The sequence below is a fragment of the Thermobia domestica genome, chromosome 13 (assembly GCF_964235325.1).
Source record: "Thermobia domestica chromosome 13, izTheDome1.hap1.1, whole genome shotgun sequence".
Lineage (NCBI taxonomy): Eukaryota > Metazoa > Arthropoda > Insecta > Zygentoma > Lepismatidae > Thermobia > Thermobia domestica.
Window position 1 is genome coordinate 179718384 of NC_137466.1, and position 58385 is coordinate 179776768.

Genomic DNA, 58385 nt, shown 5'->3' on the forward strand with positions numbered 1-58385 from the left:
CCCGACCAACAGTCGGATCAACCAGCATCCAGATGGGCATGAAGTACGCCTCTGTTTCACATACTTAAAAAAGAGGGGTGTATCCAACCATCATACAGGATAAATTGCTGCAAACATCCTGTATGATGGTTGGGGTCTGTTTGGAAAACACCCCTGATAGAGTCATTCCTCCCGTTGCCATCTGCACGATTGTACATGTCAGCCCGTTCGCGGTTTAAAAAACGCATCATGTTTTAGTCGAGCACTGCCACTTGTCATATTCAACGCAGCACAATAATCCCAATCTTGTAGTGTAACATCTTGAACACAAGCGTCACCTGTGTGTATGAATCGAACAACTAGGTATTGAACACCAGTGTCACCTATAGACGTTCTAGACCACAATCTCTAAGCGTATTGGTTTTAAATATCTACTGCTTCAAACTTACTGTTCCTACCTTTTGACCCTTGTTAACTATGCCTATATGCCCAAAAATGCCTATTCACCTATACGCCCAATATGTGGCGGTGTAGTGCTTCGGTGTAGTAATTAAGCTGAATTTTGGATGGTTTTGTGTGTTATTGAGTTTTGATATTATGTTTGCTTTTCCTATGAATATTTGGTGAACACTATAAAACAATGGATTTATTATATATATATATTATGTTTTAAACAAGAAAATTAGAAAGAAAATGTGTTGCTGGTGGACGACGCAGACCCATTGTTTACATTTGTGAGCGGTGATTTTTTATGAAGCTAACTGAATATGAATCGAAATCCCAATATGCCCTTATGCAGAGTCGTTTTGACGCATGATTAGCGTCATACTAGAGGCCTGACTACTGCAGGAAATATACAGGGTGTGGAAAAGGTCCCGGAACGGTTCAATATCTCGAGAAATATACAGATCAGCAAAACAAAGATAACACGGGTTATGTTAGTTGCAGCAAAAATTTTAGGGTCCCGGCCCCCCTAGACACCATTGCATACGGGCCTGTGCACAACTTATAAAGTTTTAAAAATCAGCCTCAACACTTTCATTTTTACTTCAAACATCAGGTAAACAAGGTCCAAGGACACTTTCATCAAATTATTAACGTGTTCCGTAGTGAGCCGTCACTGTTCTGAAGTTAAAATTCTACTCATTGTTGAAGATGATCTCTCCACTGAAGCGGTACCGATTGGAAGAAGCACATGTTTTGTTACCAGAGATGATATTTAGGAAACATAATGCATTTATATTCTTCACAGGAAAGTTTCATTAGAAATCCCTTGAAGAAAGTTATTCTTTCAAACGTTTGAGAGTTTCATATTCAAATAGGACTTCGTACAAAACATGAAATAATTGTAAAAAAAAAAAAAAAAAAAAAAAATGCCTATTCAGGCTTGGATCAAGACAGAATTTTCGGGGGGTGTTACTCAAAGTTTAGGGGGTGACACCCCCATTGGGGGGTCTGGTGGAATCCCTGCCTTAATATAACGCTGAGAATGACTCTGCATAGGGCTTTGTTTTCATAATCTGTTACTACACGAAACAAGTTCTGTGATATTGTCGACATGGCTCTATGGCTACTACCATAGTTACTACTGATTCATACAATATAGCGGGAAAAAAATCTGAATAATGAAATGCGTTAAGTGCACATAATGGATTGTTGGTGTATAACTTTGTTGAAGTAAATTGCATTATGCTTTTATTTATTTGTTTGTTTACAAATTCTTCTTAATACAAGTAGTCTCTTAACTTTTGAAGTATGCATAGCAAGAAGAAAAGCTCCCGGAGGTGGGCTGAAAATGGATTTGAAGATTGGGTATGTCTAATTTCGTTGTGAAGCATAAACTTTAGTGCAAGGCTGAATGTTATTTTTGAATATTTAAGTTTGTGAAATCGTGTTCTCTATTTCATAAAATCTACATATAAAATGAGGAATTACTCAAGTAGACAGTTCTACAAAATTTTGACGCATTGCTTACATTTTCAGGTTAGGTTAGAGCTTTCTATTTTCTTCAGCAGAGCATGCACTAAATGAGAAGCTCCATTACTACTCGCAGATGGGCTACAGGAGGGTTCAGCATAAATATGCTGTGGATGTATGGCATAAAAACAAGTGTACAAACACGAACTAACTTGTGCTAGGTGGCCACCAAAAAGCACGCATGCTATCTAACCGTATCAGAGAAGGAGCGCATCAGGGGGTTCCCAGCAGTAGTGAGGGAGTGCATCCCTAGGGAGAAGGCGCATCAGCGACGGGTGATATACGCATAAACGAGGATAGTAGAAGAGCACACTTACACAAATTAAGGCATTTATTCCGAAGTTGGGCGTCCGCTTTCGGCACCGTTTTTCGCCGTCATCTCCTTTCCACATTTTCTGCAATTTGTTATTAGGTTCATTAATCCGTGCTCTTCACAAACTTTTAAAAGGTTTTGCTCGTTATCAATGTATTGCTTCACAAATGTTAAAACGGTTACTTCACTGCCCTTGTTCATTCGCCATGTTGATAACATAAATGCTCGTTACTTTCCCCACAATGTAACTGTTTGGTTACCTTGCGCCAAGTAGTTCCCTCCGCTCGCCGTATAGTCCCATGTTTATAACCCCTATATATAAGAAAGAAACAGATTTTTCGAGACCTTAATATATTATCAAGCACACAAACGATCAAATTATCCATATCTTTCCTGTAAATTTTTAAAATTTTGCTGGAAACGGACGCCCAACTTTGGAACTTAACCCCAAATTAATACTTTCGCTATCACAAAATTGATTTCAATATGTTGTGCACTGACTTATATTCACACTTTCATTCCTTCACGGAAAATGTTTCGGCTAAACTGCCGTACATGGCGGCACCAGATAAAAATCAGATGAATCTGTTTGCAACGTTGTATTACAACTTACCTGTTCTTACTTACCTACAATTACCTCTGTTTCATTTCTGGTCGGGGTTGGCAAAAACCATGGTTTTTATTGAAGAAACAAAAAGAAAGTTCTTTTTTTTTTTTTTTTTTTTTTTGTTTAAACAAGACTTTTTGGTTTAAATAATTTGCTCTATATATTTATATCACATATGGACACAAATAAGTTTGTTTCGCCTTGATGCTGTTATGCATCAACCGAGCTATGCTGGAAGGGGTCACAATAAGCTTAAAGCGAAATACAAACCGCTTCCCGGCTTACATCCGAGAGAACTTGACCTACTCGAAATCGGGACAAATTGGCCACAAATGCAATACATCTGCCGACTCACTAACGAAGGACTACTGATAAAAATATGTTGTACTAATCTTTACATACCTGTCAATATAATTGCCAATAGTCGTTTCAGAAGGACAAAAAGATAAACAATTGCACATGTGAAGCCATTATACATAATTGCATATGGGCAATTTCAAAGTACTGCAGAGTACAGAAGAACTAAGTTAGTCCAAGTTAGTTCACTCCGACTTTTATTATTCAAAGTTACAGAAATACGATTTAATTTGCATAATCAGTAAGAAAAGTGAATAAAGATACGAGTTATTTGAGTCTCCTTTGGCTTAATTTAAGAATTTATACTTAAATAGATACCACAGATACTTCTAATTTCAATAAATGCCTCTCGTGGAGTTTGTATGACCTCCCCTCCCCCAAAAAAAGTACGGCAATTGGACATATTTTATCAATAGTAAACATTAAAACGAAACAATATTTATAATTTTCTTTGATTGAATTGATTTCTTTGATTCTTTCTTTGATAAGAATAATAAACTATTAAAAAGCAGAAAAGAAACATTCATCAACCTAGAAAAAAAAGTTTTTGTAGTATAATTTATGAGTAATGAATGGAGCATTTAGGTCTAAATATAATACGAATAATATACGGGAGTGAAACCTGATAACCTGCAAATGTGTGTTCATCAAGATTTACGAACGGACATTTTTCGTTTTTTGGTTTAAACCAGTTAATATATATTTAAAAAAAAAAAAAAAGTTTTAAACTAATCAACCCTGTTTCTGGTCTTCACTATTCATTATTAATCACAAATATTTCTTATTTTATTTACATGCTTCTTTTGCTCTTTCCTACATCCGTATACATTAATATAGTATTACTGCGCAAAATTGGAACTGTTAAGTGTTGCAAACTACACTCTACTCATTAATAACTAAAACAATGCAGCGGATTAAATATCATGTCTTCCAAAAGGGTGAGGTTAAATTGACACTGAAGTTGCAGCACCCACGTAATGTCACGTGGTATTCAGTCAACTTTGCGCACACAACTTTATTGATAAAAAAAAAAAAAGAAAGGTATTTACTTACGTCACGAAACATAGCTGAGCGATTGAAAAGGGTTAGAAGCACTGCAGGGCTTGTTTTGTTCCACGTTGAACCCCATGATAATACAGCAGCATACATATCCTAAGTTTGTTAATAACAGAATGGGTTTGAAACGCTGTCAGATTATGCTCTACTGCCAGCTCACCTCATATCGCATCATCCTGTGAACACACGGTCCACAATTTAACTTATGTTTTCTCCCTTATTAATCACTCTACAGTAATGACCTTTCTAACGTTTGTCTCTCTCATTATCACATTTAGTCTGATTCTGTCCGTTTCTCCCTAGATTTAGTATTTCGGTGCTGCCACCTGCGGCATTTAACCCAATGTTCCACATCGTAATTTGCCCATAAATCTTCTATTGGTAGAACTGTTTACTCGAGTGACCCCTAAAATGGAATTGTTTTAGGTTTGTTGTAGATTAGATGTTCGAGTAGGAACTTTAACGTATAGTCGAAATGGTTTAAAAGTATTTTGTGGCAAATGGTGTTGAATTAGTACAGACAAGGCAACCACTGTGCAGTTGTGCGGAAAACTTGTGCTAGGTGGTCATTACAATCTAGTATTGCATGTAATCCACGTCAAAGCAGGAGGGATCACGCATAACGCAGGAGGGCGTTCATAAAGGGACAAATGCGTTAGCGATGGTGGGTATGCGCATATGGTAATATTTCGTTGGGCAAACTTTACAATGCCCATTCTAATTGTTTAGAACAACAAAGTCTGTAGGTAAGACCGCGATAGCAGCATGGAAAGGCATTTACATCCAAAAGATAGGGCTGATTTGAGTGAGAAGCAAACAGAAAGATGTTATTTTTGTATAAAGATTGCAAGAAGACGTTAAGATTTCGTTATGCAGAGAAACTCGAAGGAATACATTTAAATATTTAGGTAGAACAATGTCTTTGGATGAAATGCAAGTGAGAAAGATATCGGAACTAGAGTAACACAAAAATGCAGTACCGGTAAGGCATTCTACAAAAAAGAAAAGATTAATAAAATATATCAATAATAGGAAGGAAAAGGCTTATTCAAAACTTTGTGTGAAGTCTGGTTAGAAACATGATCAGAAGAGAGATGGTTTGAGACATTCGAGATGTGACAGTGCACATATCATGGACACAAAAGCGATCCAACAAAGATGTATTAAATAAAGGACGAAACGATAATTGGCGCATTTTTACTAAAGGGTCAGTCCATGTCAATTCATCCAGGTCATGAAACCCATAGTCTCAGAATGGTATGAAAATTTTTCTGTTTACTCTACTTGCCATCCTTATTGATCACACCAAATTTTAATTTGATATCTTATATACTTTTTTAGTTAAAATTTTTTTTTTAGTTTGGTAAAATATACGTTTTTGTTGTTGCCGAGGGTTAAAGAGATTACGACATTGATATACTAAAAAGATCATAACTTTGTTAATTCTCATCATATCACAATGATTTTTTCACTAAAATGATCACAATAAGATACAGAATAAGGTAAAAATACATTCAGTTACTTGTACTTGAATTGTTGTAGTAAATATTACCTCAAACCTGGATATTACGATTTTTTAAAAGAAAAAACATAAAATTTTAAAATACAGTAAAAACTTAAAGGCACTACATAAACCAAAGTATTTTATATGTATTTATAAGCCTAAAGGCATGAGCTAATGTGTTCTGAAAGAAAAACTGTGGGTTTTTAACTGCAAATATTTTTAAACCATTTATCTTTAGAGTACGGCCAGGTATTTCAAGAAAATCGTACACCTTCACGTTGGCAGCCCTGGCGTTGTCCCTAATTGTCACAGGGACATGAACCATATCTCGTTACAAAGCTTATGGAACACAGATTCCAACAAGGTAACTTCTGTGTCCCCTTGTTTCCAACCCACAGAAGAAGAAGAAGAAAAATTGCTTTTTTCAAAAAAAAAATATTTTGTCGGACTCTGGCAACACTGTTCATTGTCATACTCAGTAAAAAAATTCTCGCATACACACCAGACATTGGGTGGAATCATATAAAAAATAAAGGGCCTAGATGCAATAGCTTGCGAGATAAAAATTCGAAACCTTCTACATACTATGGTCAACCTGTATACATTTTACGAAGGAACTGTGGTCTACCCTCAGGTTGCCAACCCTGGCGACTTCCCTAATTGTCACAGAGACGCGAATGATACCTCGTTGCAAAGCTTACGGAACACTGGTTCCAATGAGGTAACTTTTGTGCCCCCCTTCCTGGTTCCCAACCCACAAAAGAAGAAGAAAATAGCTATTCACTATGAGTTTAATGAATTATACATATTCATCACATACAACAGACTGAATATAATCAGTGAACGAAAAAAGAATTTACCAAATCATCTTAAAGTCCTGAAGTGGAATTACAGAAAATGTTTAAATAAAACACTAATAACATTTTATTTCTGGGCTTGCATTTGTTTCAACATCTTGTTGCACTGAAGATTGATTGAACCCACTTTCCTTTTCGGAAAATAATACATTCTTCCGGATGCTTCTGTGACTGGGGGGGGGGGGGGGGTTACACATGAAATTATGTTACTCATAGGAATCCAGCAAACATCTTCTTTTGGGGGCCAGTGAAAAGATGGAGCAGGCCCATGGCGATGCATAAATTTAATTTTAACGTCTCCTTCATCTTCATGTTTTGACAAAACTAATCCAAAATACCACTGGTCATCATAAAGGCATGCAATGTAATTGTGCACACCCACAACAGGCATTTTCACCGAATGATTTTCTCCAGAAAAGTTGAATATTGTGCAAAAGTTGTCATCTAAACTTACTCCTTTTGTTCCAGTGGAGTCTTCAGATTTGAGCTTAAAGTGATGAAGACTACGTGTTCCAGGTACTGTCCTGGCTTGAGTGAAACGCCCTTCTGCCTTTATCAAGATTTCTTTTCTGCCTCTATCAAGGTTTCTTTTCTAATCATTGTAAACTTTATATTTTCCTTGAAAAAAAAAAAAAAAAAAACGGAATTATTAATAGCATTACCAGGACTACGTTGGAGACTTGCCTTTGTCACGATGCGCTTGACAGTGCCACCTATACCGTCACAAGGAGACTTCCCATGGCTAGTGGCAAAAAAAAAAAAAAAAAAAAGTAGCTTTTAATCCAAAGTCTTTTTTATGAACTCATGTGGTTCGGATTCCATGTTAATCAGTAGGTCCACGTCTCATATAGCCTCGCTGCTGAAAGGGACGCTAAACTGAAATCAACTCAACTCAACTCTTTTTCATGAACCTGAGGGCTGTAGGATTCGCACTCCTCAAGATACCAAACGAAATTGCTACCTAAACTGATATAAGATTCCAACGAACTGTTTTGATTTGTGAAATACTTTGTGAAACAATCTTAATTTCTAAATACATTAAATATATTTTTAATTTATTAAAATCTAAGACAGTTATCGAAAGCGCTTATGAGTAAAAATAATAAAATTATATTTTGGTTATTTGATTTTAAAGTTTACTGTAAAAGCTTATGCGCAGTTGTATTAGTTCTAGAACATTGATAAATTTACTGCAGCTTAAATAATTTAACATCTTCACCTTGATTAAAATGTCATAATTTCATTACGCCTTACATGTAAATCATTCAATGAGTTTTTCAGAAAGTAAAATGTGCAATAGTTTAACGCTTAGAAGATGCCTGGCTCATCCCTTTCTCTTAGCGCCAGTACTTCAAACCTCTGTTGCTCGGCTTCTAATGAACCTAGACTGTGCCTCCCCATGCCGAATCCGTAGGAGAAAGTGATTTTTCTTTTATGACAAAGAACAGTGTTGCCAAAGTCCCACAAAAGTCAAAGATGATTTTCATCATCTTTTGTGGATTGGGAACCGGGGGGGGGGGGGGGCACCAAAGTTACCTCATTGGAACCAATGTTCCGTAAACTTTGCAACGAGGTACCATTCGCGTTTCTGTGACAATTAGGGGAATCGCCAGGGTTGGTAACCTGAGGGTAGACCACAGTTCCTTCGTAAAATATATACAGGTTGACCATAGTATGTACGAGGTTTCGAATTTTTATCTCGCAAGCTATTGCATCTAGGCCCTTTATTTTTTATATGATTCCACCCAATGTCTGGTGTGTATGCGAGAATTTTTTTCCTGAGTATGACAATGAACAGTGTTGCCAGAGTCCGACAAAATATATATTTTTTTTTTTTTTTTTGAAAAAAGCAATTTTTCTTCTTCTTCTTCTGTGGGTTGGAAACAAGGGGACACAGAAGTTACCTTGTTGGAATCTGTGTTCCATAAGCTTTGTAACGAGATATGGTTCATGTCCCTGTGACAATTAGGGACAACGCCAGGGCTGCCAACGTGAAGGTGTACGATTTTCTTGAAATACCTGGCCGTACTCTAAAGATAAATGGTTTAAAAATATTTGCAGTTAAAAACCCACAGTTTTTCTTTCAGAACACATTAGCTCATGCCTTTAGGCTTATAAATACATATAAAATACTTTGGTTTATGTAGTGCCTTTAAGTTTTTACTGTATTTTAAAATTTTATGTTTTTTCTTTTAAAAAATCGTAATATCCAGGTTTGAGGTAATATTTACTACAACAATTCAAGTACAAGTAACTGAATGTATTTTTACCTTATTCTGTATCTTATTGTGATCATTTTAGTGAAAAAATCATTGTGATATGATGAGAATTAACAAAGTTATGATCTTTTTAGTATATCAATGTCGTAATCTCTTTAACCCTCGGCAACAACAAAAACGTATATTTTACCAAACTAAAAAAAAAATTTAACTAAAAAAGTATATAAGATATCAAATTAAAATTTGGTGTGATCAATAAGGATGGCAAGTAGAGTAAACAGAAAAATTTTCATGGCATTCTGAGACTATGGGTTTCATTTGATATTTTAGCTGGATGATTTGAAATGGACTGACCCTAAAGTAAAAGAAAGAAGAAACATAATTAATAGAACAGTTTTCCTTGGAAACGTTGAATTATATATTTTCATATGAAAAAAGCGAAGACTTGCCTTTTTCTGCAAAGTAAGGTCCATTATGTTGGATGATCCTCTGTAAACATTCCACAAGAGCCCAGTCCCACTGCCATTACATCTGGTAGTTTAGGAAGCCATAAACTCGCGCATGTCAGAAGGGTTTCAAGATTTTCGCGAACAGTAAATATCGGTAATTAATTTGGGACGAATAATAACTTATTACGAAGAATAACAACTATTTCTAATTTGTTAGATAAATGCAACAAATTTCCGCATCCGTTTGCTTTGGACGTTCCACTCGTCCCATTTTAGACAGGGTTTGAAAAAATCCGGGTGTTTTTGAAAAAACCCAACCCACCTGGGCCCATGTGGGTTTTTTGGGGTATTTTCGGGTTTTATTGGGTTTTTTCGGGTTTAATTGGGTTTTTTCGAAATATTTCAATCTCTCTGGGGTAAAAATGTTAAAATATGATTTACATTTCATGAATGTCATTGTCACAACTTGCAACAACTTTCTATTCACTGCTATTTTGAAAAAATTGCCGCCATTTTGAAATTTTATATTGGATCGCCGAAAAAATCTGTACAGCAAATTTAGAATGTCTTGTGCTTCTACCCTCAAAATATCAACTTAAAAAGTCCGAAAATTGCACCTTGTAGCATGGATACCCGCTATTTTGAAAAATGGACGCCATTTTGAAATTTTATGCCGCCAAAATATATACAGCTAATTTAGTCTCTCGTGCTTCTACTTTGAAAATTTCAACTTGAAAGACCTAAAATTGCGCTTTGTAGCATGGATATCAGCAGCGGCGCAAATTTGTCTTCAACATTGGGGGGACGGGTAAGACGGTATATATATATACATGCGATGTACAAAATATTTATGAAGGCGAAAATCAATGCTCAGGAGGACTACCCATGTCGGTCCCGGCGTCCTCCATAGGGGACAAAATATGGCGACATATTATTGCTTTATAACTTTAAAATCCGATCGGCAACATTGAAAACTGTTCACAAGGGATGATCCAAATATGATCATTCCCTGTAAACAGTTTTCAATGTTGCCAGTCTGATTTTAAAGTTGTAAAGCAATAATAATATCGTCATATTTTATGTCCCCTGTAGGGGACTCCGGGACAACATGGGCAGGGGAGCAGAGTTGTCTTCAATATTGGGAGGCGGTCAGATTTGAGGCTTATTCTGGGAGGTATCAATTTCATCTCACTTTTCTTTGTGATAGTTGGACACAAATCATCACATTTCTTCCTAAAAGACACATTTCCAATCGGATTATTGAAAGGGACAGTTCCAAGATTGTAGGGGATATGTCTACATCATCCCCCCGGGATTTTCGCCAGTGGATATCAGCTATTTTTTTTTTTTTAAAAAAAAGCGCGCCATTTTGTAATTTTACGTTGGCATGCTGCCAAAATCTAAACAGAAAATTTAGAGTGTCTGGTTTTGTATCCTGAAAATTTAAAAGACCGAAAGTTGAACACTGTGTGGTAAAGGCAGACTAACAAATGTAGATCAAGTCATCCTAGGAGCCTCAGTGACGTTCGCCAAATATGAATACCACCTAGCTATATTAATTTAAAACAAAGACGTAAGTCATCAAAATGTCTTAAATATTTTTCAACGTAAAATAAATGGTCTTTTGATGCTTTGTGCATTCAATTACGGGAATTACCCGAGTTGCAGGACAGTTCTTTTCCGAAAATTAATTTAAAACAATTAACAAAGATAGGCCTATAATTCATATTTTATAAAGTAAATGTTTCAAAATGTCTAAAATGAAATGAAATATCCTCCAGCGTAAAATAAATAGATTTATTGTTGAAGTATTCACTTTCGATGCTTTATGGGTTCAATTGCGGGAATTTCCCGAACACTTCTTTCACGACGGGTTTTCCCTGAAAATGCAGCTTGGTTTACTGTACATCAAAACTTTCATTAATGCAGCACTTGAAATAGTAAGCGTTACGTGGTCTTCGGAGCTCCGAGCATTAAGCTTCTTAATTTTGACAAGAATTTTTACGTTATTACTAGTGTTGATTCTACAGAATGCTTATTTGAAGGCTAGCAACAAATAACTGAACTTAACTGTTGTTGGAAAACCAAATTTTACTGAATTCTTTTGTGACCGTCAAAGGTAAGAAACAATACTAATAGTTTTACTAATGTATTTACATATTTACTGTTAGTACCGGCACCTATGACCTCAAACCCGTCAACGTATGAGGGATAACGTCCCTCGGCGGTGCCGAGTCAGGAAACACACTATTCACGGAAAGTATTTTCTAAAATATACAATCGCTTACTTTACTTCAAATAGGCTATAAGCATAATCCGCACATTAACCCTTTCACAGAGGAAGTCGACTTTTGTCGACAGAAAGAAAATTTCCTTAACATGCGAATGTCGACTATAGTCGACAGGTTAAAATTTGTTTGTCCGTATCTTGGCTTTGTCGCGAATAGTCGCCGAAGTTGTACCGTTCAATTTTTTGTGTTCTATTGTTTTCGATAAACAATAGAAGTCACACAGAAAAACTTTGGCGACTATAGTTAACTAAAACAAAACCAAGATACAGACAAATTTTAACACGTCGACTATAATCGACATTCGCAGGTTAGGGAAATTTCTTTCCGTCGCCTTCCACAGTGAAAGGGTTAATTTGTTCTACAATTATCTCAAGCTAAGGTGAGTTTTTTTTTTTAATTTATTTATTTATTTATTCATTCATTCAGTGCATTTAGAGCTTTATAAAGGTCTTATGTTGAATATTGTTGTCTATCTTAACATGAAAGCATATAATTCGCCCAAAGAAAGTGTAAAATTTGATAAAAATAACTTTCAATGTGATCACCTTAGTTGTACCAATAATACACTAACAAAAAAGTCAAAAACCCAGGTGGGTTTTAAGATGGTTTTTTTCAGCTGGGTCCAACCCGAAAAAACCCGGTGGGTTTTTTCGGGCTGGGCCCACTTGGGCAACCCTGATTTTAGATGAATGTAAAGGCCATGTTTTGCTCCCCCTTCCCCCGTTAGATTTATCATTAAATAAAATACTTTAAAAGTTTTATTTTGGAGATTATCTGAGGTAAAACGTATTTATAAATTGTTTTTGCTCACATCTTTCTCCCTGCGTTATTCCAAAACCAAATTCTCACAGTCCCCTCCCAGTATATGAACCATAAACCTACAATTTAAGTTGGGTTTCGAGCTACTGTAATGGGTATAAGTTTCAATGCTATCCCACTGGGAATCGAATGCGAACCCCAGAACTGCGCGCGCTAGCCATTAGACAGGCAGGGAGGAACTGTGACATTTTTGTTTCGGAATAATGCCGGTCTCGTATAGCAACGATGCTGAAAAGAGACGCTAAATTTTAATAAAGAACAACAAAATGTGTCACAGTAAAGTGAAACAAGCTTTTATATTTATTATATGAAAAGTAATCTTCAGAAATTGTTTCAACATTTTGAAGTGTCTGTATAATTGAAAACATTGTTAGGGGAAAAAACTAGGATTAGTTGCGTTTGTTTACTCAAGTTTATTGAAACGAAGCATGCTTTATGCATAATTGAACAACCAAATTGCGAATATAATTTTTATAGTTCAAACGTGAGCTCATTATTATATGTGGGGCTCGCGGACAAACATGAGTTTTTGTACCGAGTTTCAGCTTTCTAACTTCACGGGCTCATGAGATACTCAATTTTTTGCATAACATCGTTACATTCATTTATATATATATATAATAATAATTATTATTATTATTTTAATTATCAGGGTGGATATATGGCAGCAAAGAAATCGAAACTTGAGCAACAGTTCCGTGACGAAGCTATTCATGAAACAAACGAGAGTCAAGAGGGAATTTTTAAAGGAGTCGCCATATTTGTAAATGGATATACAGGTTTGTATGTTATGTTTATGTTTTATAAAAGCATTTGAGAGGTTTAATAACATGGTTGAGCCATCATAAATGAGAGTCCAATTTCTTGTAACCAATGGTATTTGTTAGGTTGTGCCACAATAGCCTTATTATTAATATGAAGCACATAACTATTTTACATTGTAAGTTACCTCAAAGTGTTACTGACACTCGTATGTTCCTTTATTTCCATGCATTAAGTACACGGGAAACTAGTGAGATAAGAGTAGCAATGTTATTTTTAACAACAGCGAAACTTGTCTGTTAGCCAACATACGGAAAATATGTTTTATTTTCAAGCAAAAATTGTTGTAGATTGTAACATACGCATCATCATAATGCAGTAATAATTACTTAGGCTTTTTGTATTTTATCAATAATATTTAACTAAATACAAAAGGTTGTTCGCTTTATATCCGAGCATTTTTGACGGGCACTCATCTTAAGAGATACCGCTCCGCCGCCACCGATCATGTCTTATTAGCATTGCAGTTTCCATTGCAGCAAGCTCTGGCGCAGAATTGGCATGGAAATTCTGTCCCATTCTTCCCTGCAAGGTTTCCAGAAATCGTCCAGAGTGTGCGGGCGGCGATGTTGAAGACGCCGTTTCAAAAGTCCAAATGCCCGAAAATCCATTGGACTGGCATCTGGGCTTTTCACAGGAATATCTTCAAACGGAATGACACAAATTCCAACTTCTTCTGCCATTTCCTGATAAAAACGTAGTGATGTTCTGGCGGTATGACTCGAAGCTTTGTCCATATGGCTCGTCACCTGGTTCGCGTCCATTCCATATAATTGTGGGGTCTCTCTCCAATAGATAGGTGTCGGAATGGATTCTTGGAAGTATCTTGCATTCACCTTCACGTTTTTGTCCACCTTGCGTGTCATCAACTTATCCTCATATCCGAATCCTTAACAACCATAAGGCCACGAGGGAAACTTTCCCTGCACTGACGAACAAAGTTGCTGCGCCCCTTGACGTCAATGTCATGGTATGTGATCGGCCGAATGTGACCACTAGCAGTGAGATGGACGTACGATTCATCTATTGTGACAACTTCCTTGCATTTGGAACCCACCAGGTACTTTTCATACAGTTTCCTGCAGTTCGTCTTACGTTCGGTGATGTACACGGGCCTTCCGCACATACTTCAACTTAAGGCGCTTGCAGATTGTTTTGTTCACAGTTGAGGGTGCAAGGTTGAACCTGTGACCCATATCACATTGAGTCGGGTAATTTTCTTGGCACGCCAATCGACGGATCCACCTTAGTACTACGGGTGTAACTTTGCTTGCAGCCCTTCTCAGGAACTTAGCATGAAAAAGGATCATTACGTAACCCCCTCAATACAGGTTGATTTTCGGCGCCATTTGATAATACTCGCGTACTTACAAGGTCAGACACAACACTGCTCCCACCAGCAAGCCCATAGTTTCAGCATGATATGCCAGGCGGCAGCACCGAGTCGAAAATGATCAGATATACAGCAAATAACCGTCTGTACTCTGTTTTTCACAAAAAATGTTTACTCTGCGCTTCCCCCTCAGGATACGCATTTTAATCAAAGGAATATGTAAAAACCTAAGTTAAGCCATGCTCCACTCATATACTAAAATTCATCAAAATCGATGCGGCCTAGGAGGAAACATACGTTACATTCATTTTTTATATAAAAGGTATGTAAAAGGTCTGTCCGAAAAGTATCCGGATTGACTTTCCTAGCCAAGAGGGAGGAGTGGGGGATGGTCTCCATTAGCAGGACTGTGATGAGGGATTTCAGGTATACAACGCCAATAGGTTCATCTGCCTCTGAGCCTTCCCAGTGTGTTGATCGTGCCTAGAGTGAGCAGTTGTTTTGTGTCGTCAGGAATCTAGATGTCAGGTGATATGCAGATGAGGCAAGTGTGTTCTAAATTGGTTTCAAAGTTTTTTGACAACAGAGGAAAACTAGAATGTTAATTTGTCACGAACTGTTGAAATATGTGGAGCTTTGAGCCTGATTTTTTTCTTAATATAGCAACTAGTGATGAGTTTCTGCCGAAGTATAGCGTGGCAACGTTGTCTCAGTCTCCCTACAGTCCAAATGTGGCCTCGCAACGGTTAATTGACGCAAAAGTATGTTGTTCTGAGGAATTTTAAACTATTCTACGTATATCTATAATATTACATTTTTCGTAAATGTAGTCTCGATCCTTTTCGATAGATTCTCTATAATAGATAAATATTATTTATGCAATATAAAAACATTGCATGTAATAAATATTTAATTTGTTGTTCGCACATTATGATCTAAGTATGATTTCAGTATGCTCCTTCTCATCTTCGTCTCCGCGTTTTCCCATGTCTATATGGAGTTGGTGTTCCCGTTTCTAATTCTTTCCCCCAACTGTTCTCTATCCTGAGCACCCTCTATTCTTCATCCCCTTTCCGTAAGATCATTTTATATCTTATCCTTCCATCTCATCTCAGGGCCCCTTCCCTCTTCCTCTTACCCGATAGTCTTCATTTCTTTGTTCTTCATGTCCAAGCCATCTCAGCCTCCATTCTTATTTATTTATTTATTTATTTATTTATTTATTTATTTATTTTAAATCAAGGGTACTACCTTAACAGTGCCTCTTATACATGATGTTAATGAACTATACCGACAAACTGTAAGAAGTGATTCCTCACATCAAAATAAGTCAAAAAGTTCATATGGGCCTGTGAGGAAAATTGCACATTTTCAGAACTAGGGCTGTCCAAAATCATGAAAAAGCTCAATTCGAAATGTTTTGTATCACGCTTATACGTGAAAAAAATGTGAAATACACAATGATAAAATATATTGCAGCACACGTTATTCCGAACACCTGGCGGTTTCTAACACTTCCGACTTTCTGCCGAAGCATTCTGTGTCCACTGTTGTCAAGGCTTACCTTTTGCCTGCTTTGGACTCACCTTTAAGTCAGATCATATCTGAGAATTCTGTTGAGAGGATGCCTGGGAATTATACCCTATACGGAATTCCTTGCACATGCGTTAATGAAATATGCATTTTTGGATTGCATATGTATGGCTTCCCTTACGCTGATATAAACGCCGCTCCACTGTTTTTCAAATTCGAAATAGCACGTGTTGAATTGAGCTTTTTCACAATTTTGGACAGCCCTAGCTCTGGAACTATGCACCTCCACAGATCCATATAAACTTCTTGTATTATTTTGATGTGAGGAATCAATCCATCTTAATATTTTCTTCTCCGCTACTTCCATCTTCTTTTCCTGGGCTCTTCTGATTGCCCATGTTTCGCTACTGTACACCGTGGTCAGTCTTATTACCGTTTTATATATACGGCCTTTTAACGTACAACTTACTTTCTTGTTTCACAGCACTCGACTCACCCTTTTTCAGTTTAGCCAGCCAGATTATATTCTGTGTTGGGTTTTCGTATGTAATCCTTTATCCTGGTCGAAGTAAATCCTGTTGCATGTAAAAAAAAAAAAATATATATATATGCTACATATTTTTTGCGGTGAGTAATAGCCTTTCTGCTTTTTCTCATTAAATCCAAGATACTCAAATTTCGAATAGGTAATGGCCTCTCTCCTTGTAGCTGTAGGAAGCTCCCGTCTTCGTTGAGTGTCATATATTCTGTTTATGTTCTACTTATCCTCATGCCTGTCTCTTCTAACACCCTTCCCCATTCTATGCCTTTTCTTTGGATGTTTCACATATAAAAACATCATCCGCGAACAGCATACTCCATAGTTCTCTTCTATTTTTTACTGCCTGACCCACACATCTACTATCAAATTGAACAAATATAGACTAAGAACTGATGTAGACCAACTTCTACAGGGAAACCTTTTGTCATACGAACACTACTCTTCACTTGGTGGTAATTGGTATAATTTCAGTATGCTATAGTCCGCGTCACCCGAATTGGCGTGTGGCATCAACCAATAAGTTCGCAGTGCGCTGTTATTGAACCTTCAGGGAGGAATCTAATCATTCATAATTATTCACAAATACGAACATAATCAATTATGAATGATTAGATTCCTCCCTGAAGGTTTAGTTAACAGCGCGCTGCGAGCTTATTGGCTGATGCCACACACCAATTCGGGTGACGCGGACTATAATTACTCACAAAACGCTAGACACATTCTTTATCGCTTATTTAATTTGTTCCGCCTATGACAATAAATAGATGAAGATATGATAGTCAGTTTAAAGTAACTCGTGGTCGTGGATGTACAGATATCTACATTCACCCTGTTATGAATATTAACTAGCACGGATTTGGGCTGTTACTTTTCTCTCTCATTTTCAAATATGAATCAGTTTGTTATTTGCTACGTTTCCTGTGAGTTCCCTGGACGGCTTCCAACCGTGAAAAACAAAATACTCAACAAATCCGTGTATGCTAGACTACTAAATGTCTTGAAATGTAGAAATAGAAACGTATGTCTTCATGTACTCCTCGACAAGAGACAAAAATTAATAAACATTACCATGACACCCTATATTTTGGAGAAGTTTCAATGACAAAGTTTTCACTCTTTCTCCCGTGTATTCATTGCCCTTCTGAAACATAACAACAACAACAGTAAGAGATATTCTTCAAGGATTTTTAAGAAATGAAAATGACCATGAATGTCCAACATACACGGGTTAATTTAATGTTAACAGCATAGGAATGACGTTGTTTCAATGCGACCAAGTTCCAGGATATACTTGTGGCCAAATTGCAGTGATATGTAATGCATGTCTTATAAGATAATGCAGATTCAACAGTACTGAGACAGATAGCCAACTTAACGAGTTTTAGTGTATTCATACTCAGCGCTACTGCAGTTTAATATTGAATCATCTAAGAAAAAACATGTATTTGTTTCAAGTAAATAAAATTGTAATCTTTAGTTCAACGTATTAAGTCGTTTGTACTAATGATAAACTATTTGCTGCTTTGTTAGTTATGATAATGTGTCATCTATTTTTTCGTTTTAAAAGATTTGAACAGACATTTTGTTTGTTTTGATAATTCTACTAGCTAGATCTTCTGCTAAGTCTACAACAAAAATGAGAACTTAAATTAATTTACTATTGGATGGTATCTTTTACTAAAGTGCTTTATATTGCACGAATGGCCTATCCGGATTCGCATAAGGACCTAACTATGTCACGTGATCAGGTCAAAAGTCACGTTGCGTGTTAAGTAGCGGCGTGGGAGACCCGGGTTCGATTCCCGGCGGGAGCTCATGTGGTTCGGATTCCACGTTAATCAGTAGGTCCACGTCTCATATAGCCTCGCTGCTGAAAGGGACGCTAGACTAAAATCAACTCAACTCAACGTGTTAAGTCGAGTCTGGAGATTCCAAATCCAGATGTGAGATATTTCAAGCACGTAACCTCCGCGTGGGCCTCCCTGGGTAAAAGATGCATATAGGTTATTATTATTATTGATTTTACTCAAACAACTTGACTTTTGACAATGTTCTATCCATATTTACCTTACGCACTATACATCGTTTTTTCATTATGTCTTTGCAATAAGCTTTCAATTAGCCATCTCGTTTTTGAGATATGTGAACGACTTCATTTTTTTCACTGATTTTCCATTGACTTTAGTGTTCATGTTTCGTGATTTTTTACTACGTTCCATCCATTGTAGGACAATTTCTTTTTTGAATGTAGAATCTACATAGTCTGTTCTATATTTAATTTCAGCCGTCTCCCTCTTTTGTTTTTTGAGATAAGTGAAGGAGGTATTTGTTTTTCATTGATTTTCCATTGATATTAATGTTAATGTTTCGCGCTTTTTTTTCTTTTTTTCTTTTTTTCTTTTTCTTTTTTTTTTTTTTTTTAAGTGCGTTCGACCAATTTTAGGTAATTTGCTTTGGTAGTATAGAATCTACGTAGTCTCTTCTATATTTGAGCTGAATTTCAGCCATCTCTCTCTTTTGGTTTTTGAGATAAGTGGAGGAATTATTTGTTTTCATTGATTTTCCATTGACGTTAATGTTAATGTTTCGTACTTTTTTTTTACTATATTCCATCCACTTTTGGGCAGTTTGCTTTTGAAATATAGAATCTACATCGTCTCTTCTACATTTGAGCTGAATTTCGAGAGAAGGTGGAATGAGGAACAGAACTAATTATAAAGAAATTCGAGAAATGTAGTAATCTTAATAGTTAAATCAATCAAATTTCATCTAAGTTTATCTACTGATTATTGTTGTTTCTTGTTTCCGTAGTGCCTTCTGCAGACGAATTGAGGCGAATAATGATGGTTCATGGTGGTGTGTATCATCATTATGTTCATTCTACTAGCACAACACACATTATAGCAACAAATCTTCCAGACTGCAAAGTTAAAAATTTGAAAGGGCAAAAGATTGTTAAACCTGATTGGATTGTCGACAGCGTGAAAGCGGGGAAATTATTGGACTATCGCAATTACATGTTGTACTCTAACCAATCTAAACTTCAACCACAATTAAATTTTAAGACTATTGAGAAAGACACTCATACAGATAAAGAGCCTACAAACGTACCTATATGTAGTACAGAGGAATCGAACGGTGAGAGAATCATTCAAAAAGTGAGCGATGGAAAAAACACTTTCAAAAGTGACATCTCAAATACTTCTAGAAATGAAAGTTGTTCTGACGTACCAAATACATCAGCTAATACGTCAAAATCAGTGTCTTCCACCAAAGTAGCATCATCGAATGTAGCAGCTCGAGCGGGTGATCCAAATTTTATTTCCGAATTTTATAATCGTTCTCGACTTCACCACATATCAACAATGGGGGCCATGTTTAAAAAGTATGTGACAGAGCTCCAAGAGAAGGGTGATAAAACTTTTCCTGGGCGGAAATCGTTAAAAGACTGGATATCACAGAAAGGCGCTGATGCGTCCACAGTGGTTGCGAGTGTGACGGATGAAGATAGTGTATTCAGTTCTGTTGTTGATAATGCAAAAGGTGTTACAAGCCACTCAAATTTAAAAAGAGAAAAAGTAATTATGCATATAGATATGGATTGTTTCTTTGTTTCTGTTGGTTTGCGAAAGCATCCAGAGCTAAAAGGCTTACCCGTGGCTGTGACGCATGGCAAAGGTAACCCACAGAACCATCGACCTGGTACAAACCGAGAATTCGAATTTAATTACTACAAAAACCGTGTGAAGAATAGAATGAAAGGTAGTCCGGGAAAGAAAGACTGTATCGATGATAAGGATGATGAATGTAGCTCGGATTTGAAGACTGATCTACACGATGAGGAACGATTTTGGAGACTAGAAGGAATTGAAGAGAATAGTTCTATGAGCGAGGTAGCGTCGTGCAGCTACGAAGCAAGAAAAGCTGGAATCAAAAATGGTATGTTTCTTGGTGCTGCGCTGAAACTTTGTCCCAATTTAAGAACAATACCTTACGATTTCGAAGGCTATAAGGAGGTCTCGTATATGCTGTATGACACTGTAGCGAGGTAAGTTAGACTACTTAGTGTTTATATATAAAGTATTGTGAAATAATTTTAAAAATTAAGATAAAATTTAAAATAAGATTTTCACACTTCTACTATAAGAAACCGTATACTTAATTTTAATTCGTCGAACATCAGAATAAATTTATGTATATTTTCTTGTTTTTGTGCATGCTATAGCAAAATTTTGGAGGGTTTTTCACGCCAAGCAGGGTTTCAGTGTACGATCATGTGTACCGTTATTGTTAACTGTTTGAATAGAGACTGCATTCAATGAAGTCGAAAGAGTGACAAATAAGTGATTGAACCGGGAATCGAACTCGGGTGCCTGGGTTACCGTACTCTGTGCGAACTACTATGCTACTCAATCGTCTACCCGAGTAGCGACAAATTTTCACTCTTGAGGTCAGTGCTCAGCCGTTCATACTCTTGAATTTATTTGAATTCACGCCTATAAAAAAATATGGTGTGAAAGATATTCGGTTGTCTTCCAAAGACAGTACTCGAAGAATGATTATGTTAAAAGAGAAGATGCTTTTGTATATAAATGAAGTATAGAATGCGCAACTACTCAAGTCCAAAACGCACCAGACGCTGTATATTAGACTTTCGTGATTACTAACAGGATAATTTAATGGAGAGAACAAGTTCATATTTGCATCTGAGCCTCGAGAGTTTAGGTGGTGAAGACGTACAAATATGAAACAGCTGTCAAGTAACACTAAGAAAAGTTACAAAGCGGAACTCTCTCTCTCTCTCTCTCTCTCTCTCTCTATATATATATATATATATATATATATATATATATATATATATATATATATATATATATATATATATATATATATATATATATATACACAAAGTGTGGTCAAAAAATACGGTGAATGAATTTTTTAGCAGCAGTTGCTGACGCTACAACAATTTGATGTAATTTGTCCGATAGCCTCATCCGTTGAGACAGGCAGCGTCAAGTTGGAACACGCTCTGACTTGTCTGTCAATGCCCAGAACGTCTACAATGTTTACTTGGTCTGTCGCGCATCAACAACGCGTGAACATTAAGTTCTGTTTCAAGTTGCAAAAAAATGCCAAAGAAACTTATCAAATGTTGAAATCGGTGTATGGCGATAATGTTGTAACTCTGAAGACTGTTTACAAGTGGTATGAGCAACTGAAACGCGGAAAGGAGTCGGTAGAAGATCGGCAACGTTCAGGAGGTCCACTAACCTCAAAAACAGAAGAAAACGTTCAAAAGGTGACACAAATGTTTTGTTCAAACAGGCGAATGACTATTCGAGAGCTTTCCAAAGAACTAAACATCTCGTACGGGTCCGTACAAAGCATTTTAACCCTTAACAGTTCAATACCTTTGAAAATTAGCAAAAAAATATGATATTTGCAGTATGTCGTCTATTTGGTTTGTATATCATTTGAAAGTAGTTTTCTAAATTTTCCCGCCAATAGTTTTCGAGAACTGAGTTGTGTCCAAATGGTTACTTTGCACAGTTTTCCGTAAAGTGATTTTTGAGTACTTGTAGCCATATAGTAATAAAGAAAAGTAGTCTCATAAGGAAGAAGTAATAAATGAAACATGGTAAGAGTTGTTTACTTTCTAGGATTTAATATCTAACTCTGGAATATTTAAGAAAATTTAAGGTACTATCTATGAATCCACATAGAAAGAATAATAATATTTACATTTCGCAGAAAATACAGATTGAATAAATATGATATTCAAATATATGCATAGTTTTATAGAATATTATTCTTTTTTATTTCATTTTTTATATTTTTAAATTTGAATATATCAACGTAGTGTAACAGTGACTTAGGATCTAGAAAGGATATCAATTAGCAAGTGACAAAAACATTCTTTATCGTGATACATATACTTACAGATGGAACTGCATAAAGAAATTCTTTAGTGAGCTTGTTACTCCCGACTTACAAAAATGACATATTCCCTTAGATGTGTGGGCTGGCCAGTGAGCAACAAAATCTTTCCTTGTATCATCACATGGTCACGTAGCAACAGGTGGACATCTTTTCACTTGAGGTTCGCCCAAGCTTTCTAAAGATGGTCTCTCTTGTTTAGGCTTTCTGCATTATACTAGTGCAGATGCAGTCTCAGCGAAACACTTTAAGATGTCTGGATGATTTCCCAAGTATGTTACAGTCTATTTAGTAAGGTAACCAGCTGTTTACAACAACTAAATTTAGCATGTACCCAAAAATTCTAAGACACCATCGTTTTGATTTCATTGGTGTACGGCAGAGTTCTATGAACATGTTTGACTTGCCTACACTTCTCATGTGTTTGCCTCAGAAGATAAGAAAAAATCTTATCTTCTGCCTCCTAAACGATTTTGTCTCATTCTTGGAAGAGTTGAGATTTTCATTACATCCTTCAAATATTGCATTAATTTCACACTTGTAAAAAGTTATCAATGTGCACGACTAAAAACTCAGACTCCTCTATCTTGAATAAGGAAGGTGATTTGCCATAATTGTCAAGCAAGACGGAGCTCCACCTCACTATGCCTTATGTTCACGCCAATGGCTCGATAGACCATTTCCGGGACATTGGAATGGGCGACGGAGACGGATAGAGTGGCCCAGATTTTACGCCACTAGAGCTCTTCCTCTGCTATCATCTGAGGAACCTTATTTATCAAGAACCCATCCATGATATTCACCATCTGATGCAGAGAATTTTGCAATGTTGTGAAACCTTTGACATGCTGTTGCGAATCCATACGGATTGGCAGAGGCGCTTTGCAGTTTGTCTTGCTCAAGAAGGACAGCACATAGAGCAAATAATGCTGTAATGCCAAATTTTCACACTTTGTGACAAAATAACTTCTGAACCAATAACGGTAGGTGAAATAGTCTGTATCACTGTTTCCCTGAAATTGAGGTCGTATCAAATGATACCCCATATATCCCTTTCCATTTTAAAAATCCAAAGTTGGATCCAAGATTACGGCTTCCAAGATGGCCGCCAGGGCAACCATGTCAAAAAATATGGTCCATTACCCACCCGAAAAACATATACCATGAACCAAATGTGAATGCCAAGATGTTCCTGTGCTACAGGAGTCTTAACTGACTGATGTTTCACTCTGTACTATATCTCAGGTATATAATCTGGATCTGAATCACTGAAAGTAAGATCAGGTTCTGAATCCGAGGTTTTGAAATCCGATAGATTAGAAGAGAAAGAGATCACTACTGTTGGCCTTATGCTTAGTTTCCTTCCATAGGATATATCAACGGAGGCAAGTTCTTCATCTATTTTTGACGGAACACAGTCACCTGCAAAAATGTAAATAGCCTATCACAATATTTCTCCTTTGCATCTGACATGAGATTTCACAGTAAAACTTATCTATACATACATATAGATTTGCATATATATATATATATATATATATATATATATATATATATATATATATTCCATACTGAGCCTCTGTATGAAATTTTAAATTTGACTAATAAACAGAGTATTATGTTTCTTTTTCACGTTAGATTTTCTATAAAAATATTAAATGATACATCAATATAAGCTAGTCCAATATATTGTACTTTTTCCTGTACAAAGTATACGTTTGATCCGTTACCGGACAATGTAACCAAATGGTTACGTAGTATATTTTTATCGTAAATAGTAATCAATTTTTGACATTATGCCGTTTTCATACTTGCACATTGTTGGGCAATGATTTACAAACAAGAACATATCGAGAAAAATAAAAACATAAACTGCTTACCTTCAGTATTTAATATTTTCTGTCTGCTTCCAGCACGGCTTACAAAACAACAACATATCCACACACTACTTCCCGCATAAAATTCAACAGAGTTGTCACAAGGGGGCAATAGCTTGCTCTCCCATCGCAGAAAGTATGTACACAAATAACTACAACGAACAATACCGAAATATAACACTCTTCAACCCAATAGGCAAAATCAAAAAATGTGTAACCAAATGGTTACGAAAACTCGTTAAGGGTTAACCACCGATTTGGAAATGAAAAGAGTGAGTGCGGAATTCATTCCCCGCCTTTTGACTGACGAACAGGAGTTTTTGGCTGAAACCATATTCCTGTCTATTCACATCCACCGTACTCTCCAGATATAATATGACGCGACTTCTGACTTTTCCCAAAAATTAAAACCATGCTTAAAGGAAAATGTTTGGACACCATTCCTGACATTGAGAGGGCCACGACAGAGCAGCTGGACGCCCTTTCAAAAGAAGCCTTCCAGTCATGGATTCATGGATTCAACGTTGGGATAAGTGCATTGCTAGCCAAGAACAGTACTTTGAAAGAGATGAAATCAAATTCCATTTAAGCTAGTTACTTTGTTTCTAATAAACTTATTCACGGTATTTTTGATTACACCTCGTATTTAAGTGATGGAAATATCTGAGAAAGTGTTGAGAAGTAAGTGGTGTCTTAAAATAAATGAAAGACATAAAAGAATAGAATAATTAACTGATAACGAAGTGAAGGTTGAACATACCGTTTTAATTTGTTTTGTTTGTGAGATACATATATATATTCCTTTATAAAACTGGATTTTACGTAAGATCTGCTGTATAGGATATAGCTTCCATCTTTATATAATGTATTTTTAGTTTTAGGTATTAGTTTATATTAACTATTACTTTGAGTTAAATGTAAGAAGGTAAAAGAAAAACTTACTTTCTTGATTGTTATTATTGTTATATTTATGATGATGTATTAAATATTTCTTCTTTTAGCTGAATTTTCTTGGGTGCGTGGAACACACTTCCACATTTATTATTATCTGAGGAGATAGAGGCTGAGCTCTGGTCAACGTTCTCGGCTTTTGATTCTTGTTTGGTGTTCAGTTTGTATTAATCTATAAGGTACAACCGCCAGATATAAAATTAAATAAGCAAGCAATATTGTATTTATTTTCTAACTGGATTTATTTTACATTCATTATTTTAGTTACACCCTTAATATAGAAGCTGTTAGTTGCGACGAAATGTATGTAGATTGTACTGATATACTACAAGACACAGGAGCGACTCCCATGGAATTTGCTAAGTTCATAAGAGCAGAAATCAAGGTTTGTATTTACTGATTTTGTATCTTTTGTATTTAATTATTTTTATGTTTTGTGTCTTTAGAGCTATTTAAATTGTTTTACTCATTAATTTGTTTATAGACATGTATGGTAAATTCGGAGTAAATGCAGTTTCGAAAGTATTTCATTTACTCTTAACAAAAAACGAAAAGAAACTATAATTTTACTTTCTATTTTTAGAGTTATTACAGAGTTTGTCCGGAAAGTAGTAGAGCTGATTTTTTAAAATAAATGTATTCACAATTTTGACACATCGACTTAATAGTTTTCAAAAGATGCTCCTTCTTCACCAACACAGCGTTTCCAGCGACTTTACCAATCACTGAGGCTCCCTGGAACGTAGAAACTGGAATACTCCTCAGCTCCCTTGTTACGGCCTCATGAATGGCTTGGACTGAGCCATGATGCCGTCCTTTCATGACCCTTTTCAGTCGGGGGAAGAGGAAGAAGTCTGCAGGAGCGACATCTGGGCTGTAGAGTGGTTGAGGAAGCTGTGTGATGCCATGTTTGGCCAATAAGTCCATGGCAGCAAAGGCGGTGTGGCTCGGCATATTGCCGTGATGAAGCTTTCATGATCCAGCGATTCGTTTTCTCAGTTTTTCAAGTACATCCACGTAGAATGCAGCATTCACAGTTTGACCAGGTGGTACAAACTCTGCGTGAACCACTCCTTTGCAATAATAATAATAATAATAAATGATCAACATCAATTTTATTTTCGACTTTCTCAATTTGCTACTCAAAAACACTGAATCGACCCATGGCATCACTCCTATAAGCAGTCTTGATCATATCATGGGTCTCACGCGCACTTTTACCCAGTTTGACGCAAAACTTCACCGCGTAACACTACTCTAACAAACGATTCATCGTTGAAATGACAGAGCAGCTTGAAAGAAGTTCATCTTAAACTCGATCTACTCTCCTTGAAGGTTTGGAGACGACTGGCGACTGGTGCGTTGGTAGCTAAGACCCCCTACCACCCGACCAGCGCAGTAACGTCCCCGTCCACGTTTTGGCTGGAAAAAAATTCAGTCCTACTACTTCCCGCACAAACCCTGTACACTCACACATAGTTGATATCATAGACATTGTATGTTTAAGGTAAATACTAAGAATATGTAGCGATAATGAATATCTTAATAAATTCAATAATTAAGGCTTTTAATATTCCATTCGCGTTTTATTTAATTAGAACGAACATTTGAAAAGCATTTGATAACTGCCTCTGTAATCAGAAATTGTACTAATTTAGGAAGCATTTGTATAATAGTTCGGTGCTATAATTTTCTTACATTGTTACTCATATTATTGTATTTTTCAGTGTCTAACAATTAAATATTGTGTAAATTTTCAGTTTAATTTTAAAACTTCTAAATTTATAATTTTGACCTTGATTATTACCGTTAGTATTTAATTTTCTTCATTCTTTTTATTGTTATTGTTGTAATAAAATGTTTCAAATTATACTTATTTTAAACCTCCTTCTCTATTCATAATGCTATACCTTAGAACTATTTTCATTGCTTCCCTTAACAACTTTTTATATTCATCCATGGTTTTGCTAATAACTAACCCAGATATTTATTCAATTCCTTGTGAATGTGATCGGAAAAATCAGCATTATAACACGTGCACTAGAAGGAAATCATAAAATTTTGTTCGAAAACATACATGTCAGTTGTTAGTACAACCACTGGTGAATATAAAAGATTGTTAAGGGAAGGAATGGATATAAAAGAATAGCACCATGAATAGAGGAAAAAGTTTGAATATAAATTAAATTTGGAACTGGATGCAGTTAGCTAAGGATAGAAATCAGTGGAGAGCTTTTGTGAACGCGGCATTGAACCTCCGGGTTCCATAGGCCATAGAGAGAGAGAGAGAATTAAATTTGGAACATTTTAATATCCTTGTAACAATAAAAAGAGTGAAGAAAAGGTTTTAGTAACGATAATGGTAAAAAAGTGGTCAAAATTTTAAACTGAAAGTTTTAACAATATTTGGATTTTAAAATGTAAAATTATAATAATGTAACAAAATTGTAACACCCAACTATTATACAAACGTTCTCTAAATTTGTACAGCTCTTGTTGATAAAGAAAGTTCGATTGTTTTAAAATGTTAGTTATAATAAAATAAAACATGAATGGAATATCAAACGTTTTATTTATTGAATTACGAGCATCTCCGTGAACATTAAGTATCTTACAATTATTATCAATTTGCTGTTATTGTGTAGGCATGAGGAGCACATTTTATAAATAAAATTAATCTAACTACTCGCTATTTTGCGAATACAATGTTCAAGCCCAATGAAGCAAATCTGCTGCAGCACATTCTCTATGCATAAGTAAATGCGATTACATAAGTACGAAGGTCGTAATGAAAGTGATAATCAACAATTTTTCGTGAACCTTCTTTTGATTTTATTAATGAAGAAAATACAACGTCTTAATATACAGACTTTTCTTTACTTTTCGACAAGGTTTCCATTTCGTTGTACGCATTTCTAGAAACTTGAAAATACTTGTGGAGTAAACCCTCGTTCTAAATATTTGCAGACAGCGACGCAGTGTTTTTTGTGCCATATCTGCCATCCAGTAACGTTGACCTCGTAATTGATCCTTCACAAAATCCAATAGATGATAGTCGGAGGGTATCAGAACTTTCCGCAATATTTCCTCAATTTCCTCCTTGGTGAATTGAACAGAATGCATATGTAAAATAATGATTTATCCCGCAACGCAGGGTGTGCTTTTTAAGTGATTGTCTGTACATAACAGTAAGCTATCATGGTTGCCCCAGTTCAACGAGAAGACTGTGTTCATAACCTTTCCAGCAGATGACACTTTCTTTGCTTTCTTTTTACCCACTAAGTGAATGGTGTCGTTCCATACTCTGCTGCTTTGTTTCCAGTTCATAATGATAAAATCAGTCGCAATACTCAATTAAAATAATCTCTTCTATCTCTGTACAACTTCACTGCAAATTGTGTTCAGACGTTAATAAACATGGGACCCAACGGCAACAAATTTTTCGAAAGCCTAACTTTGCAATAATTTCCTGCACTGCACTATGTCCTCCAGCAAGTATTGCTGCAATTGTATTCACAATGATCCGTCTATCGTCTTTAACGCAATCAACTCTTTCACGTTGCGTTTCGTGGAAGAAGTTCGTGGATAACTGCTCTGAAACTGATCTGTATTTCCATCCTTAACATCTTGTATATATTTTCTTACACTGTTAGCAACCATATACACACTAAAATCTATTGTGAATTTCAGCAACAAGAATTCCCTCTAATAAGGAATTCAATCACAGCTCGGTATTAGAACGAAACTTCACTGTCAGCCATTTTGAAACTACTGCATGTACTCTGGCGATCGAAGCTAAGTGCGTCATACTAGCTCAACACATGTAGGTTGCGGTAATTTACTTCGTTTGCGCATGTTGATAGATGTTTATTTTTTAAATTTTACCAATTTCTGTGTACTCTTGTTGAAAATCATTAACTTTGGATAGTAATTTGAGGTGATTGATAATATTTAAAAACTGTACTGAAAAAAAAAAAAAAAACGAACTAAAGTTAACAGTTAGTTACTGTTTTCAAATGTTGTGCGTATTTAAATTGTGCAAATTATACTTTTTTTTTTTTCCTGTGATGAATGTATTTGGTGCAACATGTTCACTCTTTTGCCAGTCAAGAAAGAAAAAATGAAGTTCACTATTTTTATAAGAATGAAATTTAATGAGCCTAGATGACCACAGAAAATCAAAACTGGGAGCACTTCTTAAATCTTAGATGTCGACCATTTCGTGCTATGTGCCAGCTTCCAAAATTAAGGAGATACTGACGGTAGTTTGCATACAAACAAAATCAGCGTTTTCCTCGAAGGCCAAGATATGGATAACATTATTTAGGCGAAGATGTAGGTTGGTTCCCCTGTGCTCCTAGTTACAATGGTACCTCTTTGCAGTGATGGTAACGTGGAACTCACTGACAATCCACAAGTGGAAACTAATGCCCTTTTAATAGTTTTACTGCTGCTCTTAGTCGGTAATTTCATTATATTATTGTTTGTTCTAAAAACAGCCTCTTCAATGATACCTCTACCTTGATTACCCATTGAACTTCCTCTTTTCCGATTTGCATTTAGATACAAATTTTATAAATTTCTAGTACGATATCCACATTAAAACATGTTTATTTAATTAGCGTGTATGTTTAATACTAGGAGAAAACTGGATGCCCAGCTTCCACAGGGTTTGGTTCAAGTCCACTGTTAGCCCGTTTGGCTACCAAGAAAGCAAAACCTGACGGTCAGTTTCATTTGGAACAGTCAGAAGTGTCGGAATTCATGAAGAACATATCTGTGGAAGATCTTCCAGGTATAAATGTGATTTTTGTCGTAGATATTTCTATAAAATGTGCATAAGAAATGTTATTATTATGTATAATAATATGATTTTTGATGTATAGTAAATGATTCATTTTTGATTTAATATATAAATGATTAAAGGATATTTGAAGGCGAGACTTCCTAGTATATTTCCCACCATCAGCCCCACGCCTAGGCTCTCCCATCATATCTCCAAGACACCAATCACTTCCTATCCATTATTCACTCCATCACCGAACCTTTACTTCCGAATATTACGCAAACCTCTAGACGTAAATTCATTATATACTAATATTCCACATACTCATGGCCTCAGCGCACTTCAAGAATTCCTTAACAACACGCTCCAAACCTCAAAAAATCCATCACACAAATCCTGATCCAAGTAGCCCAGCTTGTCCAAACCACGATCAATTTCACATTTGAAAATAACCATTATTTTCAAGTCAAGGACATTACCATAGGGAGGCCCATACCCCACTCCTCATCTGTCCCCTTTACTCAAGCCGATTAATCGAACTCCTGGAACAGCAAATACTCCGCTCATCACCGCTTTTAACCTTTTCTCTGACTTCGATTTGCTAACGTCTTCCAAATGTAAACTCACAACCAGCCAAGACGGGAACAATTTCTAAAATCCCTGACAGCTTGTACTCGACCAAATTTACCTACTTTTTCTCTAACCATACTGTCACTTTCCTGATGTGAACGTGTGATTTGAAAATGGAGTCTCGAGACTGATATAAATATCATAATTATTAGCAGTTGAGATGTAAAAAACGACTGGTTTGGGGTGCAGGTGTTTTTGCAATAAAAAGACGGATTTGGGGGGAAATCTAAGTTTTCGCTTTTTGAATTTTTATGATTTTCTTATTGAAGTATCCCTTTTTTTTTTTTTTTTTTCCTTCTTCGTGTAGTGGATTCTAGAGTTAAAAAGTGCCTTTACAACATTCATTACTTATGAGTCCTGTTTTCAGTCTCTGTCTGGCTGAAAATCTTTTTTGGTTTTCGATTTGACGTTTCACTGGTGGCCAGCAAGTGTAAGTTACGCAACCTAATGTATTACGAAGGTCGTGTTGGCTGCGTACGCTTTGTCAAATTCCTGAAAGTTATACATCTTGCCATGTGTGTTGTACGAGATGCCTAAATTTAAACTGAGGCAGACAAGATAAAAGTATCACAAACCAAGAATCAGATACAAACCAGTATTTGTTTTGGTAGAGAATTTCACTTACAACTTGTTCTTTGTTCGGGAAACACTTCATCATGAGCTTCAGATATTCTGTTAAAATTAATGTAAGTTTTTTTTTTTTTTTTTTTTTTTACAAAATTAAAGCCATACACGGCCATGATGTTAGTTTAACGGTAATAAAAGTACTTAATTTACAGAATTTATTCTTTCTTCCTTTATATCGTGTGAAAATATTTAAAACAGGAAATTTAAGTATAGGATTTTTAGCCTTCTCCCACTCGAATTTTAAAGGCCTAAATAAATGCTATGTATATAGAGAAACTTGTCCCGCGTTACTTCCTACATAAAAGGTATCTTTAAGTTAAAAAAAATAAAAATAAAATAAAAAAAGAGAGAGAAAGGTAAAAAAGCTGAAGTTTTAGTTTATGTATAGATTCTAAACAATTTGTTCCACTAAGTCGTAACTACATTTTCAGAACAGTTATTGCTAACGCTGTTAAATTTCCATTAAAACATTGTTGTTGTAGAATATTACTCTAATAGCTCTAACTAATAAACCCATTGCGTCCACCGATTTGCCCTTTTACCGAGGTATCGATTATCCTTGATTATTGAACTTTTTTTATATTTGTTTTTCTTCAGAATGCAGTAATTAAATGCTTTTTCGTGTTATAATGGGAAAAGAAATGTGGAACGTATTGGTATTCCTTCATTGAAGTTGAAATGTCCAAGAAAGCTCAAAATTTCCTAAGCCAAGAAACCGTAGAAGGAAACTTTTTTGTTTTTCTTCCGAAGGCGTTGCATCTCTAATTAGCAGTATAAAATATTTCCAATTCAAGTACTTACATCCCACGTTCCTGTCCTATGCTGTCCATTCAGTGAATCTTGTCTGTACGTCTTTGAAGAATACCTTAAGCTCCTTCCGTCCATTAAAAAGACCCATATTTCCAATGCAGCTATTCAGGAAATCCACACGCAGAACTATTCCGATAATCAATATCAGTTTAATCTTCCAACACTCTTCAAAAAGATAACACATTTTCTCTCCATTCTTCTTCACACCCATTTCCGAAGTTTCCAGTCGTTTTTCATCATTTTTGCGTAATGTCCATGTGTCTGACCCATACAGTACAATACAATACGCAGCATTTTATGAGCGTATGTATATAATGCTTGTATATTTCATTAAATGTACTTGAGTTATTATCATGTAATTTCTGTTTTGTTGTTTTTTCTCATTGTTGAGTATTAGTTTTATATGATTGGTTTGTAGTCCAATGAAACTTGTAATGATAAAATATATTACGTGAAAGTACTTTTGTCAGTAACTCACCGGCAAGTCACCGTGGCTTTATGTATGGAGATTTAGAAGTAAAACGAAACAGACAATTACTCTTCTGATTTGCTTGTTTCGTATTGTAATCACTTTGTATTTGGTGTATTTCAGGCGTAGGATATTCAATGAGTTATCGTTTGAAAAGCTTAGGAGCAACTACTTGTGGCGAATTGCAAAACTTATCTCTAGCTTCTCTACAGAAAGAATTTGGACCTAAGACTGGACTTTCTCTTTATAAGCATTGTAGAGGGGAAGATAATCGACAGTTAAACATCGAACATAGCAGGAAATCTGTCTCTGCCGAGGTTAACTTCGGGATACGGTTCACGAACCAGAAAGAAGCAGACACTTTTTTAAAAGAGTTGGCACGTGAGGTGCAAAAGAGATTGGAAGATATTAATGTAAAAGGAAGGTGCATCACACTAAAATTAATGGTAATGCTTGGTTAATTAACAGCTTTTTTTATATGTGTGTTTTTTTAGTGTTCTATACAATGTGGAAGGGAACAAGACCGAAAGAGTTCGGGAGGTAATTCTACAGCTAAAAACAAGGAAAAAAGTTCAAATGAACATAGATCCAACGCGGCGGCGCGGCGTTTTCAAGCAGCAGCCGTGCGAAGTTTCGTTGGCCTCCTTCTTGTAAGTGCAGTATCTGCCGAACAAATAGAGATATCGACGTCGGGTCAGAAGAATGTAAAGAAAGTCGTATTTTTCTGAAAAGAAAAAACTGTTGGGTGGACCGAGGCGTTGGAGGCGGAAGGAATGGGCCGAAGCGAATGAAATCGTTTGTAGATATTGGATATGTAAAATAAGGCCTTTCGTATTTCACAAGTGTCTCAATCCGATTTCTTCAAATTTGGCAAATCAACAGTAAGCACAAACAATATTGTGTATTTTACAGTGGCGGCTCATGCTTTGAATTTTAGGTGGTGCACAATATATGACCTCGCTTTTTCATTATTATTAATATTATTATAAATAATAATAATAATTTAATAATAATAATAATAGTATAAACAATAATAGCGATTTCTTCATGGTATACTTCTAACATGAACTACATAATTTATATGGTTTACCCAACATTGTTAGAGTCGTCAAGTCTAGGAGGCTTAGATGGGCGGGTCATGTAGCTAGAATGGAAGAAAGTAGAGACGCTTTCAAAGTCTTGACTGGAAGACCAATCGGAAAACGACCATTAGGAAGACCTAGGCGCAGATGGGAGGACAATATTAAGATGGATCTCGCAGAGATTGGAATACAGAGTAGAAACTGGATGCAGTTAGCTAAGGATAGAAGTCAGTGGAGAGCTTTTGTGAACGCGGCATTGAACCTCCGGGTTCCATAGGCTATAGAGTTAGTTAGTTAGTTAGTTATACTTCTAACATGCAATGGAGAAGCTCATTTTGTATGATTTTTGACGTACCCTTAAAAATTGTTGCATTTTCTAATGACTCTTGAGAGCGCTGTTCAGCGCTGAAATGAATTAATCCACTAAATAGGCATGGATTTGAAGAAGAGTCTGTTTCATGTCCTCTTAAAGCCAACGAAAACGCCACAAAACCGAATTGATGATTATATTGAGCACGTACCTGTTTTGTGTCACTTTTTGATTGTGATTATCAATGGACCGCCTATAATCAGCATCTAGTTGAGCAGCAATATTCACATTTCCCAACACAGTGAAATTAACGTGTTTTATATGACCTGACGAATTTTATTATTATTATTATTATTATTATTATTATTATTATTATTATTATTATTATTATTATTATTATTATTCCGATGCGGTCCACTTGTTTTTGCCTTTCGGGCGTCAACTTTCAAAATTTTGGATGGGGTTTTTTGCCCCCCCCCCCCCTAAAACCGTTTTTCCGTAGAAAATAAAAAAAACACCTATTCGTTTATTTCATGTGTAGTATCTGCCTGCCAAATTTTTATCAAAATCGGAGTGTTACACTTGGGAAATGTTACTTGTTAGAAGAAGGAGGTCGGTGAAACATTGCACGGCTGTTGTTTAAAAACACCGCCGCGTTAGGCCTATGTTTTTTATTAGAACTTTTCCTTTCTCACCTCCCGAAGTTTTTCGGCCTTGTTCCCTTCTACCCTGTATATACTAATATATGAAATTTATTTGAAAATTACTACTTTTTCCTTCTACTTTCTGTTTGAAATTTTGCTAAAGGCATATAAATGTCTGCATGTACATATACTATTGAAAAGATTAAGTTACAGACAAGAATGTTAAATAAATCGTACACGTAACTTCTGGTAGCAAGTTTAGGAAAGCATCGGAGTACTAATTCAATGTAGAGTTAAAGTTTTATCATCGAGTATCTGTTAAAACTAGTGATAATAAAAAATAAAAATCTTATCTTGATTGCGTCAAAAATTTAAGAAGTCAATATCACAATCCTAATATTTCGTCTGTGACGATAGACATAGTTGTAAATGGAAAAAGGAGGGGGAACAAAAAGAGGATTATGGTACAAGGAACATGACAGCTAGCTATCAGTCTTCATTATAAATTATCTAATAAATTGATTCCTAAATTGTAGTTCGTTTCAGGTGTGTTAAAACACAGTTGTGTGTGTGTGTGTGTGTCCTTGGGTTGTTACCTAATCTAAAACACTTTATTCCATAGCCAGAATTTGTATGATTTTCATAAGTCTTTTCGTTTTAGTTAAATTTTCTGTTTTTAATGATTGATATACTTACTTTTACCGTTAATGAAATTACAATTTTAAATTTTACAGGTGAGAGCGAAGGAGGCTCCTATAGAAACAGCGAAGTTTATGGGTCATGGTGTTTGTGATCACATCACAAGATCATCCACACTAGCTAACCCAGTGTCAGATTCTACTATTATTGCAAGGTATGTGCATTTGAGAATAAATCACAATAAATTAGTATTATCGAATGTTATAAAATAATACGAAGCAAGAAGGGAACAAGTTACTAGAAAAGAATTAAGAACTAAACACATAACATATGGTTTTGTGGCAGACAGCATCGTATCTGTGGGTTTTCTCGGGCTTCTGCCGTTTCCTTCCACATTCTTATTCCACTAGTTCTTTCCTAATCGTTCACTTTCTTTAAATCATACGTCTCATTTAGCCTACATACAAGCATAACTGTTGAACGTAAAGCTAGAATAGCATGTTACTAAGAATTAAAGAATTGTATACTTACTAACAAACTCTATGTAACCTAAAAGTTCAATGCTGCATTCGCAAAACATCTTCATTGACTTTGTCCGTAGCCAACTAGGTCCAGTTTGTCTATTTTGTATTCCTATTTCTGCGAGATCCATCTTAATATTATCCTCCCATCTGCGGCTAGGTCTTCCTAATACTCGTTTACCAATTGGACTTCCAGTTATAACTTTGAAAGCGTTCCTACTTTCTTCGATTCTCGCTACATGACCTGCCCACCTGAGTTCGTCGTTATAAAATTTTCGTCATTCCCAGTTCCCGTCTCTCTTGGGTCCGAATATTCGGCTCAGGATTCTAATTTTAAATATTTTCAGTCTGCGTTCTTCCTTCAAAGTAAGCGATTATGTTTCGCAACCATACAGCACAAAAAGTGTAATTATCATTTATATATTTTAATCTTCACAAAAAGTGTATGCATCTGTTTACTTACAAGTAAGGGACCATATGGTTGTCGCGCAAATCAGATGCAGACATACGCCATCTGATTGAGCATGAAAAGATATGGAGAACACAGAAATTTAAAGTGCTAAGGGCCATAGGGAGCGGAGCAAGGAAAGAGGAAACATTGAATGTCGGCAAAATTGAAGAAAGTCAGGAATGACGGGAAAAGTTAATATCTTGCAAACAGGGAAAGAAACTCAACCAAAAGAAAGAAACTAAACATAACAAGGGCATCAAGGACGAAGAAAGATAATAATCAGGGTTGCCATCCGTACCGCAGTGTTGCCAGCTCTGCATAACATTGATATGGAAGATATAGCACAGTATAGCAATTATGCACAAGGAAAAATATTAGTAACACAAAAGACAATTGAAAAGACTCTGTACACGTGCGTAAAAAGGTTTAACGATAGTCGTGAGTGAATAATGTACATGAAGGAAGACAAATATAGACATGAAAGTGAAGGGGGTACACATGATAACACAGAAACGAAAGTGTTTGGGAGCATCGTTCCATGATGATGATCATGATCGTTCATCACAAATACATTAGTGTTCTCCAGTATTAATGTGTGGCAACGTGAGAACTTTCTCCGCGTTCAGTCATTTGTTCATTACCAGTTTTCCTCTAGGCGATTCCAAAAGATGATACGCTTTGCGTTTTTCAAATGTGGCTACTCCAATGAACATCCTGGATAGTTAGAAACACCTTCCGTATATTGCTTTGAAAAATTAATGCTGCAGAGACCGTGTGACCAGCTTGCTTTTATCCGCTGTGCTCACTGCGAGAAATGTTTGTGTGTTGACCACGCATTCATTCGTGATCTTCACGTCAACTGCAATTAAACTACAAATGGTGCGTACTGTTCTCTATTTTCCTCCATTTGTATTCGCACGGGTGTAATATTCACTCACGACTACGTTAAACCTTTTTACGCACGTGTACAGAGTCTTTTCATTTGTCTTTTGTGTTACTAATATTTTTCCTTGTGCATGAATTGCTATACTGTGCTATATCTTCCATATCAATGTTATGCAGGGCTGGCAACACTGCGGTCCGGATGGCAACCCTGATTATTATCTTTCTTCGTCCTTGATGCCCTTGTTATGTTTAGTTTCTTTCTTTTGGTTGAGTTTCTTTTCCTGTTTGCAAGAAATTAACTTTTCCCGACATTCCTGACTTTCTCCAATTTTGCCGACATTCAATGTTTCCTCTTTCCTTGCTCCGCTCCCTATGGCCCTTAGCACCTTAAATTTCTGCGTTCTCCATATCTTTTCATGCTCAATCAGATGGCGTATGTCTGCATCTGATTTGCGCGACAACCATATGGTCCCTTACTTGTAAGTTGTCACCAGTCCTAGAGATTTGTTCTCTGAGTCATCATATCATCATTATGTATGGGTTCGCGATATATATATGCAATTGTGTCTTCGAATTGTTACCGTACTCGTCCTATCTCCACCGGACTTGGTACATTTTGACTACCACCTGTTTCAAGAAAAAACAGTTTCGTAATGATGATGATGCCATGGAGATGTTTGCATACGTCTTATGAGAATCAAGATAAATCCTTTCCTTTGTCAGGAATTGGCAACACTCGAGCACAGCTGGGAAAAGTGCGAAATACTTCAGGGAGACTTCATACAATAATCCTAAAATGATATGTGCCTTGGACATTCCCTTTTTAAGTAGAGTCAAGGCTTATCAAACCCTTTTCATATGCGAAGATATCAACACTTCCAGACATACGCATTTTAAGGCTTTCAGTCCGGGTTTCCACAGTGTACAAATCTTAAGTCATTGTGGTTCTTTTGTGGTTGGTGACAACGATGATGGTATCAATGGCGTTTTGTTCAAAGTGCCCACGTAGAAGTTAATTTAAATTTCTTTGATCGAGTTTGAAATGGGCTCGTATGATTATCTTTCCATTAAAGTGAATATTTTTAGTCACTTTCAATTCATTAGTGTTGTGTTTTGTATGTTCTAGATATTTTGAAAGATCTGACACTGAAGCGTCGTTATATTTGGCATCACGAATATGTGCTTTTAGTCTGAAGTGTATATTATTTTTCGGCATGCTTATTCAAGTCTGGGAATGAGTGTGAGGCTTCATAGACATATAGGGATTTTTTTTTTTTTTTTTAATATATATTGAGTTTTCCCCAATATTGTTTGGAGAAACTAATACTGTTTCAAAATTTTACTTCTTGTAATTTGTTTGAAATCGAGTGATTAAAGGCATGTCTGTCCATTTCTTAGTATCATCTTTTGTTTTGGTACTGCTGTTTCTGAGTGATGTTTCAACCTATAACTATTTTTTCATTGTCATTGGATCATATAATTGACTCTTTGTGGAAGAAGTTCTGTCAAATATTAGTTTTTGTTTTATTTGAATGTCCCGAATTGGTGTGCAGTAGTGGGTACTAGGTGTGGAATTTGTTTATTCCTATATACGTTCAGGTCTAGGAATTTATATTATTACTAATTTTAATTTCCTTTGTTACTTTAATGTTAGGGTGTACAGAGTTTTCGACTATTGTGTGGAAATGAATTACACAGTCTTACATTGCATTACGAAATAATTGTATTTTAATCAGACTGTTTCAGTGTGCGGTGACACCTTTGTCGGTGACTTCTAAAGATTGCTAAACTGAATACATGTGTGAAGGTTCATTCCTACGTGTAGAACCTTTCTGAAAGGAAAGCAAAATAGCCTTCTTAAGTAGGCTTCTTTTTTTTTATTATTTATTTATTTATTTATTTATTATTATTATTATAAAAAGTACGATGCAAAGTTAATAGTGTTATCAATGTTATTAATTAGTTGTCCTTCCTAGAGTAAACTTAGAATGAAACTCTTGATAACTATTATTTGCTTATTTGCAATGAACGATGCACAGATTATAAGCAATTTTAATCTTCTGTCCTGTTTTTAATTTCCTATCCTTTCTTGAGAACATTTGGAACAGATTTTTTGGTAATTGTAATTCACTTGCCAGATGGTTATAGGTCTAACGAGAAAGATGTCGTATTCCCTCATTTAGGACTTGAAGTGAATAACTTCCGAAAGAAAAAATAGTTGGTAACTGTTTGAATAATACTGTTCACATGTATAGTGATTAATTGAAGCAGAATAAATACAGTGCTTCTATTGTAATTCTTGTCAAAGTTTCGAAGTCCTTATAATTCCATTTTGTAAGAGCTTGAAGCTGCCGAATTCAAGGGCAGCTTTACAATGTTGACAATTATTCATTTAAAAAAAAACTTAGTGTATAAATCATCATGGGAAGTTTATAAAGATATATGTACCCTTCCTTTCCAACAGGGAAGTACTGGCGCTTTTAAAACAATTGGCTGTGAATCCAACCGATCTTCGAGGTGTAGGAATTCAGGTGTCTCGTCTTGAGAGTTTCTCCAAGGGTAAGTCAGGAACACGTGGCTTAGATAACTTTTTGTTGCGCGGAAGTGATTCCACTGTACGAGAAGATGCGAAGAAAACGAATACGGAACTAAAGAGTGCCTGTACAAAACCTTGCGGAGTCCCACAGGTGCCGGAGTTGGATGCTGAAGTTCTAGCCAGCTTACCTGAAGATATTAAACAGGAAGTATTGAAAGAATATGGCAATAGTGCGCAGCTTTGTAGACTGGGAAACAACTACAGTACAGATGAATTGGCTGTACCAGGAACTAGTGGCCTGCAGAAAATCCCTCGCATTCCTAAACCAGACGAAGCAAGAATTCCAGATGGTAGTTCATCTGCGGTTTCAGCTACAAAAGCAGAAGATATGTCTTTCTCACAGGTAGAGATGTAAATTATATTGTATAAAGAACTTGGAAGTAATTTGTTAATTTCAAAATTATATTTAGTTATAATTAATGTAATAGTTAACAAAATATTATCTGTTTCATTCCATTGACCATCAGAATGTGGCTTAGCCATCTGATATAAAATGTACGGATGTTCCAAAACATTTAAATACGTGTGCCTTTATAGTACAGAATCCCGGGTTGTATTCCCGGTGGGAGAGCTTTAAAATTTGAACGCATTTCGGTGGTTCGGAATCCATCTTAAGCTGTATGTTCACAGGTTTTGTAAGCCAACGCCATAGCCTCACTAAAATACTGCTTCTCGTTAGATCAGCGGAGACAAACAATGCCGGATCTGGTCAAAAATGGATGGCGATTTTCTTTCACCAGATAGTGTTGGCATTGTGGTTGCGGGAATTCCTTAAAAGAAAGAAGTAGCGAATTTCGTTTTTTTATTATTCATTCAAAGTACAAAGATGTAGAACGATTTTGATGTTTCAAACAGGTTCGTCATGTAAAAACTACAATCACGTAATATGCTGCGTTACATATATTCTTTGTAAATATTGTGGAGACTACCTTTGCCTTCTATATGAAAGACCTGAGTTCCGTTGTCGATGCTCGGTGTATCATACGTTAGCTCTAGATCCATGTTTTATAGAGCCTCAGTGCTCAAAAAGAACCATTAAACCCTAGTTAGTTAACAATTATAATGCGCATAAATTATTAGGTATAATGTATCCTGAAATAAGTCACATTACTTCCAATATTTAAATCGCGGCGAAAATTTGGTATTATTATTATTATTTTCCCACCGTTTAATTACTTTACATGTAGTAATTTTGAAAAATGATGTGCCTGTTCCTGGTTCTGGTATTCAACAATTGAGTATAAGAGCTTTTTGTATTCTTATTTAATTAATTGGTTATTTCATGTATATAGATCTCGAGGATTGGAAATAGGCTTAAGCTATCTAAATAACTAAACACAAGCATTTTGTACTGTACTTAATGTTTTTTACTCATGTATTTGTCGTGTTTTAAAATATCCGATATTGTTTTAAAACTTAAACTGATCGCTCTTAACTACTAAAATGTAAATATCTCCACTGTTGAGTGAGTATCAATGTTGTGAAAGGGAAGCGCAGGACTAGAAACAAGTTACCATAAGAACTTTTCAAGAACAGCATACAACATACTATTTATAAATACCATGTTACTCGTAGAAAGTAGCAAAACGAAAATGATGTTCAACGTGACGTCGTGCAGCGCGACTTTAGCAGTAATAGATGTTAGAATTGTAGAAATAGTATGGTTTCAAGAAATAAAAAATATATAAAGAACCAGACTGCGGTAAGTAATGTCAATGTAACTTATCTGTTTTCTGCATTGTATTACTTTTTTAAAGTTTTTTTTTTCTGTCAATCAAAACCATAACATCACAAAACACACCTAATTCCTCTTACAATCTAGACTTACACACCTAATTCCTCTTAGAATAGCACTTGTAATCCCGCCGAAGAATAGTGGCAACAACTGATTTGAGTTAATGTTGCCAAACTTAATTTTTCGAAAAAAAATTCAACGAGAAACAATGAATTGCCATTATTTACTGTTATACTAACACTCATTCTTACTTTTATTGTTTACCTACCTTGTTGGCAGCAGTTAGGATTGCAAATACTTATATTAATATATTGGACTTACAAATCATAAAGTTATATACGTAAAAGTACTTTTATTTGTGACTTGTACCACTAATTTTCCACTTCTTCTGCAAATAGAAGCAATGGTCATATTTTTTAAGAAATATTGTATTATATGCTCATAGATAACCGTGGTAAATAACTTTTCATTTTTTCCTGACAAAAATGCGCACCACTGGTATTAGCTACACTGTCATGGCGTATTTTACGTACTTCCGTTTTAGTATCTTTTAAAACAAAGACAAAGTTTAGTGCTAGCAAAAATGAGTATTTATCCTTAGGACAAATGACAAGACAGCTTAAAGCACGAACAACATGGGGGGAAAAAAACTATGTAGCTAATAGTTTGAAAATAAAATCTTATCCTAAGATTAAATGTAAGGTGATGATACACCGTTAACACAAATACAATTTAACATATTTTGTTAAGACAAGAAACTCTCTATAATGTTCTCTGTTACTTGTCACATCCTGTACACCATCCTTTTCTTACTATTTTTCTTTCCTTCTTGTATCTGGAACATGTGTGGCGGTACCAGATGAAATATTGGGTTTTTGCTATTGATCATTTTAATATTGCAAATGTGTAAGGTAAGATTTTTGTTTTCAAAGATTGTAAATGGACTCCTTACACAATCATTACAAAACACAAAAAGATAATGATTACAACGTACTTAAAACTTCAAATACTATAGCAACCTGTTGTATGTTGAATAAAGTCAGTCTGGAGCCTATATATTAAAGAGACCATTCTAGAAGGTGAAGCTATGTTGCTGAGTTCCTCGAGGGTGTTGCAAACGTCTTATGTAGTTTTGGTGTAGTAAATGAACGTTAAACTCCAAATAGAGAAACGATCAATTACGCAATGAGAAACTCTGAGCTCTTGCTTGATGTTCACACTTAAAAAGTTGCTAGCATATCTTAAGTTTAAATAGATTTAATCGTTTCCCTTGTGTCTCTGTAAATAATTACGTAGCATATTGTGTAACTTAAGAACATTGTGTCAATTAGGAAACAAAAGTTGGTCTATAAAAAATAAATGAATAACGAATGGAAATAACTTGCCTCGGTTTATTTAAAGTAGGAATCTGATTGTTCAGATAGCTTTGCATGATCCAATAAGTCGTGGAGTAACTTCCGGAAGTCCTGGACTGTAATGGGTTCAAAATCCTCGTTACTTCTTTCTGGATAATGGAAACATTGACAAAAGTAACAACCCTTCAGTGGTACTTTTAAATGTGGAGAAAAGAAAGTAATTACAGGGGGACATGACTGGCGAGTATACGGGGTGTGGTAAAAAGCAAAAACTTTTTTCTGCCAAACTTTGATGAACAATCACTGCGTTATGTGCTGAAGCACAAAACGTGCACACACCTTCAATTTCTTTAAATGCTCCGTTATTATTTGTTAAGCAGTCACTTTATTCATTCCACGAGATTACAATATTACAGTGATTCAAATCCCAAACATTGCCAATCATTTCAGTTGTCCTGAAGACCTGCTTGGAACTGTGAGCTTGTCATCTTCCAACACTGAGAACCTCATATGCCATTTAAAAACACTACTATGAGAAAGCCCAGCATTTGTCCCCCTAAATCTTCCTCAACATTTCAGATGTTTGCGTTGGAGTTTTTCCTAAGCAAGCGTTTACAGAACTTGATATTCATTCTTTGTTCCATTATTGAAACTGTGACAAGGTACCACAACATCAGACTACATTTAGCCGCATTACACTGGCGACCAGTCGAGCTGGAATTTCCTGCACGTGTTTCGAAGGTCATATATAAGATTCATCGCTACGAAAAACTTAATTGCCAAAATTAACTTCGCAGAAAATAATAATAAGTCCGTGAGCACATATTTTAATTAACATTTCGATTTCTGTTCTGAGAGTTTTTTTTTTTTTCTGTTTTCGCCGACTATATCGAATAGTATCTTGTATGCTGTTGCTGGAAAGCTAGTAGGATGAAATATCTCGCGTTTACATTGTGACGTAATAGAAAAACCTAATTTTTGAAATTCTTAAATACACGAATATCAGTATGTCCATAGAATAGAGTAAGGGTTTGGGCATACATGACAATCAGTTATATTTTTCAACAAATTCGACAGCTGTAAAATAACAAATATAGTAAAGAATGTAATGTTAAGGTTTCATTAAGTTGGATGTAGGCTCACGACTAAATTATTTAACAAAAATTTTAATATTTTGATATTTTTAGTAGGTCTGTGTATGAAGATGCGGAAATTTGTTTGTTAATTAATTTATAGCTGGACTGATTTGGGTAACTGTCTGATGTGTGCACAAGCATGTACCATAATTGCCAGTATAGTTCAAAAATTATAATTTCTGACACCATTTCCTAACTGCATTTCGTTTTTCAATTGCAGATAGACCCAAGTTTCCTTGCTGCTCTCCCGGATGATTTAAGAGAGGAATTGAAAGCTGAACTTGAAGAAAGGAAAAAAGATGCTTTAAAAGATGAGAAATCTATTCGTGAGCAGCAAGATGTGTCAACGGAACAGCCAGTTGATAAACCAGGTATGAATAGGGATTTGAAACTCTCGAAGGGATTCATTGTCAACTGACCTACACCATAATTAGAATAATATAATGCATTAATAATACAAAATGGCCGTAAAATTACTGTGCACTATGAATACATATTTCTATGTAAGTACAGTAATGTATGACACTTAAACCAAATTGCATAATATATATATATATATATATATATATATATATATATCTGCCAAGACTAGTAAAGACTGCGGACTAACGTGCAGAATGTGTACAGACATGTTTGTAGTCTGAAGAAGTCTCTTTTTAACATCTTTTATAAAAACATGTCAAAATGGTGTGGCTTTCAGTGCACAGAAATTTTCCGGACATTCTGTGTGTATTGCTACTAATTTATTTGAGTTTTGAGCTAAGCCTAGATTCAAGGTGAGTGTAGGTATTTAAAGATGCGATTAATCCTTTAATAGTGATAGAAGCAAGTAAGATGATTTGGTATTTGTTTATTCCTGAGGCACTATGCATGGTGTGCCCAGTGCTAAGTAGCAGTTATAGCTATTGCTCTGATCGAGCTACTTCCTCATGTGTATGGATCTTCTGAAGTAAAATTATGGTCATGACCTTTTAGCATCGTTAGATTAACAAAAGCCTACTAAGAGATGGTAAGCTTCCGCACATTAACGTTGTGAATTAACAATAGAAGTGAAGAATGGAAAAGATAAGTTTCTAGAGGAATTGATTTTCATTAGAAAAGGATTCGGTGTGATATATGAGTTTGAAGAGTTAGTGCTGTAAACTGAACAGCAGCGGATCGAAGACAAAATGATAGATGGCACAACCAGTAGTGGAGAAAAAAACTGAAAGTGGAATCGTAGGACTTAGCTTTTGGAACAAAGTGATATATATATATATATATATATATATATATATATATATATATATATATAAGAAAGCACATTAATCATACATACGAACAGGGGTACACAAAAAGGACCCCTTGTAATTTATATGGGTGTGTGGGTGTGAGTGTTTTTGTTTTTCTTTGCAGTGCTATAATCATGTTAGAGTGATATGATGCCTACCCCGTAATCGTGTGGTTTATGGTTTCAAACCTGAGGTCGGACACCTTGACTAAGATATAAATATATAAGTAAATCCAGTACGTAGGCCTATAGTATAGGCAACTTGTTGTAGGTCAAATATCACTTCTCACGCAAGTTGATTTGTCATGATTAATTCGATCATGTACTTAAAATTATGTATTTCTCACCACTGTGTGTGCCTTTCTCAGATTGGCCTACGGACCCCAGGTTGGGAAAGACTACTATAGAGCAATGAAATCCGAACGTAGTAGGTCTTACTGATGTGCATAATAGTATTCAGTGACTAGAATATCTGTCTACATATACTTTTCCTGTATGATAATGATAATTTATTTATTTATTTTTCAGTATCTAGTAATCAGCTAAGCACTGTACTGTCTCCAAGAAAGAAAGGAAGTCCAAAAGGCAAAGGATGCACAAGAGTAAAAAGAAGTAAACAATTAGAAAAAGGTCAGCAGACCTTGGTAGCGTTTAATACGGCTGTAACAACAAACAATGCTACTCAGGTAAGTTTTGAAAGCCAAAACATTCCTCATGACAAAAAGAAGGGAAAACGTGCGCGATATCTTAAAATTGGATGCCTTCCATATGCATTAGAGGCAAGAGAGTTTCTTGCTACAAATCAATTTTGAAATTTAAATAATTAATAAAATGTTTCAAGATGAATAGGAACACTTCCGTCTTATTCTTTCAGTAACTTATTTTGATTTCTAATGTTTTCGTAAAGTTTTTACTGAATGTTTATTTTTCCAGTTTCATTATTTCTGACGCGTCCAATAGTGTTAGGAAAAAAAAAACAAAAAAAAAAAAAACGAGAATTTGTGTTATCAGACTCTTTCATACAGACAATATTATTTTTTGCTTCTGTCTTCTATGTAAGTTGAACTGAGTCAAAGCCTTCTGTGTAAGTTGAACTGAGTCAAAGCTTATACATATAAAAAAGAATTATACATTCTTTTATCGTTCCGGCACTGTAACCGGAAGGGAGGGCAGTCAGTGTTAACTGCCGAAAGCTTATTGTCCGTCTGTTGGTCTCTGACTATAATTTTGAACGTCGACTAACTAACATCCTCTCTCTGTCTCTGAATCAGCTTTCAAGACAATAAAAATGAGTCTTGTACTGTCTGAGTGGCGACCAATAGCACAAAGCCTAATAATCAGAATGTCCACGATGAAAGACCATCTGCAAAAAGACCCCTAGCGAAGACTAACGTAAAAGACCACGAATTCTCCCAATCATAATGTTTTATATGAATTCACACTTCCTTGTTTTCATTGTTCATCTTATTCTTGAATTGGTTTCTTTCTTTATTATTTTGACATCACATGTTTGTCACCTCATAGCTTGCTCAATATGTGTACGTAAGAAGAAATTTTGACGACTCGTGATTCTATCAAGCATTCCTTGAAAAAACACAGGAAATTACAAAGTCAGTGCCTTTTTTTAGCAGTTCCGCGTTACAACATTTGTATGTCTGCATTTCTATTCTCTTAGAGTATAATGACTTCCTATTGTTTTACCTTTTAAAATTTCTTCCTTGTTCCTGGTATATTAGCCTAATTGACATTTGAACATTGAATTTCACAATTTAGAATACTTTTACAAATATAGAAAAATCAAAGTGATACTACAGAATTTATAAAATTTTATTTCAACGGGAATCTACTAGAACTTACATATAGTTAAATTTTATTTACAAACGTACAAGTCACAATTTTCTTGCAGGAGTGGAGTATTAGTCCATGTGTCTTTTCACCTTCTCTTCTGCGTATCTGAGTTAATATATGTAAGTCTTATATCAAGAATGATCTGTTACTTATTGTATTTACATTCTACATTCGAATAAAAGCATTTCCAATAAAGTTTGGGTCAACATTGAGAATTTTATGTCATGCAAATACAGCGTCCTATAATTTACAATCTTACCATCAATAAAGAATCCATGCAAGAAACTTCTCCGACACAAACGATGAAAAAATAGACCTCTTAAATCGAGTAAATACGGTAACTATGCTCATATGGTATGTAATTAAGTATAATATAAAGTGAGAAAATATTTATGTGAAAAATAAAAGAAAGAAAAAAGTGTGAAATGCAAAGTAAAACTTGCCTTTACACAGCTAAATTCAATTGTGGTCCGTTCTCTCGTTCTAATAGGTTCAAACTTCCAAATCTGAAGCGGAAACTGTACCACAAGAAAGCGAAGATGTGACAAATGAATCAGGAAGTGTGTTAGGACAAAATTTGTCTGTGAGTGAAGTTAGACAATTAGTTAAAGAATGGGTAGTAAGTGAAATGTTACCACAAACCCTTGATGTGCAGATGATGTACGAATACTTACAGGAACTAGTCATGAAACGGGATCTTACAACTTTGGACCTCGTTATCAAATGTTTATATAGGTGAGTGTATAGTTTTTACTAATAACCAAAATATAGGGTTCGGCACAAAAAAAAAAAAAAAAAAAAAAAAAAAAACTGTATTTGGAGAGGGCACTATGTGAGTTGTGATGGGGATATGGGGCGAAGGGATATCGATCAAGGGGTAAGGAGGTATGCGTGCTTGACCGATATGATTCTGTTCCGGATAGAGAAAATATCCAAGTTTGGGTATCAGACGTTAGAAAAAAAAACGCCTGGCCGACCTCGGACTGTAACAAGGCCGGAATACGTGGCGCATGTGAGAGCGTTCATATAGCAATCTCCAAAGCGTTCAGCACTTAACCAAGTTGACCAGGCGATTCTTTCTCAATGCAAAACCTGTTGCTCTAAAGTTCAAAAGTTATCGAATTAACTTTTACTACAAGCGGTACTACCAAAGTTGAGACATATCTCTTTCTAGTAGCTCATCACTGATTTTCAACATGAAAATCAGTAGAAGGATCATTTTAAAGCTAGAATTTATAACAATTCGAACACTTATATACCGAGAATCGCTTTACATTATAAGATTTTCATCTACCGAGCTACAGTCCTCTTCAGTTGCATATTACAGAGTCCGCCAGAAAAATGTATAGTACACTCTTTGTCATCCTGTATCAGGATACTGACATTGACAGTTGTTCTGAAATTTAAGTATGTTGTAGTATGGTTTTTGCCCAACAGCTGTCGGCATTGTTAATTGTTTTCAGTTAAAGTTATGTTGTACGGTTTTCCGCTCAACAGATGTCGGTACTGTCAGCACGGTTAGTGAGATAAGAAAATGGCAGGAGCACGATTGACGTTCGAGCAGCATAAGTACGCTTTGAAGTGTTTTATCTGCTTTGGGAATTCCATTGAACTGCAGCGTCAGTGGAAAGGGGAGTTTGGTACTGAACCACCAACCTGTCTAACAATCAAACGTATTGTTGACAAGTTTGAGGCGCATGGAATGATTTGCGATATTCAGAAAGGAAGATCGGGAAGAACGCCTACAGCAACAAGTCCTGCTTTATCGGCTGTCGTGTTGAAAAAGTTTGAAACGTTACCACAGAAGTGCACGGAAGGAGGGGAATAGTATTACAAGGGTACGACGAATTTTGAAAAACGCTAAGTGGAAATGGTTCATTCCGCGATTATTGCATACCATTAACGATGACGATCCCGATTGTCGAATGCAATTTTGTGAAAGGTCTGAGCAAATGGTAACTAACGATAAACAGTTTGTGACGAAGGTAGTGTGGTCTGATGAGGCCCAGTTTAAACTAAATGGAACAGTCAATCGACATAACTGTGTCTACTGGACACCGGAAAATCCGTACGTCCATGTTGATAAGGCAGTCAATCTACCAGGGGTTACTGTCTGGTGTGGACTTAGAGCTCGGGATTTGATAGGACTCTTCTTCTTTGATAGTACTGTCACTGGAGAAGCGTACCTGCAAATGATACGTACATTAATTCCACTAGGTGTACGTACTTTATGGAGATGATGAGGTCTTCTACCAACAGGACGGGGCCACATCCCACTACCACTTAGAAGTACAAGCTTTCCTGCATGACAGTCTGTAGGGACATTGGATTGGACGAAGAGTTCCCATTGCGTTCCCTTCCCGTTCACTAGATCTTACCCCCCATGGACGTGTTCTTGTAGGGAACTGTGAAAGATGAAGTGTATCGAAGTATGCCGCGCACGCTCGAGAACTTTCCCCAGAAGATTACAGAGGTATGTGTATCAGTCTCCATATATACATTGCCCGTTGTAGCTGCAGCAACCACTCGTCGTTCTGTTATGTGTTTGGCCGCCAATATTTTGAACATCTAAGTAAACATATGCTTACTTAAAGATTTGTGACACGTGTTTGATAAATAATTAAATGTAATTAAGAAATACGATATATAGTTTTTTTTTTTTCCTTAAACAGTGTATGCATTTTCCTGGTGGACTCTGTATTTCAAAAGAAATCGTGTAGAATTTAAATAATATTTTAAGAAATCGACAAAACACTAATACAAATAAAATATATTTAAAAAGACTAGTAACAAGTAAACAACGAAGTACTACATTTTACTTTTTTATTTAATTATTTTTTTCTGTTAATTATTTAATTATTTTGTTCTTTTGATTTGTAAAGTGTTTAATTCTCCAAGATTTCTTCCTAAGAATATTTCACTGAAGATTTCATTTTGTCAGTTGTAACTATTGTATTGATTTGCGAGAATAAAATGTTTACTCATTGAGTATCATTATTTTAATTTCATATATTGAATTATTCTTGTGTATATCATGCAAAAATGTGACGACTTGTTTATCCAGTTAATTTTGTCTTCATTATTATTTTCATAGTTCAAAAATAGGTTTGATTTTTTCTTGTGTAGTATTTGCATGTTGTTCTGTTTATGTATATAATCAACTGTAGACTTGGTTCTTTACCTACACTAGTTAACAAATTTAAACTTTTTGTTTGTTACATGAGAAAAATCACCTGATCTTAAAGGAACTTTTTGCGTTGAATTCGAATATGCACTCGGTTTCTCTCCATCACGTACAGTTTTCCCGTAACAGAGGGATTTTCGGGAAATTCCCTCAAAAATTTCCCTTTTTCAGATATTTTATTCCCCTAGCTCCTGTCCCCTTACATATAGTAACATAGAAATTATACCTAAGTATACCTTGATTTATATTTAATAAACCCTAAAAGTTTCGTAAAAATCGCTTTGTTCTTTCTAGAGAAATAAATATATTTGTATGTATACTGTGTGCACTGTTTATTGCACCTGATAGTAATGCTTTCAGATCTCCTGAGTTGGGGTAAAAACGATTTGCTTTATTACTACAAACACAGACATAAAAATGAATATTTACAATAGTCAACAACACACTTGTATTGCTCTCTGTAAATTAGAAACGTGTATAAAAATAGATTGTACTTCCAACGTATATTTTTTTAAACGTACAATATATGTATATCTTAATACATATATATACAATTCTCCAAGTTTTTTCGTTTTGTTCATGAAATGGTTATCAATATTTGTTATCAAATGTAACAGAATGCAAAAGAACTTCCACTTCCCGAGCCCCCTACCAACTGGGAAGAGATATGGCCAAAAGACTCTGATGATGATCATGACCTTGATGAACCATCGACATCAACATGTACATCCAAGGATCCAACGTTCATCCCTGACTGTGTTCGCGAGCCACATTTCATCCGGCAATGTGAACTTAATGACCTAGTCCGTGATTTGCACCTGACAAAACAAGAGGCGGAACTTCTGGGATCAAGGCTCCAGCAGTGGAACTTATTGGATGCAGAAACGAATATATCAGTGTACAGGAAAAGGCATGTTCAATTTTCAAGCTATTTCTCAATGCAAGATAATGTGTGCGTATGTACGGATATAAATGGGTTGATGGCGGAGCTAGGAATTCCTTACGTTCCAGAATTATGGAGGTTATTTATCGACGCGTCAAAGGTCAGCCTTAAAGCTGTCCTTTTACATAATGGAAATAAAAAACCTTCTATACCACTTGCGCACTCAGTAAGATTAAGGAATCCTATGACACCATATCAACTTTGCTAAATCTTATAAATTACAAGGACCATTGTTGGCAAATATGTTGTGATCTCAAGGTAGTTGGTATTTTATTAGGACTGCAGTGCGGTTACACGAAGTACCAATGTTTTTTATGTTTATGGGATAGCCGAGCTGATGACAAACATTATGAAGTGAAGGAATGGGAACCTAGAGTGAATTACGTACCTGGAGAATGCAACGTCAAATACGCTCCTTTGGTAGATCCTAATAAGATATTACTACCGCCACTTCATATCAAGTTAGGACTTATGAAAAATTTTGTCAAAGCCAGGGACACATCTGGTGAAAGTTTCAAGTATTTGCGAGATAAGTTCCCTAACCTGAGTGATGCTAAGATTTCAGCGGGAGTTTTTATTGGTCCCCAAATTAGGAAATTAATGCTTGATGATAGCTTTGACAGCAAGTTAAACAGTGCTGAGCTAGCTGCCTGGACAGCATTTAAGTGTGTTGTGCGCAACTTTCTGGGCAATAACAAAGCTGAGAGTTACACAGAAATCGTACAGGACATGATACAGAAATACAAAGAGTTGGGTTGTAGGATGTCTTTAAAAATCCACTTTTTGCACTCCCACCTCAGCTTCTTTCCTGCTAACCTAGGTGCTCTCAGCGACGAACAGGGGGAAAGATTCCACCAAGATATAATGGCAATGGAGAAAAGGTACCAAGGACGATGGGATCCTTCAATGATGGAGGACTATTGTTGGGGTCTTGTTAGAGAATGCAACATTTCTTACAAAAGAAGGAAGTAGTGTACGTTTTTGTAACCCAATGGAAGTTTCATATATTGTGATAGTTTTGATTGTCTTTTCATGACCTTTTGGTACATTTGCATTATTGTTTATTGTAAATTGTCACACTTGTAAATTATATTGTATTATATTTTATATATGTGTTTGTGGTAATAAAGCAAAACGTTTTACCTCAACTTAAGAAATCTGAAAGCATTACTATAAGGTGCAATAAACAGTACACACAGTATACATACAAACATATTTATTTCTCTAGAAAGAATAAAGCGATTATTACGAAACTTGGAGGGTTTGTTAAATATGAATCAAAGTATACTTAGGTATAATTTCTATGTTAGTATATGCAAGGGGACAAGATCTTGGGGTGTAAAATAAACGAAAAGGGAATTTTTGAGGGATTTTCCCGAAAATCCCTCTGTTACGGGAAAATCGTACGTGATGGAGAAAAACCGAGTGCATATTCGAATTCAGCGCAAAAAGTTCCTTTAAGAACAGGTATTTCCTTTTATGTAACAAAACCTTTGTTAACTAGTGCTATTTTCAAATCTTTTAATTTCCTCTGGACAGTAGTGACAATTTGTTTAAAATGTTCACGTGAATGCTTGTAAATAAGTACTGTCCATACAATAATTATAACATATTTGGATAGTGTTGTGTTATGTAAGACAGGAGAAAATATAAGTTCTGTAACATATGTGAATAGTGCTGTGTTAGGTAAGACAGGGGAACTCCCTTCAAAGGGATCTCAAAAACATTTTTTTCTTTAAATTGTGTTAAGATTTCATTAGAAATTGGTATTCTATCTAATTATGGGCTTCTTTAAGTAAGACGGTACGTATCTTTGCGTGCTTACAAAATCTTATTTGATAATTTATTTCGTGAACTCATATTATTTTCTGTTCTTCTCATGTAGGTGCATTAGTCGGAAGCAAAGCAAGCAGTGGCAAGACGCATATCACACTGTTATTAACAAAGTTCAAGAAATGATGCTGATTGTGTACAAAGTAAAGATGAATGTACAAGAGAAGTTCTTGAGTGACATTAGTGTACCTTAAACGACGTTATTGTAAATAGTGAAGTGAAATGTAATAAGAACAATTCCTGGCACATCATTATTTAACTTAATAAAAGCCTAACTTTATTATGCTTGTATATTTATTCTGTGAAAATTTTCAGCAATTCTTGTGCTCCTTTCGTCAGTCATCATGTACGGAGGGGAAAACTAACGCCAAAACAAAGCTTACATTTCTACTAGTCAAAATTAAATGCACAGATTTTACAATTTCATCATATGTAAACAGAGTATAATTACGGCCTAGAAAACATTCATAAGTAATTCAGGATTCACACTGAAATTCTGTTATTGATTTTCCTGACTGACTAAGTAAATCTTCCGTAACTCGCGACTATTATTTTTCATAAATAGGTTTACCAAGAAAATTCTTATCTCTCTCCACTATCCCCCACCTTTTTGTGTGTGTGTGTGTGTGTGTGTGTGTGTTTGTGTTTGTGTTTGTGTTTGTTTGTTTGTTTGTTTTTTCATTTGTTTGATTTGAGTCTAGCGTCCCTTTCAGTTTAACGTAGGGTCCAAACCACATAAACTCCCACCGGGAACTCTCCTTTTTTATTATATATATATATATACAATGTAAGCTAACTTTCTTACTTACTATATAACTATTACAAGTCAATCTTCCTGTATTTGGAATAGGATAAAACACTAATACCAAACAATACTTACACACTAAAAGAAAACTTTAATTTCTTCGCATTCTGAACACACTTATAAACAAAAACAAGTAAACATGTATCATAATTTAGCCTATTTCTTTGATTACACTGTGCAACAATGGAATTTGCCTCGGCTATTGGAAAGCTTGTTTTCGTTCTGAAGATAGTGGTTTACGAACCATGATCCTCAGATGAATAGTGTTGATGCAATAACTACTTAACAGATTCCCAGATTTTCTTGTAAAAGGCAAGGTTTTAAAAGTGTTGATTCATCGTTTTCTAAAGAAATCATAGGTGATAGCAAGAAAACGGTTTTCCTATTCGTGCTTAGACAACAATTATCATAACAGTCACGTATTTTCGTGCCAAGGCAAATTTCATTGTTGCACAATGTAACCAACGAGATAGGCCTAGTTATGATTCATGTTCACTTGTTTATAAGTGTATTCAGCATGCAAAGATATCAAAGTTTTCGTTAGTGTATATTAATTATTGTTTGGTATTAGTGTTTTATTGTACTCCAAATACAGGAACTTCGACTTATAATTTATATAGTAAGAAAGTTAGCTTATATTGTATATAAATAATAAAAAGGGAGCTCCTGGTGGGAGCTTATGTGGTTCGGACCCCACTTAAGCTGTAGGTCCACGTTTCATAGAGCCTCGCTTCTGAAAGAAACGCTAGACTCAAATCAAACCAATAGGGCAGCGGTAGCTCGGTGGTAGAGCGTTCAACTCTGGTGCATGGGGTCCTGGTTCGATACCAGCTCGCACCAAGTGAAGTTTGTGGTGGATAAACACCGTGTGCGTGGGTTTCCTCGGGGTTCTCCCATTTCCTCCCACTTTATTCATTCCACCATTTCATTCATTTCTCGTCATCACCCTCTCCTTTAGCCTAGCCGCATAATCGTGGGACGTAAAACTCAAAGATTTCATTTTTTTTCCAATCGAACCAATGAAACTAAAAAGGTGAGGGATGGTGGAGGGCGATTAAGTTTTTTTTGATTGATTGATTGATTGATTGACAAACAAACAAACAAACAAAGTTATCAATAAAATATATTACTTAGTCATGGAAAGTCTACTTAAATATTCACGATGTCGCGGGGTAGGAAAAATTTACTTAGTCATGGAAAGTCAGGAAAATCAATACCAGAATTTCAGTGTGAATCTTGAATTTGTTATCAATGCTTTCTAGGCCGTGATTATACCCTGTTTACGTATGACGAAATTATAAAATCTGTGTATTTAATTTTGTCTAGTAGAAAAGTGAGTTTTGTTTTGGCATTAGTTTTCCCTTCTGTAGATCACGATTGACAAAGGAAACAGAAGTGTTCCTAAAAAATTTCACAGGATAAATATACAGGCATAATAAAATTACTTTATTTGATCTGTGAAAGTGAAAATTGATCGGATTATACGAATGTATACAGTTTGGCTTAGTGTTGTGATAATTTACAAGCGATGTGTTCAAAAAAAGCTAATATTTGATAATATTGTTTTGTACTCTACTTCAGCACAAATAATCACCTGAATAGATTTTGAGATTCGGTAGAAATTTGTTAGTGCATCGATGAAAATTTGTATTTCTTAAACTAAATATTTATTTTAAAAACTGTAAATATTTTTCTGTTTTCGAAGAAGAAAACTTGAGAAATAATGTGATTAACATTTTTGTTTTGTCTGTTTTCGAAGAAGAAAACTTGAAAAGTAATGTGATCTTTTTTTTTTTTTTTTTTAATAATAATAATAATAATTCATTAATATATAGCTTTAAGTTTACAGCTGTGATCTGATAAGTTAATAAACTTTGGAAAATGTGCCATGATTTTCAGAATCAACATAGGATTATTATTTTCCGTTTTTTTCTAATTTTAATGCAACTAACCACAAAATAGGATGCCAAAACTAAATTTTATCTAATACATTAAGAAGAAACACCAGAATACGTTTAGTGTAATCTGTTACAGTTATCGCGCACAGTTGTGAAGCAGATAACTTTAGTGTTGTATTTCATTCATCAGCGCTTCTCACTGTGCTTGAGTGAAAAACGAAAACAAATTTCATCTTTTAAAAACAATAATTGGAAGCAAGGAAAATATATATAAACAAGAATAAATATACAGACTACTGTCACTGTGATAAGTCTGCAGTTTCCAATTTTGAGCACAAACTTTATGGAAAGAACAAACAGTACACTTACAGAGCACAAAAGAAACTCATACTGATCACGTTTCAACCACAAGCAGCAAAGCAGCATGTCAACATCGACAATATGGTGATGTTTTCTTAATCCCTGATTTCCTGAAACAAAGCTCAAGAATTTTAAGGATTCGATGAAGGAAACGCTCTCACGCCAGCTTTTAACAGATTAGATCAAACTATACTAATTTGCAGACTGCTCCGTACACAATTGTTTATTTATTTATTGAACAAATTCCCAGATACAGCGTAACTTTGCCATTTTACATAGGGAAATGTTAAAAAGTAACAACAACAAAACAAGTGTCAACAAAGAGTGTAAAAGTAATATTATATCCCCAAACTCGTTTAATTGCTCTTTCAAACAGTGGGTACCTCGAAAAAAAAATGTCCACATCTATTGTTAAATGATTATAACAGTTCGGTATTCTGTTTAAAAAAAAAACAAAAAAACATATAATTGTCAACCTAGGGCGGGTAAGATGGAATAGGTGGGTATTCTGGGTTATTCGGAAAGGGACACGTAAGAATAGTTTCTGAAGTAATGTTTCCGACCTTAAGTTTATAATTATTATTTTATGAAGAAATTTCAGGGGAGTTATTTCTTTGTACTCCCGGAGTCTGGATATTAAGATGTCACAAGAGTTTCTCCTTAGACAATATTAGAAGTGCAGGAACACAAAAAATAAGCTATACCAATAAAGAAATTGAGAATAGAATCAAGTTTGGAGAGATGTGTAGTGCTGCCATGGTCCATATGGGAGAGCAGTATTCGATCTTGGGCGCTATTCGAGTTTTATAGAAAGTTACTAATGATGCCACAGTGGGTAGGTCAGTAAATCGATAAAGGAGCCCCAACATGCGCATTGAATTCTTAAGAATTGGGGAGATGTGATCAGAGAAAGTAAGTTTTGAATCAAAGATTACACCAAGATCATTATGACTAGCAGAGAATGTAATAGGGGAATCATTGATATGGTATGTGCATGGAACATGAGACTTTTTCAAAGTAATGGCAACTGTCACATTTCTTACTGTTAAGTTTCAAGTGCCACATTTCAAACCAGCCTATAAGGTAATTTATGCCTTCCTGTAGGGCAGTTGTGTCATGGAGACACGATATTTCTCTGTATAGCTTACAATCGTCAGCGAAAAGCAGAAGGTCACTAGGGTGAGCTGATAAGTGCGAATAGAGATCATCCATATACAGAACAAATAGCAGGGACCCAAGCACACTCTCCTGAGGCACCTTGACATCACGGATTGGGGGTTAGAAGTCGCCCCTGAAAGAATAACTTTCTGTTTACGATCCTTCAAATAGCTGGCGATTAAAGAGAGAAATTTACCATGTGCATTAAACCTATTGGGAAGCTTGTGAAGAAGATGAATGTGACTGACAGAATCAAAGGCCTTCGAGAGATCAAAGTAGATAACAGCTAATTGGGTATTGTTATTCATATTTTTAACTGCAGAGGAAAGAAGAGTACTTAAGTTTGTAAAACTTGAGCTTTTCGGTAGATAAGCGTGCTGACATGAGAAGTGTGAATTTAAGTGACGTAAATTTAAGTAGACTGTCTTTTATTTCCCTTTTTTGCTTGCTTGCTTGCAGATAATTGATATTACAGAAAGAAGAGATACATGATCTTTAAGGCCAGATTTATATATAGAGGTCACGTGAGCTAGTTTCCAAGTGGTGGGATAATACCCTTCCTTGAAGTATCTGTTGAATAAGATGGATAGAGGAACTATAATAACTGAAGAAGTTTTGTTGAGAAAGAGAGAACCAATGTTGTCGGGTTCTAGTGATCTATGTGGAGATGGCGATTTCAAGAGAGCCAGAACTTCGCCCAGGGTAGTAGAGAGGTTGGATAAGGTGTTCGAACATATAGGGCAGAGAGGGGGAAGATAGGTTGTAGGGGGAAGGGAAGATGTGTTTCCACTACCTTCAGTAGCTCAGTAGAAATACACAGTACAAACTCTTATTGACAAATGTGTCAAATGGTGTTAGTATAAGTTTATTTGTTATGACTTCCTCGATAAATACCACTTTACGAACACACTTATATGTCTGCTGTTAAAGATTACGTGGTACAGTGAAATCTCGAGTTATATCGGTGGTGGTGTACTATACTGTC

General features: G+C 35.6%; 1 protein-coding gene across 1 annotated transcript; it reads left to right on the top strand.

Annotated features, from left to right (window-relative positions):
• Positions 1-1593: 1593 nt before the first annotated feature.
• Positions 1594-55762, top strand: Rev1 (Rev1 DNA directed polymerase). Its single transcript, XM_081736991.1, has 12 exons — positions 1594-1791; positions 13081-13207; positions 19469-20705; positions 25690-25810; positions 30067-30220; positions 32871-33193; positions 35518-35636; positions 39744-40218; positions 44322-44472; positions 45900-46057; positions 47710-47954; positions 53232-55762. The coding sequence occupies exons 1-12, from the start codon at positions 1735-1737 to the stop codon at positions 53371-53373; spliced, it is 3309 nt and encodes a 1102-aa protein (XP_081593117.1). The 5' UTR covers positions 1594-1734; the 3' UTR covers positions 53374-55762.
• Positions 55763-58385: the final 2623 nt, after the last annotated feature.

Bases quoted from the DNA above. Each gene is read 5' to 3' on its own strand.
- Rev1 (XM_081736991.1), top strand. From the start codon at position 1,735: ATGCATAGCAAGAAGAAAAGCTCCCGGAGGTGGGCTGAAAATGGATTT. The intron at 13,208-19,468 runs GTTTGTATGTTA...TTGTTTCCGTAG, and splicing joins ATTTGTAAATGGATATACAG to TGCCTTCTGCAGACGAATTG. The intron at 20,706-25,689 runs GTAAGTTAGACT...TCATTATTTTAG, and splicing joins CTGTATGACACTGTAGCGAG to TTACACCCTTAATATAGAAG.